General features: G+C 36.4%; 1 protein-coding gene and 1 pseudogene across 2 annotated transcripts; both read right to left on the reverse strand.

Moving 5' to 3' along the window:
• Positions 1–15,480: 15,480 nt before the first annotated feature.
• Positions 15,481–16,910, reverse strand: LOC131037575 (polyadenylate-binding protein 8-like; annotated as a pseudogene).
• A 15,150-nt stretch (positions 16,911–32,060) lies between these two features.
• Positions 32,061–58,708, reverse strand: LOC131037534 (polyadenylate-binding protein 2). 2 transcript variants are annotated; one of them, XM_057969709.2, is made up of 9 exons: positions 58,096–58,708; positions 42,791–42,909; positions 42,034–42,690; positions 41,548–41,625; positions 41,354–41,443; positions 36,744–36,881; positions 33,129–33,323; positions 32,802–33,014; positions 32,061–32,608 (listed from the first exon to the last, which is right to left on the reverse strand). In XM_057969709.2, the coding sequence occupies exons 1-9, from the start codon at positions 58,391–58,393 to the stop codon at positions 32,369–32,371; spliced, it is 2,028 nt and encodes a 675-aa protein (XP_057825692.2). In that variant the 5' UTR covers positions 58,394–58,708; the 3' UTR covers positions 32,061–32,368. The 2 variants fall into 2 exon arrangements, with proteins under 2 accessions (XP_057825692.2, XP_057825694.2); XM_057969711.2 differs by having other exon boundaries at positions 33,150–33,323; positions 58,096–58,705.
• Positions 58,709–65,096: the final 6,388 nt, after the last annotated feature.

The following is a 65,096-nucleotide window of genomic DNA, read 5'->3' on the forward strand; positions in this document are numbered from 1 at the left end:
CAATTTTGAAAGTTGGAATCTCTTATTCGCCCAAATGGGTATCCAAAAATGCAAAAACATTAAAGAAAAGCAACAAAAAGGAAATATTTGTTTGGGGTGATGTAGGATTGCCCTTACACCATTGGATGCTCTTGCATCATGATATTAGTGGAATAAGTGTTGAACATTTTAAGGAGACTCCTCCTTTAGAGAATATTGATGATTATTTACTAAGAGAAGATAAAAGGGTTGGGGAGTGTGTCCCTCCTCCAGATGCTACTAAACAAAGTGTAGAAAATTTCTCCAAAGAACTTTGAATACAAAAGAGATTGCAGGAGGTAAAGGAGAAGTTGAAGCTAAAAAGAACATAGTAAATACAAATGATGTAGCTAGAGAAATGGATAAGGATAATGTAGAAAGTGTGGAAAAGAGCCCTTAAATACTGGTCAAGGATCTTATGATTCCTTCAAATACTTAATAGGTCTACAAATGCAACTTGAGATAGTACTAACTCCATAGTTGCTATAGATTCCCACTCAAGAAGGGCACATTGATTTTTCATGCATTTCCCCTCTTCATAAAGTTCAGTTAAAGTTCAGTGAAGAAATCTAGTCTCATTGATGATGCAATAAAAGTCATTCATATGAGCTTATCAAAAGTAAATATTGATCCATCATTAGCTCTGAAATAGAAACTAAAGTTACTTATGAATTCTTCCAAAGATAATAGAAAAGAAATTAGAAGATGAATCCCTAAGAAACTATAATGATAATAGGAAAGACAAAATGCTTGATAAATGTACAAATGCACATACCTTATTACAGAAGAGTAGAGAATTATTTAAGATTAGTATTGATGATGCTGCAATGTTACACCAATTTTGTTTAAGGTGGCCAAACCACACGAAAATCAAAAAGGGACATATTCACTCAATTGAGTCACAAATTTTTTGGGACATATGATTTAGAAAAGGATAAAGATGGCTTTGTTAGAGCACAATTAGACCAACTTCATGTGCAGTTATCTTTGTTGCAAGAATAGAGAGATCAAATTAAAACACAATTTTGTATGTTAAGGGATACAATGGAACTAAGGTTGGGTTCCTTGGTCAACATTTTGAATGATGCAGAGCTAACAAAACAGAAAATGAATACTTTAGACAATGTTGATGTTGCTATGGATCTACACTTGCAATTTGAATGTCAGACTTAGATCCTCTCCTCTGCAATTTGATTTGATGCACATCATTTAGGGGCTTTTCCCTTTTTCCTTGATGTCAAAGGGGAAGAGAGTGTAGAGATTGTGCATGCAAAAGAGATACTGGTGAAAGGGGGAGAGTTTTAACAAAGAGGCCATTAACATATGTGAAAAGGACACTTGAATTTGACATTACATATTGTATGTGGGGAAATCGGGTGACGAAAATGAAAAAGTCAGATTCGAAAGACCCACACACCAATGAGACTCTTGGTGCAAGTATAGGAATTATTTGAAATAGTTAAACTTCCCAAGGGGTGTCCCATTGTTCTCTATCTCACAGGATCCCTAAAGTCAATGTTTTTGCTCTCAGATCACTGAGCAAAGTGACTTAGGAATGACAACTCCAAGAACGAGTGATGTTTGATTTATATGCATGAATGCATTCTAAGATGTATGATATTGAATCTATGATGATTAAGCTAGTATAAAGATGATGATAAGATTAGAAGTTTCAGGGTATGGTGTTCTTTTCCTTTTGTCGAGCTTGGAACCTCGGGACCTCGAAGTCCCGAGGTTGCGTTTCATGCCTTCGTATGGACGATTTCGGGGGGGTTATAAATAGAGATAATGGACTTTGAAAGTTTATTTGTGCATCCATAGTTCCTCCTCTCAAGTTCCAAGTCGCAAACTTTTGGACCTTCGAGCTTCCTTTGGCATTTTTGGGCACTTCGATTCACCAGGTTGGTGAATTTTCTTTCCCTTGTTGTGTTTTCTTAGTTAGTTTTCCTTTTCTTTCCTTTTGTTTTCTTTTCTTTTGCGTTCGTTTGCATGCCCTAGTTTCCCCAGATCCCCGGAGTTCCGGGTGGTTTCATTTCCACACCCCGGAACCTCAGATCCATGGAGTTCCTAGCGTTTTCATTTCCACACCCCGGAACCCTGGATTCCCGGAGTTCCAGGCGGTTCCCATTTTCAACCCCGGATCCCTGGACTTCCAGGTGCCTTGCCTTCCCACCACCCCGAAACCCCGGACTTCTAGATCACCCATTCCATAAGCCTAGAACCCCAAAACCCCGGAGTTCCAGGAGGTTTTTGTATAGACCTAACCTCGGAACCCTGGATCTCCGAAGTTTCAATCCTTCTCCTCTGGTGCCTAACCCAGGACCCCAAAGTCCCAAAGCAAATTAAGGTTTATGCTTAATTTTGGAGACTGAAGGTTTCTGTTTGGCTTGCAGGTTCGAGTGGTTAGATGGACTCATCCGCCAGCAAAAGAGGCAAGGAAATTGATAGACTCCCAGCTACCATGAAGTACCATTACCAGGGATACGTCCATGTCTCAAAGCTTGAGGATCAAATCAGATGGGTTACAGACATCGAAATCAGCCATATAGAAATAAAAGATATCATAACTCAATTGAATAAACCTGGCTTGGAGGCCCTTCGCCGAAGAATCAAGAGATCTAGCCTAGTAGAGGCCACTGTATTCTCACAATCGTTGCAAGCACCAAAGTTAATAATGGCCATTGCCCCATTTTTTAATCCAGAGACTGGAAAGTGCACAGACGCACAGGGAAATATAGTTATAGACTTATCCCCAGATATGTTGGGGTTTGTCTTTGGTATCCCCACTAGGGAAGAAATGTTTCTGCTAACTGAAGAGGAGGCCTTAAAGGCATGGCATGACAAAATATCAGCCAGTAAGAGGCACATGAATGCCAATTGGCTAGAGGAAGAAAGAAAGACAGGGCTTAAGGCAACAGAGATCCTAAGGGCGGATTTCAAAGAACCCCAAAAGGACCTGATCATTATGCTCAGCAATGCCTTTGGCAAGCCAGACTGCAAGCACTTCCATCCATGGATGTTCCAGTTCATGAGCACTATCTTGATAGGGAAACAATACTTTGACTGGCCACAGATCCTCTCTTATTATATCTGTAAGCAGATGAAAGAGGTGCAACACACACAAAAATTCTTCTTCACATCATATGTCATCTAGGTAGCTGCCAGAGCCGAAAAATTCCCAGGCCTATAGGTGGAAGGACAATTGGGAGAGAAGGAAGGGCAGAAGAAGATATGGGAGAGAAGGAAGGGCTAACATCATGTTCCCATGTGGCTGCTTAACTCTATTTTCTGCTTAAATTTAAGCAATTAAGTGTTCCAATGCAACTAAAAAATTGTCAAAAAAGGGATAATTGGGAATCTTTCCCTATTTTGGTGGAGCAGCTATTGTTTAGGAATTAGAAATAAGCTATGGAACAAAAGGGGGGCTGGAAATAAGCAGTGGCTACTTATTAACAAAAATGCCACATGGCTCCACAATTTTATTTCCCTCTTTTTTTTAAGATTTTATTTCTTTTTTTTTCCAAATTTTAAGTGCACAAATTAGTATTAATGATATTAATACAAATTTTTAAGATGTTTTGCTTAAAAATAAGCAGCAAAGATAAATATTCATGTGGTCAGCTGCTTCACAAATAATCCCTAAATATATTGAGCAGCAGCTACTAGCCAAAATAAGCTAAGCAACCGCATGGGAACATGCCCTAAGCTGCATTTCAAGAGAGTTAATGATGCCTTTGTTTAACCAATAATCATCAAATTGACAGGGGATGCAGGATATCGGATTAGCCCAGAGGCTATGGCTATCATCTGAGAGTGGGCATGTTGGTTTATCCAAAACCCACGCTCCACTTACATCAGGGTTAGTGGATTCACAGGGAACCAAATGTTGCTGCCTTGTTATTGCAACGATAGGGTGATTCTGCGAGAATATGTAAGACAACTTGTAGGCCTCCAGTCACTGTTGTCATCAAAGCATAAAATAAGAATTGATTTCTCGATGTCTATTGGATACTTTGCTTGTTCCAAGATACAAGTGGCAAAGTTGGTGGAACAAGAGCTTCAAGATTTAAACTTGAAGGAATACGATCATGCTAGGGAGTTTTATGATCCCTACGGGAAACTCAAACAAGTTATGCCTAAGGCATATTAGGGGCACAGGCCTCGCTTGGAAGACTTTTGGGCCAACTTACAAGATAGCTTCTAGGTCAGGGAAAAAAACTATAATAGGTTATTTGTCCCACAGCTAAAAGATTTTGGTATTGAGACTAACCTCCCAAAGGACCTGAGGGATGATGGAGAATTACTTGATCCAAACTATAAAGAATCAGGGATAGATAAGAGGCCCCTCTCCCTAGTAAAATGGTTTGCAACTGAAGATACAAATATGGAAAAGGTCTCCCAAGCGGTCATCAATAGAACTAAACAATGGTTAAGCCAGAGGGTAAGGACCAGTGTATCAAAAACAAAATAGAAGGAATCCACCTCAGGGGTACCTCAGTCAAGAGGCCATAAGGAATACGCTTGAAAGACAAGGTCAACCTCAAGGCAGAATACCTCCACCAACCTAGGTGAGGAAGACAAGCCTCAAGAGAGCACTGAGGACTTATTGAAGAAACTCCAGGAAAAGATGAGGGAGTCTGAACTATTGAAGAAGGCTGCAGACCTAGGGGTGACCGATGGGTTGGGCACGGTACCACTTGCCAAAGTTCTCCCACCAAGGATGGCTATAAGCCACACTGTAGGAGAGGGTACCTAGGAACAAGAAGAGAATGTAGAAGTCACTGAGAAGATACCCGCTCAGCCACCTTCTACAGGTACAACAAGTGCTCCAGGAACCACTGCTCTTGCACCACCGTTAGTCAATATATCTACAAGGCAGCCTGGAGTGCAAGGCTTCACATCCACTACTGAAGGGGTAAAAGTTAGAAACATTGAGTCAAACTCCAATCAAGAAGAAGAGGATCTTGAGCAATAACGGCTTCTAGAAGGCGAAGGGGGTGAAGCAGAAGACATATTGAATGAAAGGTTGATCCTAACCCCCCAAGATCAAGAGGACCTTCTAAAGGATATAGTAGTCAGGCAAGCAGAGACAGAGCCACGTGATGAAGAAATGACATTCAATGAAGAGGTCAGTGGCAAGCTAGGGGAATTACACAAACAACAAGCTCTCCAAGCGAACCTAGCCCGCCAGATTTCCTCGCTCCAAGACCTAGGGTAAACGGGAGCCGAAGTAGGAGATGAAGCAAAGGAGCAGGAAGAGGTTCATGTCATAACTTCGGATATTGTATCACATCCAGGTGATAAAAATGAATATATACCACAATGGCTGGAGTTCACCTTCGGGAAGAAAAAGAGAAAAGCAGAACTCCTAGAGGTCACTCTACAACAAGTAATCACTGAGGAACCTCCAAAGGTTAAAAAGCTGAAAACCATCCATTTATCAAAGACAGATTTTGGTGAGGTGATTGTAGACGTGGCAGTACCACATGAAGTCGAAGGACAGGTTTCTCCCAAATATCAAATATCCTAGGTAAATTTGGGTAAGCAAACCAAGTGGGGAGAGTTGGATACCTTGGAGCTAGCCACAAGTGTTGTCAGAGGGCGTGTGGAAAAGGAGCACACCTCAAATATGTAGCTTAAGGTGCAACTTGGGCAATATAAACAACTCCTAATAGAAATGTGTAAACCTCTAGACTCTTATAAAATGGATGACCTACCTTCAACCTCATCACTACCAGAGGGAGAGGTAAAGGCACTATTAGAGGTGAGATGAGTGGCTGCTGCCACCAAATCTTGGACCCAGGTAAATGTGGCCAAGATTAGATTGTTCCTACAGAATACAATGGAAATATATCGTAAGGTGGTACAAGCAAGTGGAGCTTTGGCAACCTACTCCACACAATGGGAGCGTAAGGAGAGACTTTCAATAAACAGCTCCGAGTTTTGAAAAGGATACTACGACTGGGAGAAGAGGTGGTAGTAGAAGAGGATCTCTTAGGAGGGGATAGCTATGAAAATTTACAGTCCTATGTATACATTTTGGAGCTGAAGATAGAGATGTATCAACAGTATATCAAGGATTTGACTAACATTCGGGACCCTCTCCTCAGGGAAATTTTGTCATATGAGAATTTTGTGACAAATATACTGGGACCTTTTGGCCTCATAATAGCTGATACTAGAATAATGGATCAGCAGCAAGTTTTGAATCAGTAGGATGTGTATGAGGCACAAAACCTAGGACCTGCTGCCCAGTTCGACATCACCCTTATGGATAGATACACACAGCTAATTACTCAGTGTCAAGAGGTGGCGGATACGGTGAAGGAGTTAGAGGAGCAAGGAGCACATGTGGATGAGGTTTTGAAGAATTATAAATTTAGAATTAAGAATGTAGCCAATCCTCCAGTCCAAGCAATTGCATGTATAATTGAAAATTATAAGGCTTTTTCCAAGAAATAAAAGAGAAGCATACAATTGCTAAAGATAGCAAAGTTGCTGCTCCTACTCAAGTTCCAATTTTGAGAGAAATCTTGCATGATTACAAAAACGTGGCTCACCAAGCAGGGTCTTCGTAGTGCTCATGCAATCCCCATTTTGTAGTTAAGTGGAGTATCAAGGCAGAAACTTGCAAGTTAACTGTGACTCCTAGGATCAATTTTTAATTTAGAGTAGAGTTATTTCCTAGATAGTAAGGTGGAAAACTTCTATAAATTGAGAAGTTAGATTCATTTGTAGGGGTCCCAAATTGATGATTTGTGGCCTACTTAGAGATTTTACAGATTATTAAGAAGTTTGAGCTATTTTTGTTATACATTCATGGAGATTAATATGAAAAGCAGCTTGTGGATTGCTTGATTTATGTTTATATTCTACCAAATTGTTCTATGTAATCTGGTAATGTCTATTGTTTTGAGTTAGCAACGTGGTTTAATCTTTTTGTCTATTATTTTATGAATCATATTACGCACATCAGTGGTGTTTGAGAATTACCGTGATAGGCCATATTGTTGATGATTTTATTTCCACAGGTTTGTGAAATTGATGATTTTGCAGGTTTTCTGGAGGTCTGTTGTTGAATGCTAACTTGGATAATATTTGATAATTGCTTGGATTACAGGGAACTAATTGAATAGCTCATTAAGTTGTCATTATATTGATATTTATTGTTATTTTCTTGTTTCCCTTACGCTTCGCATTTTATTTCCCCAAAGAATCTTAAATCATAAAATACAAAAAAAAAAGAGGAAGTGCAATTATTTGTAACCAGTGAGATTTAGTTCTAACCAACAAGCCCCTTTACAGGTATAACCACATCAACCATTGGGCTATCCATCACTGTCGAGACCCGACTATAGAGACCTTGGGGTAGTGAGTTCTTCCAAACTCATTACTTTTCAGGAGAGGTGGTGAGTGTTTTCATAAACTACCTGACTGTTGGTGGGTGTGTCAAAACACACATCAAGAGGAATCACAAACATCCTCTTCTGCCAAAGTCTCAAAATTGTATAAGAAACATCTCCCCTTCGGGAAAGAAACAAGCAAATGTTGGTGAAGCGTGGAATTCAGATACTAAAGTTACCAGAGAAACAAAGATCAATGACCTAATTTTAATTTCATAGGACATAGGACAATTACTTCCCTCAGTAAAAAAAGTCTATATACATCTTACACATAAAAATGTGTTGAAGCTAGTATCTGACACAGCATGAGGACAGAAGTCAATAAAAAAATATTGCTTATGTAATGGGAATGGTAATGGGAATGGGTGGCAATATTTCCAAGCAAGGACTGTCGATCTATATGTTGCCAGTAGTGTTGGTGTAATTATTTATTCTTACATGATATAATTACACTTTACTTAAGTTGACTTAGCATAATGCATCTCATCGTAGTTTGGATATGAGAGGCTTAGGGAAGTGTGCACATAGGGATGATGCTTGTAGGAGAAATTCCACCTTTTGTGGTCTTATCTTGCTGTTACATTCCACATTCGGTGGGTGATCCACCTCTTGTGGAATATTATATTATTTCTCCTACCTACCCCTTCTTTTTCTTACCTACCCTTGTTTCTCATTAAGACACATGTCATGATTGTGTGCTCACATATCCATTTGGCCTTGCCTATATAAGCAGGCTCATATTCATTGTATTAGTTAATCTAGTTGATCACTTTTGCATATTGATGAGAATACAATTTGTTCTTGTCAAACTATTGTCTCTCTTTTGCATGCTTTTCATTGTGCCCTTGATCTTGGCAAAATATCACATGGTATCAGAGCCTAAAGGGCATCATTGATTTGTCTTGGAGAGGTGTTATTGAAGGCTTTAAATTTTGGATTTGGGGATCTGCATTTTTTAAGGGCATCCTATAGCGATTTGGACATCACAGTTGCGTCCAGGAGGTTGTTTCCATAAATTTTGACTATAAATTCGCCTATATTGGGTGAAATTTGCATTTGGGGCCTTGGAGAAAAATTTTGTCCAATTTGGGCATACAGTACGATTTGCAAAAAAAATTATTATTTAATTTCCAGCAGAGAAAAAAAAATTTAATCTTATTTATTATTCTGTAGAAAATTTTATTTGGGGCATTGAAAAAGTTTTTTTTATTATAAATTCGGGGGGGGGGGCATTACCCCACCCCTGGCCCGATCGTACCGTGCAGCATTCTTTTATATGTAGGGTCTTTCGACAGTCGTACCGATGTCATCCCCTATCGTCGTACTCTCCTCCACCGGCCGCCACCCATCTATTTCCCATCGGTCTTCTTTTTCAAGAGGCTCCACCGCCAAGCCCGGCATCCCGTCAATGTTGGTTCTTTGGCAACTTCTGGTCAGTGCTCGATCATCCACCGGCACTTCCATCCTCCTGGGTATCACTTGTCGCATTCTTAGTCATCGTATCTTCTAGTGTTCCACTGTGCCGACAATCATCGGCAGTCTCCCATCCTCCATCGCCCTGCAAGCCCATTCCTGGTAGTGCCACATGGTAGCACTCAACTCCTCTACACGGGATACACGTCACCATTTCGTACAGTACATAACTATTTGCAGACCGCTACGTGTCATTTATGTTCGGCCATCACAGGGGGTGTGATGGTCATTTTGACGGATAGACGGTCGTTAATTTTAAGCTCCTGGTCTGGTGACGTCAGCCTACATCAGCATTATTTTGAAAAATTTTGGACCCCCTCTTATTTGCCTTTTTGATTTCGCAGTCCGACTTCAGGAGGGCGTATTTTGGTCATTTTTGCTCCTTTTTTGGTGCAATTTTTTTTTAAATGGGCTATAATTTCATGCTCTTCACAGTGGTGGAAGAATTTATTTATTTTGATGGATGGATTTTTCAGAGTTTGCATATTTTCATGACTGTACCTATCTAATCACTGATTTTTCAACTTCAAATGCTTTGTTTGGGGTTATACGACCTCCTTTTCAAGTGTAGTTTTTTTTTTAAATGCATAATTTTTTGTCTACTTTCATAATATCTCATCAATTTGCAAAGATTTTGAGTGGATATTATACGTTCATAAATTAGTCTTTGTTGGCTTACTTGCTACTTGTAATTTGCTTGGATCTTAGTTTAGATCTCTTTCATTATCAGTTTGAGTCTTCTTTGGCCTCTTTGAGGCAGTTGTAAAGTTGAAATCGGAAGTCCACTTTGCCAAGTTTGCAAGTGACCCATTGTACACGCACTAAGTATAAAGTGTCAAATCATCATTTATTTATTTATTTATTTATTTATTTATTTATTTATTTATTTATTTATTTATTTATTTATTTATTTATTTTGGGGGGGTTCTTTGATTGAGTGAATTTGGGGGGGTGTTTTGTGTGATTGTGCCTCTCTTTCCCTGTTCTCTTTTATTTGTGTTGCTATGGGTCCTCATAAATTTTTACTTTTAACTCCACATAACTATGCATCTTGGAAAATAAAAGCATGGAGCAAACTAATGGAAAAAGGACTTATGCATTACATAGATGGAACAATAGCAGCACCTGCAAATCCTAAGGCTGATCCTAATGCTCAATTAGAATGGCTCACTAAAAATTGTATGGCTCTTGGAACTTTGCGTAAGTATGTATCAGATGACCTCATTTTTCACATTGAGAAGTATACTACAAGCAAAGAGGCTTGGGATATCTTTCAAAAATTGTATGGTCAAGTTGATGAAATCAGAGGCTACAAGATTGACAATGAGCTCACCAACTTGGATCCCAAGTGTTTTGATACAATCCAAGATTATGTCACCAAGTCAAATGAGCTAAGAGCAAAGCTTAAGGATTGTGTAATTGACAAAAAGGATGTTCAATTGATATTCAACTTGTTGGACAAGCTTTCACCCGAATATGTAGCATTTGTTTCTAGCTTCCAAACCCATCGCTTGATAGTGGGGAGTTCCTACACTATGCCTTCATTTTATGCTTTCACAAAAATGTTGATGTTGGAACAATCTAAGTTGTTAAACATGGGGATTCTCAAGTCTTCAAAGTCCAAGGCTTTGGTGGCTAATCAAGGGAATCAAGTGAGTCAAGGCAAAGATTCCAATAAGAAGAAGAAGCAATATACAGCAAGAAAAATGACAATCATCATCTCCATCACAAGGCAATTTTACATCCTCTTCCAAGAAGGGGAATCCACCTAAGAAGGACAAACCAACTTGTGCTTATTGCAAGAAGTATGGTCATGATGAGTATCAATGTCACACTAAGAAAGTTGATGAGTTGAAAAATCTCCTTAAGAAGAAAATCAATTTGCCATTTGCCTACAACAAGAATGACTCATCTCCTTCCACTTCCTCATAGTCTAAGGGAAAAGGGCAAGCATTTGTGGCTACAAAGAGTTCTTCACAGCAGTAGATACTTGACTTGGGTGCCTCTTATCACATGGGTTCTACAAAGGAGCAGTTTTCTTCATTGGAGCCATCTAAGGTACCTCACATTTACATAGGTGATGATACACAAGTTGAGGTAGAAGGGAGAGGTTTGGTTGCCATGGATGATGGAACATTTGAGAATGTTCTTTATGTTCCTAACTTGTCTACCAATATTCTCTCTATCTACCAAATCAGTCACCATGATTCAGTTGTGGTAAAAGAACTTGATAACGATGCCTTGGTAGCAATGGGACAAGTCAATGACAATTCAAGGCTTTATTCATTCTCCCACTTTGTGCCAAGTTCTCCTTCTATGGCCTTGCTTACTCATTCAAATTTAAAAAGTAAGCTATGGCATGAGCGGTTTGGTCACCTCAACTACCGCTATCTTCAGCAGCTTAGCACTAAAGACATGGTCGTGGGTCTACCTCGAATCAGTTTTTCAGAAGGTGTATGTTCAAGATGTTCCATGGGCAAGCACCCCGAGGAGAAGTTTGATAAGGGAAAGCTTGGAGAGCTTTGGAAGTTCTTCAACTTGTTCACAGCGATGTACAAGGTCCATTTCCATCACCTTGATTTAGTAAGGCCCGTTATGTCCTCACCTTCATTGATGACTACTCCCGCTTCACTTGGGTCTATTTTCTTGTTTATAAGAGTGAAGTGTTTGACAAATTTCTAGACTTCAAGGCTCATGTGGAGAAGCAATCAGGGAAAGTGGTCAAGATCCTTCGCATAGATAATGGAAGGGAATATGTGAACAAAAGACTTGAGGATTTTTGTACATTTGAGGGGATTGATCTTCAACATTCAGTTTCCTACACTCCACAACATAATGGAATTGCAAAACGTAAGAATAAAACTCTCAAGAAAATGGCTAGTTGTATGATACATGCATGTTCTCTTGATCTCGCCTTTTGGGCAGAGGCTATCAATTGTGCTACACACATCCAAAATCAAGTTCCTCATAAAGCTTTGATGGGTATTACTCCTTTTGAGGCTTGGGCTGGTAGTAAACTAATTGTGAGACATTTCAGAGTCTTTGGGTGTCTAGCATGGGCTCATATTCCTTCGCAGAAACGCAAGGCGTTGGAACATCAGATTAGGCCTTGTATTTTTGTTGGATATCCTGAGGGTGTTAAGGCATATCGATTGATGGATCCAGAGACACATGAGATGTTTATTGAGAGGAGTGTTCATTTTGAGGAAAGCTCTCCTAACTTAGCCTCACTTCCTCCACTACCTTCCTCCATTGTGGATAGTGATGAGAGTGATTCATATAATGAGACTCCTTCAACTCTGACTCGCAGGGTTACACCTCTGCAGGGTCCACTAGCAGTTGAGAAGTCTTGTCCTCCACCTCCACCCAGACCTCGTTGGGCTCGATAGACACTTGAGCTCATGGGTTCTCTTGTTGGGGATCCTTCAGATACATGGAGGACTCGATCACAGCATTAGGACCTTCCACATGCATACATTTCTACCACTTCCGATCCACAGACATTTCAAGAAGCATTAGGGGTTCCCGAGTGGGACCAAGCTATGGAGGAAGAGTATAGTTTCTTGATGAGGAACAACACTTGGGAGTTAGTCCCTCTCCCTAAGGGGAGAAAGATGGATCAATGTAAGTGGATCTATGGAACCAAGTTTGCAGCGGACGGTAGTGTGGATAAGTATAAGGCTCGATTTGTTGTGAAAGGTTTCTCACAGGTTCTAGTTGTTGACTATACTAAGACCTTCACGATCGTAGCCAAGATGAACTCCATTCGCTTAACACTTGCTATTGTAGCAGCTCGTGGTTGGGGTGTCCATCAGATGGATGTGAAGAGTTTTTTTTCTTCATGGGGATCTTAATGAGGAGATATATATGGAGCAACCACAAGGTTTCATCCAGGATTCTTCATTGATTTGCAGACTGCGGAAATTTCTCTATGGCCTTAAGCAGGCCCCTAGGGCTTGGTACGCCAAGATAGATTCCTTCCTTCTCTCAGTAGGGTTCACCAGGTGTCATTCTGATCCGAATATCTACATTTTGTGATAGGATGACTCACATTTGATACTTGTGCTCAATGTTGATGATTTGATCATTACAGGGAGCACCTCATCCATCATTAGCACTGTCAAATATGCTTTGCATGATAAATTTGCTATGACTGACTTGGGTCTTTTGCACTACTTTCTCGGGATAGAGATTTCACAGTCACCTTCTGTGATTACACTTTCGCAGCCCAAGTATGCTCTTGATCTACTTGTCCACTTTCATATGGTTGATTGTAAGCCTGCATCGACTCCCTTTCTTTCTTGACTCACACATGCCCTGACACTAAGCTTGAGGCTAAGTGCTCTTCTCCACCAGTTGATGCCACATTGTATCATCAACTTGTGGGTAGTCTCATCTACTTGACTCACACACGCCCTGACATTTCATTTACGGTTGGCATGGTTTCCCGCTTCATGCAGGAACCACATGAGCTTCATTGGAAAGCCGCCAAATGCATCCTACACTACATCAAGGGTACACATCATTATGGGATTCACTATGCAGCATGCACAGGACTTCGCTTGGATGGATACACAGACTCGAATTGGGCTAGAGATCTTGATGATCGTAAGTCTACTTCTGGTTACAGCTTTCACCTTGCTTCGGGCCCCATTTGTTGGCAGAGTAAGAAGCAGCATGCTATTACTCTCTCCTCGACTGAGGCTGAGTATCAAGAGGTTGTTAATGCAACGACTAAGACTATTTGGCTTCAGCATATTCTCATATAGTTTGGGTTCTCCACTCCATGGCCGACAGTTCCGCATTGTGACAATCAGAGTGCTATTGCAATCTTAAAGAATCCGGTTCAACATCAGCGGGCAAACACATCGAGATTCATATGCACTACATTCGACAGCTCATTCAAGAGCAGGTTATTGATTTGCAGTATTGTCCTACAGTGGAGCAGATTGCAGACATATTCACCAAACCCTTCACTGAGAGTAAGTTCCAGCAGTTGCGAGCTCTTTTGGAGGTGCGGGATGTTTCATTAAGGGGGTCAGCTGACTTTTCCTTCCTCTCTTGTGGGGGGGCCTTTTCCTTTTGAGGTTTTGTACATTTATCTCTCTTCTGGGGGGGAGTTTTTTCCCGGTAGGTTTTCTCCCTTTCTCCGTTTGTGAGAGATTGCATTGCATAGGTTTGTTTGCATTTGCATATTGTACATGGGTACCTATCATGGCCTAGTAGTCGGGATCCATCTTGCATTGTTGACTTAAGTCTTCATTCCCCTAAGTTGCACTTAAAGGGGGGTGTTGGTGTAATTATTTATTCTTACAAGATATAATTACACTTTACTTAAGTTGACTTAGGATAATGCATCTCATCGTAGTTTGCATATGAGACACTTAGGGAAGTGTGCACATAAGGATGATGCTTGTAGGAGAAATTCCACCTTTTGTGGTCTTATCTTGCTGTTACATTCCACATTCGATGGGTGATCCACCTCTTGTAGAATATTATATTATTTCTCCTACCTACCCTTATTTTTCATTGAGCCACATGTCATGATTGTGTGCTCACATATCCATTTGGCCTTGCCTATATAAGCAGGCTCATATTCATTGTATTGGTTAATCCAGTTGATCACTTTTGCATATTGATAAGAATATTTGTTCTTGTCAAACTATTGTCTCTCTTTTGTGTGCTTTTCATTGTGCCCTTGATCTTGACAAAATCTCACAAGTAGAAATAAACGAAACTTAAAATAAACCCAACCAAAAAAAGCCATTTTTAAAGAATTCTATAATGTTTCCCCATATAGTAATCATCATAATGTTTACTGGAAGACAGGAAACAAAGAAATAATATCCAGCCATTCTGATATTGGTCAGAACAACGGTTTAAAATATCATGGCTAACTCAACAGTAACCAAAGAAGCACTCACTCCACACCATAGGCACCAGATTGTCCAATAAACCATTACTGTATAAATAATGGAAGAACTAAATAGTTAAATATTCAAATACCTGTCATGTATAAGAAACAACGAAAAAAAAAAAAAAAAAATGGCCAAGCTACATAAAACAGCTGATCGCATTTACTTCCTGAACTTCAATGTGGAATTCAAAGCAACTAAAAACGTAAAAGAAAAACAAGCAAAAACAACCAAGAACACTTAGAAGGAAAGAATATTTCATAAAGTTTATTAAAGCAGTTCGAAAGTTTCTGCGATAATTTATCTCCAATTCAAAGCAACTAAAAACATAAAAGAAAAGCAAGCAAAAAAGTAATAAGCAACCAAGAACACTTAGAAGGAAACATCATTTCATAAAGTTTATTAAAGCAGTTTGAATGTTTCTGCGATAATATATCAATATGTAAGATTCAATGAAATGCACACGAGGGTTCTGTGTAAAGAAATCTAAACATATCAAACATTCCCACAGCAGGAACCCAAACAAACTTGTGAAGCTCCTACAGCAATGCTAAAGAAAATGATATTGAAAACCCTCCACCTGTCACCCTCAAAAATACTTAAATTGCAAGCTCTAAGTGTTAGAAAGGTACTAAAAGATGAACAAAAACTTCCACACAATGATTGTTTCTTCAGTTGTCAAGATGGTCATTCAAGGATAACGCTGAAAGCTCCTCAGTGGCCCAGTGGGTTGTTGAGACACATTGCGCAAGACCTCCATAGCTTCTGCAACCTTAGATTTCAAAGCCTCTGGGGATTCAAGCAAGTGTAACACCTCAGTCTGATATATTTCCAAAAGCATACCAGTGACTTTAGCCGCATGATCATGTACTAATTGTTCCACTAATGGATATAAGCAATTTCCAAGCATCTGAGAAACATTCCAGAAATTAATGATAATGCATTACAGCAATTGTATAGTCAGGGAAGTTAAGGATCTTAGACTATGGTGCAGAGACTTGTTTCTTCCTGCACCAGTTAACATATACAGGTAGTACTTACCTATTAAAAAAACAAATCAGAAATATGGTATATACCGTTCTTTGTTGCTCAGGGCTTGCATTTGCAAGAGCTGAAGACAATGTTCCAATAGGCAAGCGTTGTGAAATTACTGGAACACCCCCCATGTAAGAGACAATCACTGGTGGGTATCGCATCTTACGACTCCCTCTACGAATCATCTGACAAAATAAAGAAACTTGATCAAGAATTTAACTTTTTCCACTCGACTAACATCAGTGGAATTTTCAGCACAGTTAGAAAGACAAGTTTGCCATAACTTGCTTTACAGACAAAACCAGTGTTTACACAATTTGTAAAACAGTTTACATTTTGCTGAAACTGTGGTTGAAGATGGTGCCTCTATTGCAATGGTGCTCTTCTTGCACCTCGACGCTGGCCTTGTCAAACAAAAAAATGCTGCAGTTGTGCACCTCCTGGCCTCATTCCAGGTACAAACTGTTGCTGACAGAAGGCTGCAACAAATAAAATATCAATCAAGAAGCTCTATAAAGTAAATTTGGAGAGATCCAAACAATGATCAAGAAATTAATGATTAGACGCACCATAAAATATAGAATAGTACATTCAACAATATTGATTTTTAAGTGGACATGAAGCGATTATTTTCATTCCCAAGTCATAGATTAGTGATCTGTATATAATAATAATATTAATATATCATTTACCACCTGTTAATAAATATCTAATGAACAAAGAGTAAAGAGCTGAAATAGCCTTCCTTTAACAGATGTCAGAATTTGTTAAATAAAAACTCAGAAGGTAGTGAAATATACTCACTCACTACATGTTTAATATAAATGTCCACCAAAAAATTTCATTTCAGAATGCAAAAATCTAACAAATCCACAGTATATTGCACAGATGTCTCCCACTGAAACAATAGATGTCTCCCACTGAAACAATACAGATAAGAGGTTCAAACTGATGTACAACAAGCAGATTTATCTTCAATCAGACCACTTACAATTTCCCCCTTAATGTACCAATTGCGAAACTGATTCGAATCTGTTGATTCAACCTTCTCAGGTTCGATCTTCATATGGAATGGCGCCAGATCTCCTTTCTAATTCACAGTATTATTCCAGACTTAATCGTAAAACAAGGCATTCGTGATTTAACAAGGAGATACCTTCCTTGTCACCTCAAGCCTCCTTAAATAGGCGGATCCAAACTAACAAAACAAGTCCGCCCAGGGGAGTAGTTGGGTTGGCCCAAAAACAAAATATAATTCGACCAATAAGAATAACTCTACTAATTAAATTATAAGTCTAGGTCGGCCTAGGAGGCTGTTATTACATTAAAAATTTCAATAATTCTATTTATTTCCAATTTCAATTTATTTATTTAAGTGAAAATAGAAAAAGAGACCAAAGTTGTTAGCCAACACTATTTAGCCGACCAGCTTCTAATTTAGGTTCATTTCGGTTCTCCCATTTTATAATTGTTTGATCTCAAACAATTTTAGGTTAGGATTTTCGAAAATATCTATTCCTTTCCATGTTGCATCTTCAAGCGGTAGGCCTTTCCATTTCAATAAATAATTGGGAATCACCTTGTTCCATATTCTCCCCTCCCTCACATTCAACACTGTCTTGAACTCAAGAATTGGTTTGCCTTCATAGTCAAGTGGGGGCAGCTCAGTTGAAAGGGGTAATCTATTGTCCAAGGGCCTTCTTATGACATGAAACATGAAATGTATTGTGATTTTTGCTATCAGTAAGTAGTTCCAACTCTACGCTACCTGCCCAGCCTTCCTTACAACCTTGTAAGATCCATAAAAACGTGGTTTCAACTTTTCAGCTTTTCAACTCCACTTCCTTTAATTGAAGACTGTCAGTAAGGCTGCAACATTAAAAATACCATGTCTCCAACCTCAAATGTCATTTTAGTTCAATGTCTATCAACATACATTTTTTGTGGGTTTTGAGCTTGTTGCAGATTTTCCTTAAGGGACTCTAAAATGTCCTTGCTTCATGTACCACATCCTTTGCACTAGGTACTCTACTATTAGTAAGAATCAAATCTACAAATGAGTTAGCATCATAGTCATAAAGTGTCTTACAAAGAGACATACGAAATGACATGTGATGAGTTGTGTTGTAGCAATACTCCCCCAAATGCAACCATTTGGTCCATGTTGTTTGATGTCTTGTAACACAATTCCTCAAATAACCTTCAATCCACATATTCACAATTTCTTTTTGTCCAGCCATTTGTGGATGATAGCTAGTGCTAGGTGTCAATTCTACACCACACACTTACAATCATTTTTGGCAAGCCGTGAAGTTTAAAAATCTAATTAATGATTTTTTGCCAATTAAAGTGCCTCAAATTTTAAAGATATAGCATGAATATGAGTATACTTGTTAAGCCTATAAACCACCACATATAAGCAGTCCTTACTTTGAATCTTTAGCAATACCGTGATGAAATCCATCGATATACTCTCCCATTTCTCATTTGGAATAGGTAACTTAGGCTACAAGAATCCAACTGGAAAAACATGTTCTACCTTATTTTGTTGACACTCCTTGCATTCTCTTACATGTTGCATTACATCCTTTTTCAACCCCTTTCATGAAAAGCATTCACTGGCTTGTAATTATTATAAAAGCACGAATGTCGAACATCTTGGATTCAAGTATGATACACACACATTTCTTGTAGAAAATAAGCCCATTTACTACCTTCAACCTATCATCTTGCACTTTGTCTTTCATAACATCATTAACAAATGAATCCTTAACATACTCAACTATGATCAAGGACTTCAAATCAGCAAAAATATTAGTTATAGAATGCAAATGAGGCTTTCTAGAAAGTGCATCAACTACCACACTTATTCCCTTTTACATATTCAACGTCAAAATCATAGGCTTGAATTTTACTTACCCACTTCTCTTGTCTATCATTCAAATCCCTTTGGTTGAGGAAGAAGTTTAAATAATTGTCTATTTTGACTATAAACTTCCCACAGTCCAAGTGTTGATGGAATTTGGCTAAACAATGCATTATAGCTAGCATCTCCTTATCATAAATTGAAAAAAAACTAAATCAAGGTCCTCTTTGTGTTTTTTTGTTTTCATAAGCTATGGGGTGTTCCCTTTGCATTAAGACAATCCATATGCCTTCCCCTAAAGCATCACGTTCAAGGACAAATGGGAGTGAAAAATCTAAAATTGCTAAAACCGAACATGAACTCATTACCTCCTTAAGTTTGTAAAAATCTTGTTGGGTTGTTGGATTCCATGTGAATGCTCCCTTCTTTGCTAAATTTGTTAAGGGGCTACAAGCTGAGAGAAACCTTTCACAATCCTTCTATAGTAGCTACAAATACCTACGAAACCTCTTAGCTCTATTGAATTCCTAGGTCTAGACCACTCTTGGATTGCTTTGATTTTTTCATCATCCACACCAACACCATGTGCACTAATTTTCAACCCCAAATATAAAAAAATTAGTCAATTTGAACTCACAATTGAAGATTTAGGCATAAGAATGTTGTTCAAGTATGCCTAATATCTCATCTACATGTTTCAAATGATCTTCTCATGTCTTCCTATAAATCAAGATGTCATCAAAGAAAACTAAAACAAATTTCCTCAATTGTAAAATAAATACCTGATTCATGCATGATTGAAAGGTTGTTGGTGCATCAGTTAGACCAAAGGGCATAGCCAAAAATTCATAATGCTCATAATGACACCTAAATGTTGTATTGTGAACATCCTCATCTCTTACCTAAATTTGATGATATCCCTAATGCAAGTCAATCTAAGAGGAATACCTTTCTCTTTAGAGCTCATCGAGTAATTCATCAATCCTTGGTATGGTGTAGCAATTATTGATTGTCCTTTTATTAAGTGCTCCATAGTTGATACACATCCTCATGGTCCCATTCTTCTTCTTGACAAGCATTATAGATGATGCAAATGGGTTGGAACTAAGTCTTATATGTCCCATATGTAAGAGTTCCTTGATTGCTTTTTCAATCTCCTCCTTATAGGCCTTCAAATGACAATATGAAGTGATCATAACTAGTTGTCCCCTTCTTCAAGCTCTATTATATGTTGAAAACTCCTATCCGGTGGTATCCCAAGAGGGGTGTCCTTGAAAACCTTGATATGTTTATCCAAAATGGACTAAATTTCTACATTGAAGACCCCCCATCCTTGGTTGGACATGTGCTAGTAATAAAACACTTGGTTACCCCTATTTCTTGATCCTTGCCAAAAACTTGATCTAACCTCGTAGCTGAAACTTCCACATGACCATTATTAGATAAGCCATGCAAGACTATCTTTTTTCCATTGTGTTGGAAAGAGTGATCCATAGTTCGGTTTCTTGTTTTATACTTGTCGATTGCATACAACCTTTGAACTCCCAAAACCACTTCCATATCCATGTTGATCACATAAAATCATCCTTCATTTTGTACTCTACCATCATCAATTCTATTTAGGGAACCTTCTTGATGCACGGTAGAATTGTTCCACTTACAACTTTTACATCAAACCCTTTAATTTCCTCAGTATTCAATTTCAACCTTTTCACTACTCCATCGGCATACTTATAAGTAGCTCCACTATCAATAAGGATTGTTACCTTTTAGCCCTTCAAGACTCCTCTAAGGCGAAAAGCATTGTATTGTGTCTCTCTTAAAAGTGTTACAAGTGTTCCTCCTGAATGTCCTCCTTAGTGTATTTGCTCCACCTCTTCTACCTCACGATAAGGTTCAGCTTCATCACTTCCTATGTCTTCATCAAAAACTACATCTATATAATTTATTAGCCCTTTTCCTAAACACCTATACCCCAGTTTCCAAGGTTCACAACATGTAAAATACAAATTCTCCCTTTGTAACTCATTTCTTGGTATTTTTGCATGACTTGGCTTTGGTGGTGACACCTTTGGGAAGGTAATGTTCTATTGGAAAGGTCACTTAGATAAAATAGATGGTGTTGTCTTCTTGGTATGCGAGTTGTCTCTAGTCACTGAATCTTCTAAATTAAGGGCTCTTATGATTGTTTCTTGTAGAGTGCTTGGACTGAATGCTCTTATTAAACCCTTGAGAGGTTTAACTACTCCTTCAACAAATAAAACTATGAGCCTCCTTTTTATTACATAAAGTACCGTCACTGCAAGTTTTTGAAATTTTGTTACATAACTTCCACGTTTCCTTCCTGCTTTAACTGTGCTAAACCCTTGAAGCAAAATTTTGGGTTGCTCCTATGAAATCTCTCTATTAGCTTATCAAATGCTTAAGAAGTCTAGTCAAGTATGACTTTAGCTAACTTTAGGAAGAATTTGAAAGATTTGCATGAGACTTTAAATAATGGTAGAGCCTTCTTTCAAAAGAATATGTTATTATCTGTTAGAAGTACGGTTGACGTTGCACGAAAAGATCGACATGTTAATACCCAATACAACCACTAGACTTACAGAACCCACAAGAGGCATTTAAGCCATGTCACAAACCCATGTGTTGCACTACACAAAACAAGGAGACCAAGGGCGCACACCTTGCAACAATCCCCCCAATGCAAGCAAGGGGGTTTGAACCTGTGACCCAGGCTCTAATACCACTTTTTAGAAGTACAGTTGTTGTTGCGCCAAAAGATCAACCTATGCCTGATACAACCAGTAGACTTATAATATACATAGGAGTCCGTTAAGCGATGTCACAAACCCGAGTGTTGTGCTACATAACAAAAGGAGACCAAGGGCGCACACCTTTTAACAATTATCATGATGGATGAGAAAGCATTTTTGTAAAAAAAATTACTCAAAATCAAGGACATTAAAAATTAGTTTTCCAATCATTGATTAGAAGATGGAGGAGGAGGGCATGGTTGTAATCATGTTGAAAAGGTTACCACATGCTTATAAATATTTTACTAAGTCACTCAATATCACCTCTACAAATTTTGACCCGAATTTTTATGAGTTATATAGTAAGATATTACAAAAGGATAGATAGAAGAAATAGTTTGGTATTAGCAAGGGGATAGAGTTTGTGGAACAACCTTTGCAACCAAAGACAAGGGAAAATAAAAATGGTCCCAAAAGAAAATAAAATGTAACAATGAGGATGCACCAAAAATTTTGAAAAACATCACATATCACTATTATGATAAAATGGGTCATATGAAGAAGCACTACAAAAATAGGAGGTTGAAGAAAATCCAATGAGGGAGGGTCTCAGCAAAAGGCCCATATCATAGAACATTGGGAGGAGTAAACCTTCTTTACATTCATGCTCACAATACCATCACGCTAACACATTTCCATCGTACATGGATTTAGGAGCATAACATCAATTCACCAATAGATATGAATGGTTCACAAAGTACACTACTTTGTCTGATGTAATAATCCTTGGTGGTAGTAAGAACACATTTTTTTATAGAGGTAATGTGCAAATATCCTCTAAAGGGAAAAAAATTCTTAATGTGTGGTATGTGCCAAGAATGAAGCTTAATCTACTCTCAGTGAATCAAATTATGTGATATAATTTTAATCTAGACATGTCATATTCACAAACAAAAAATGCTTAATGGAGGAGACCATGAAGACTACTTCTTTTGATATAGAAGATCATATATTGTATAGACTAGTTGACACTAGATAGGTCAAGGAACATGCATTGGAAACAAAAATTACATCTAACATTAATACACTTTGTAATCATGATATGGGCACCTAAATATAATCAAGAATTTGATAGATGGACTTCCTAACATCCAGCAAATTTAGGGTAATTGCAAGTCTTGTTAATAAGGGATGTAGAAATATACTCTTTTTGATGACAAACGATTTTAGTAGGAAAATGTGGGTGTATTTTCTAATATTAAAATTAGATGTGTTTAAATAACTCTAAAAGTTCAAAGCATTAGTGCAAAAAGAGTCAGGTTGTGAAATGACTATTCTTTGATTTGATAATGGACGATAATTATATTCCAAAGGATAAATAACTTTTGTACCAAGAATGACACAAAAAACATAGTATACTACACTCTCACTTCACAATAGGATGAAGTAGTTGAGATGTGAAATTATACTATCATGGACATGGCCCGATGTATGATGAGTAGGAATGCTCCCAAGACATTTTGAGTTTAAACAATATATTTGTTAAATATATCTCCAACATAGATGGTGATGCAAATTACCCAAAAGGAAGTATGTTTTGGTAGGAAACCTAAAATAAGTCACCTTAAGGTCTTAGATTCCATTGCATGTGTTTGGATACTAGATGAAAAGAAAAATAAGTTAGATCCTAACTCTTATAACTTTAAACTAACTCTTATAAGGTACAATGATTTTCATAATGCTAAGAGATGTATTGAAATATAAATTGAACACAAGACTTTTAGTAAGGATATTGTGATTTACAAAGAAGAATGGTCTTTCTACATTTCTTTAGAGCTTTAGATACCAAATAATATGATGTTGAGACTAATAAATTAGGTGTTTAGATTCAAGTAGCTTCACCTTAAGGGGGATTCAAATTGTGTAACGTTTGCCACATTCATAATAGACCCAACTAATTGATGATAACATGGATAAACATTCAAATATACAAGCACAAACAATCAAGTCATCTTAACACTAACTTGGATGAAGAGAATCTTTAAGAAGAGACCAAAATGGTGGGAAAGCAACAATGGTGACGTTTGGATAAGTGGAATAATCAAAGAATGATCATGAAAAAAGGAGCAAGAAGATCATAGTTAATCTTGATTTAATGGATAAAATTTAAGGAGTTTACGAGCAACAAGTATTAGAAGGGGAAAATGCAAAACTTGAATGGGAAAAGTTATGTTAACCAAACATGAGTCTTCTGAAAATAAGACTTAAGATCCCTCCAATCTTCCATTGAGGAAGAAACCCATTGGTTGCAAATTGGTATACAAGGTCAAGTAAAAAGTAAATGGCGCATTAAATAAGTACAAAGTTTGATTGGTTACAAAAGGGCTCTCATAGAAAAGACATCAATTACAAAGAGACATTTCCTCCTATAGTAAACATGAGCACCAACTAATTAATCTTAGCCATAGAAGCTTTATTTTGTTGGATAGTTCATCAAATGGATGTGAAGAGTTCTTTCCTAAATGGATGTTTGGAGGAATAAAGGTGCATGTCTCATCCACGGGGCTTTTACATTAAGTAAGGAACATCTTGTTTGTCAATTGTAGAAATCTCTATATAGCATGAAACAAGAATCTAGAACATAATACATCAAGATTTATAGATATTTGGTTGAAAAAGGATTCAACAATGTCCTTCAAATTCCACTATATATATCAAAAGTGTAGGTGATGATCTCATTATAATAGTCATATATGTTGATGATATCATTATTACATGTAGTGAGGCAAGTGCTATTGAACAAAGTAAATTTGACATGAGTAATGCTTTTGATATGACTAATTTAGGCCTCCTACATTATTGTCTAAGTGTAGAAGTTTGGCAAACAAATGGTAGCATTTTTTTTTAATGATATCCAAATATGCTATTAGTTTTCTTGATAAATTTAGAAAAAAAATTGCAAAATATCATGTACACCTATGAAAAATGGTTCAAACTTTCAACCAAAAGTGAATAAAAGGTAATTAGTGAGTCGTCCTAGAAATGAGTTATCCTACAAGAAACTAGTGGGGAGCCTGTAGTGAGGCAACTACTATTAAAAAAAGTAAATTTGACATGACTAATTTAGGCCTCCTACATTACTGCCAAGTGTAGAAGTTTGGCAAACAAATGGTAGCATTTTTGTTTAATAATATCCAAATATGCTATTAGTTTTCTTGATAAATTTAGAATGACAAATTGCAAAACATCATGTACGCCTATGAAAAATGGTTGAAACTTTCAACCAAAAGTGAGTCTAAGGTAATTAGTGAGTTAGTCTACAAGCAACTAGTGAGGAGCCTAATATATCTTACAACCATAGACCTAATTTAAGCTATGCTATGAGTTTTGTTTGCATAATCATGACAACACCAAAGATAGAACATTAAACTATAACAAAGAGGGTAACATATGTGAAAAGGACACAACTTTGATATTCTATAAAATAGAAGCAAAGACCCTAGGTTGTGTGGGTTTACAAATTTAGATTTGGTAGGTTCTGTAGATCAAAAAGATTCACTTTTGATTGTGTTTTTAGCCTTGGGATGAATGTAGTCACATGGACCAACAAGAATTAGGATGTGGTAGCTCTTTCCTTCACTAAAGAATTAGGATGTAAAAGCAATGTGTAAGGCAATTTGACTAAGGTATTATCTAACATGAAGATGTCACAATCTAAGCCTACACTCCTAGTCAACAATAATGAAGATGAGGTGCCCCTTACTGTTGATAAAGGCCTGGTTGATGTTACTGTTGTGGCCGACCCTTCCCCCTTGGTTCATGCACCTGTTGCTCCTGCTCCTCACCTTCACTCTGCTCCTGTCGTTTGTTCTCTTGTTGTTGCTCCACTGCAACAATAGTCTGGCAGTGACTCTGCAGGGTCTTCCCCGCTTGATTCTTCTTTGAAAGTTCCTAATGATAGTGTTACCTGGACGGTTGTTTGTCGTTGGCAGAAAGAAAAATCTAACCCCCTTTCCCAAGCCCCCCTTGGTCAAGTTTCAGGTTTTTCTCCCCCCTCTTGATTTGGGTTGGGTTGTTGATGGTTTGACAGATCGGTTTGGCCTGTCCGAATTTGTTCTTTTGGGTTGCACCCCTGCTTGGTCTTTTTAATTTTGATAGCCTTTAACTTTGTAAAGGGTCAGCGCCCGAGTTAACACTACTTTTTTAATCAAAAACAATAATCGAGGGGTGCTCAAACTTACAAAGAATCCAATCTTTCATAAGCATATGGAACTACATTATCACTTCATCAAACAACAAAAGATGGGTTTGCTATGTTGCAATATTGCCCAATTGAGGATCAAACTATAGACATGCTTACTGCCTTTGACTTCTATCATATTTGTAAAATTTTAATGGTCAATCATTAAGGGAGGGTATTAAATTATTATATTTGAATGGTCAATTAACTTTTAGCTTAGGATTTAATAAACTGTTTCTAAATTTTTATTTTTGATTATTACTTTAGTCATTCTTATCCATATTTGATGTCTTTTGTAGTCTTATACAATCATGCTTTCATTTCCTATCTCATTAACTTGAATAGATGTCTTAGTAATATTTGAGTGTTTCATTTTGTGTAATAATATCTCCCAAAAAAATTACAACTCTTTCTTACCCTAAGATGCATATATGGCTCATTCGTGGAAAGACCATTTATAATCATTATATTATTTTTGCCATTTCCACCATTTTTAATTAAAATTTTAGACTAAACATTTTGTATAGTTCTAACTTGCAACCTATCACGAATCTCCCTACAACTAAGCATTCATTGATTGAGTACTTTGATTATCTTACTCAAGTTTTTCGGGGTAAAACTCTCAAAATATTTCCAAGGCATGACATTTCATTCTCAACTATCTACTAATCTCCACAATCAAGTAAGCTCTCCATTCCAATTTAAAATCCTCTTCAAATTGTGAACCAAACTTGACTAAATAAATTTTAAAATGGTTTCATGAATAATTTTCAAGTGTCAAGTCTTCAAAACCTCAACCATTTGTACGTATATAATAGGGGTTATAAAAAACTTGTTTCTTCTTATTGAAAGCCCTAACACAATTAACAACTTACACATTTTAAACTACCAAAATGGAACCCTAAGATCATTTAAGGCATAAGTAAATTCATTATTTATGCAACTATCAACACTTCACGATTTGCTTATGCTTTTGCTCGAGTGCTTTTGTGATTTCCTTAAGAATGTCTAAGTCAAGCATCCCTAATTTCCCTTCAACCCTACAATTCTAGATGATGATAGTGTGTTTATTGGGGGGTTTGTCCACCCTTGTGTGAGTCCTTTTGAGATCTAGGTCTCTACACAACATAAAATTATATAGGATTTTGGGTTCTCCAAAGGCTTTACTGTTTGTCATAAGTCCTCAAATCATGTTGACTTCCAAATTTCCTTCCAAGAGTGACACAACCACAACATAAAAAGAAGCAAACAACCAATAACAAAGGATAACACCAAACCAACAATACATACAGCTAGGATAGACCCCAAGGAACAACTTTGATTTAAAAAGCTTTTATGGAAAAGTTTTAAAATTTATTACTTTATGCAAATTGCCTTTGTTTCCAATTAGGAATCACCTAGGTGATTTGCAAATCATCCAAGTCCCTCTACCAATGAAACTAACTCCATCACAAGATTACAAATACAAGATAAGGGCTAGGCCTAAGGAACCTACACTAAACAATACAATACAAACATTTGAAAAGCTCCTAATGCATGGTTTAAAACAACCATTTCCAATGAGAGCCCAAACTTTAAACCCACAAAACACCAATATTCATTTTCAAAAAATTTACAATTGCATACTACTATTATATTTAACATAAGGCATAAATAAACATGTTTAATCCATCATTTTTCCATCAAAAGAGTAAATTAGCGTTAAGTTTCTGAAATTAAGATTCATTTTCAATCCAAATCGTTATTGTTACATGGTTACAAAATAAAGATAATATCCCCTACATAGATGGATGAAACTCCTAACTCATATAGCTCCCAATTCAAGAGACGAGAACCAAAGCATACTACTATTGGGTTGCACATATTTATAACATGTAACATAAGGTATAAATAAACATGTTAGATCCATCAATTCCCATCACAAGAATAAATTAGGGCTAAGTTTTTTAAATTAAGATTCATTTTCAATCCAAATTGTTACTGTTACATGGTCACAAAATAGAGAAAACATCCCCTACATAGATGCATGAAACTCCTAATACAAACTCCTAACACAATTGAGATAAAAATACAATTACAACCAAGAAACTCTTCGACCAATGGAGGATGTAACAATATATCATAGAAATGCCTTTAACGAAATTAATGTTATGCACATAAAAGGGTCTCAAGACACTAAAAACAAAAAGGTTCACATAGTGTTTATTCTTATTGCACCTTGGACACCACTCATAATCACACGCTAAACTATGGTGCTTCCAAAAACAATCATAGCACCAAAAACAGGCATCACATCATCATATTGATCCATATCCTCTAAACATTGTTTTGATAATTAAATAATATTAGGGCTCAGTATACAAGATATAACACAAAAGAACAACAAAAGCCCAAAATAGTCATAGCATAGAAAAAGATGCACACATTGCCATTAGGTATAGCTAAACTCATTTTTGTAATGGAGCTTTATATCCTACAAAACAAGATCATATATTGACTAAATTCTAATTTTCAAATTTCCAAAATTTAAGAACCTGCAAAACCCAAAATATATCATTGATGACTGCTTAAAAAATTCTTAAAAACAAACTTTTGAAAAATAAAGAATACCATTTCGAGCAAAACATGATCACATATGATTTTGAGAGAAATAAATGTTACTTGAACTCTTGTATTTTCAAAAATTAAAAATATACAAATTTAGAACATGTGCTACTCCAATTTTGTTTTCAAAAGAAACCTATGAAATAGATGATAAACACAACCATCAAATGTGCATGGCCAAAACAGAAAATCAATCCAAATAAATGTGGAAAACTCAAATAGGTATATGTTTTTATCATTTTCTTGAGTACGCGCACAAAATAATTATTTTCTATTATTTCAATCAATGGAAAATGCTCTTTTCTTGAGTACACGCACAAAATAATTATTTTCTATTATTTCCCAAGGTTTCAAATTCCTTTATTTTCTATTATTTCCCAAGGTTTTTATTTTCTATTATTTCCCAAGGTTTCAAATTCCTTTTCCTTTTTTATCTTGAAAAACCCTAAACTACTTTTAAGACTTTCTTTCGTTTCCCATTCAACCTAGTTGTTTCAAAATAGATAGTCTTCAATTTGACATTTTTATTTAAATATTTGATATTATTAGTTATTTTCTAATAAACATTCCATTCATATAACTTAAGATAATTCTTTTTTTCAAATAACTTATTAAATATTATTTCAATGAACTATCGAGCTTTACTTTTTAAGTAAAGCGACTTATTAAATTGTTCGATGTTTAATTCATTAGAGCATTTGATTATAATACTCATTTCATCGTAAACTATTTAAATTGTGTAAAGCTCATTCAACTCAAGCTTGATATTCCACAAACATACTTAAAAAAGCATTTAAAAAAATAATTAAATGCAATACCAAAAGAGCAACCACTTAAATTAATTAAATGCAATACCAAAAGAGCAACCACTCACTTCATGGGATTCATATAGTAGGGAGACACTTTATGGGATTCATATACTAAAAAAGCTCATTCGACTCAAGCTTTGATATTCCACAAACATACTTAAAAAGCATTTAAAAAAATAATTAAATGCAATACCAAAAGAGCAACCACTCACTTTATGGGATTCATATAGTAGGGAGCCACTTTATGGGAGTCATATGCTAGGGAGCCACTTTATGGGAGATAATTCAAACTAGTGGCAAACTGAATAAGCATAGAGAACATCCTTCATTCACAACTGAATAGGATGGGTTAAAAACACATACGTAACCAAAAATGTCCTAGGGTCACCAACTCACCCACAATGACTAGCCAAAGTGAGGCTGTTATTCGTTTGTAAAATCATTTGTTAAAACCTATAATTTCTTGCACTCAAGGTGAATCATCAAATCCAAAAATAGAGATAATAGCCAAAACAGCATATAATTAACCAAGATAAAAACGTGATCAAATAATGCATTTAACTATCCTACAAATATATTACATCCTAAACACACTCAGTACATTCTTTTTATCTAGCATAATGTAGATCAAGATAAAGCAAGAATAAACAAGTGGCCATTACAACATGAGTCATTATTCAAAGACTATTATGTTAGGCATAAACAACAGCAATCAACATTCGTTGTCAAGGCATAGTCCGGCATATTCGAAGTACACTCTTCAGTACAAAGCGTTCATGGACTCGATTCGACCAATAACTCAATGAATCATCTTAGCATCATTCATTGCTATTCATTTATCTCTCTAATTTTTATTACTGATTTAATCATGGGGTTTGTAAACATGAAGAAGTCTTGCACTTGAATAATTGCATAGGAAGCCCCACTATGTTTTTTAACGCGCCCATTATATTTCCAAATGATGCACATATTTTACAAGTACTAAATATCCATTTCTATGGAAGATGTGATAGTGTAAAAGATATAGAACAATACCACGAGTATGGCAAGATTGTTCTCTAAGATTTAGTCACCTACTCTTTGATTGGTTACCTAACCTCATGTCAATAATCAAGCTCTGTTATAGCGTTACATAGTTCAAGTTCAGTAGGTATGCAAACCTACTATCCCTTCTCATTTAATTTTTAGCATATGTTAAATCTCAATCCCAATCACTTCAACCATTCGCGTTATAATATATTCATCTCATATTTTCTAGTTACTTACACTTCGTCTATTTATTCATTTAACACATTTTAGAATTTTTTTAGGATTTTTAATTTCCCTTTAATGTTCTAATGTCAATTTTATGCCAGAGGGTATATGTTATAGTTCATATTGGTGTGGTTTTCTTATCTAGTTTCCCTTCAAGACCTTTTCAAACAAGTCAACGATATTGACAGAGACGAATAAAAGGAAAAGCCAAGGACAGTAGCGAGGAGGTAAAGAATGTCATTGCATAACATGTTGTTAGTGCCCCTTGAAATGGATTTATGAAAACAGTTTCAGTAGCAGGTGAAATTCTCTCCCCAAGTTGTGTACCATTTTGGATAACAGTTCCACAGTAGCATAACCACCAATAATGTTGTCAGTGAGAGGAAGTTGACCAGCGCATTTAGGCTTGCCACAACCACAACACAGATAGCAAAAACCTCACGTTCCATCAACTTAACTTGCACATGAATTTAGTGTAAAGAGCTCTGCCGGCCTGGAAACCATGTGATTTCTTGGCTTTCTGATAATATTAGGCACTTTTCTGAAAAAGGAGATAGTTCTGTCCCACAAGACACAACTGTGGGAATCATATGAACTCTTACCAAACACCTTTTACACAGCTAAAAATGTTTGATTATTAAACTCAGATTCGTATTTGTAGCTGCTCTGCTTCCAAAGTTGCTACTTTCTACAAAGTACAATTGCTGGAACGCTAAATGAGATCAATATTCTTTACAAGCTTGGAATAGTCAGTGATGTTTCTTATTCTTTTCGCAAGTTTGGGCATTGTTGGGACTTTTGTGTGATTTGTCATTTATGACACCATGGAATAGATGACATTTTCAGTGGTTGAGCAAAAAGATGGACATACTCTTCTGCCAAACGTGTCTCAAAATTGTGCAAGATAAAAAGAAACAGAAACAGAGAAACAGAATAAACAAGTGGGCATTACAACAGAGATACTGAAGTTACCAAAGAAACAGAAATGAGTTCAAGCTAGCATCTGACACAACATGAGAACAGAAGTCAATAAAGAAATATTGCAAATGGAATGGGAATGGGAATATTTCCAAGCAACGACTGCCAATAATGATCCATATACTGTCAGTAGAAATAGGCGAAACTTGTAATAAACCCAACCATAAAAAGCCAAATTCTGTAAGGTTTAAAGTTAAACGTAAAAATGTCAATCGCACTTAACCAATATTGACAAAGGAGATGAAGGTTTTCCCATATGTTAATCACCATAATGTTTCTGGCAGATAGGAAACAACGAAATAATATATAGCCATTCTGATATTGATCAGAACAGCGGTTAGGTAGAGTCTAGACCATTTAAAATATCATGGTTAACTCAACTGTAACCAAAGAACCACTCACTCCACACCATAGACACCAGCTTCCAATAAACCATTACTGGATAAATGATGGGAGATATGTAAGAACTAAATAGTTAAAAATTTAAATACCTATCATGTACAAGAAACTACAAAAAAAAAAAATTTTTGCCAAACTACATAAAACAGCTGATCGCATTTACTTCCAAAACTTGAATGTGAAATTACCATCACAGGGTAATCAGAAAAAAAGAGCTAAATTAACATCCTTACATCAAAACTTCAAACCAATTCAAAGCAACTAATAACATAAAAGAGAAGCAAGCACAAAAGCAATAAACAACCAAGAACACTTAGAAGGAAACAGTATTTCAGTATTTCATAAAGTTTATTGAAGCAGTTTGAAAGTTTCTGAGTTAATTTATCAATGTGTAAGCTTCTATGAAATGCACCCGAGGCTTCTGAGTCATGAAATTTAAACATATCAAGCATTTCCACTGCAGGCACCCAAACAAACTTGTGTAGCTCTCTACAGCAATGCTAAAGAAAATGATGTTGAAAACCCTCCACCTGTCACCCTCAAAAATACTTAAATTGCAAGCTCTAAGTGTTAGAAAGGTACTAACAGATGAACAGAAATTTCCAGACAATGATCGTTTCTTCAGTTGACTATAGGATCATTCAAGGATAACGCTGCAAGCTCCTCAGCTGGCCCAGTAGTCTGTTGAGACACATTGCGCAAGACCTCCATAGCTTCTGCAACCTTAGATTTCAAGGCCTCTGGAGATTCAAGCAAGTGTAACACCTCAGTCTGATCCATTTCCAAAAGCATACCAGTAACTTTAGCTGCATGATCATGTTCTAAATGATCCACTAACGGATATAAGCTTTCTCCAAGCATCTGAGAAACCCAGAAAACCTTCAGTAATTAATGAACAGACAAAAAGTAGCATTAGGCAAAACAAAAAAATTAATGATATGCTTGAGGAACTTAGTGCGGACCTAACCAATTAAAATATGCATTACAGCAATTGTATAGAGAATTGGTCCCAGCGGATGGCTTTCAAAAAATAATTCAAAAATATAGTATATACCGTTCTTTGTTGCTCGTTGCTTGCATTTGCAAGAGCTGAAGCCAATGTTCCAGTAGGCAAGCCTTGTGAAATCACTGGATCAGCCATGGGTACAGGAACGCCCCCCATGTCATAAGGGACAGGCAGCATGCCTCCAGTGATTCCTGGTAAAGAACCCTCAGGAACATTCCTCACTGGTGGGTATCGCATCATACGACCCCCTCTAGGAATCATCTGACAAAATAAAAAAACTTTATTACTTTTTCAACTCGAGTAATATCAGTGGAATTTTCAGCACACGAAGACAACTTTGCCATAACTTGCTTTAAAGAGAAAACCAGTGTTTACACAATTTGTAAAGCTGTTTACTTGTTGCTGAAACTGTGGTTGAGGGTGGTGCTGCTGTTGCAATGGTGCTCTTCTTGCACCTGGACGCTGGCCTTGCTGGCCTTGTCGAATTAAAGGAACAATAAAATTTTGCAGCTGTGCTCCTCCTGGCCTCATTCCAGGTACAAACTGTTGCTGATAACCATAACCAGAAGGCTGCAACAAATAGAATATCAATCAAGAAGCTCTATAAAGTAAATTTGGAGAGATCCAAACAATGATCGAGACAATAATGACTAAATGCACCATAAGATATAGAATAGTACATTCAACAATTTTTTATTTTATTTTAGTTCTTTGTAGACAAGAAACAATAATTTTTGGTCCCTCTATTCAACAATATTTATTTTGATTTTTCAGAGGACAAGAAGCAATTATTTTCATTCCCATGTCAAAGATTATTAATGTGTATATAATAATAATGATATTAATATATCATTTACCACCTATTAATATATATCTACTGAACAAAGAGTAAAGAGGGAAACAAATACAATGGTCACCCTGGCGCAGGATTATGAAATTAAACATTGATGAAACTTTCAGAGGCGGCCCAGTCTTTGTGGAGCACATCCTATTACCAACGACAAGGCATGAACTTTATTTGGAGCCTCGTTGATCTTCTACCCAGAGATAACAGAATAAAACAAAATCAATTGCAATGATGGAATGCCTTCTGATGGCAATGGTTTAAGTCAGGATTTTCCTTTGCCAATTGCAATTGTGAAGCAAATTAATCTGCTGATCTCTTGGCCTATTCCAATAGCACACAAGCCTCCATAATACTTCAGCATGTATATCAATTATCAGGAGGGGTTTGCAATGACTTTTCAGGAATGGGGTTTGCAATGACTTTTCAGGAATGACTTTCCATAGGTTCCTGTGCCTTGTCAAGGATTGGTAGATTTTACCATGCTAGTTCAGGTTGATAATCAATGTTGGGTGGAGCAAAAAGCAAAATCCCGCCGACTCCCTTTGGTGAAAGTATCATGCAGGCAATACAGTGAGAAATCAGAGTAGTCATGCAACTCATGAGTACTCTTCATAATAATCAGATAATAAAAGGTGTATAATTTGTATATTTCCCCCTTCTCCTGGTATCCCTCATATATCTTTTTCCCTTCAACAGTCGTGATTCCTCACATGCCCCTTGACCTTAATAAAGTTAAACTTTAATTTCACATTTTATTATTATATTATATTATATTTTTTATTTTTTTTATATTTCAATTTATTAGTATTATTACAATCCCATTTCAAAAAGGGGACATCACTGAGATATAAGTGGAATGGGCCAATCAGTACAGTAATATTTGTGAACTTCCACAAGTAGAGTGATTAAAATCTTGATTACGGAAGAATCAACGTAATACAAAAATCATACTTACAAACACCACTTATCAAACTATCCTACACTTTCTCCCCTTGTTCTGCAATACTTATTTCTTGCCAATCTTCTTCAATTTAGGACGTTACTCCCTATACACAAATGAGTTCTTTCAACTCCAATCACATTGCTAGTGTTATATTATTGAACTGTGATATGACTGGATTTAAAATTAGTGGATGAAAACCACTTATTCAAATTTGGGCAATCTCACCCAAAGATTGCATGAGCATCATGAAACAGACAAATTTATGTCATTCTGAAACCTTTGTTATAACTATATTGAATATTATATTTGATATTTTAAGAGTTAATTGCACAGAGCAATTTGCAAATCAAAATATATTTAATTATCTCAGTTTCTGATTATTAAATAAGTGCTGGATATGATAACCATGTGGTACGATGACTTTGTGTGTCTGTAAGACAAAGAATTAAAATCTGTAACTTAGATTGCTTGCAGCGATATATTTATCCCTAAAATAAACACTCCATATCAGCAATACTTTGTTGCTTTATATCCATCAGCATAATGATTAACAACAATCTGGCTGCTACTTGAAGCATTGTCTATCATTTGAGAGATAGCTGTAACTTTTGATGGCATAATATTATTTTTTTGTCAGTGTTCTTGAATAGGCAACAGGCCTTGATAAAAAGTTGAGAGATTACTAATGCTATAAAATACTAGTAGACAATCTCTGACATCTGCAAGTTCTGTCTTTTTGTGAACCGTAACTTATTTGAAGGAGGTTTGAGTTTGCCCTTTAGCTAGGGAAGCCAGATACGTACCACCAAATCTAATACGGATACAGCACAGATACTCGTTGGATACTGTATCCACAAGAGCCAAAAAAACACTAATTTTCAAGCCGTGTCAGATACTCTGATTTGATTTTTATTTCATTATTCTGTTTTTTTTGTGAGATTTTATTTTTAAGTTATGATTATTATTGTTTATCTAGTTCTTTATATTTAAATTTTAAATATATTTAGATATTTTCCTTTTTTAATTAATATTTAAGTATCTAAATTCAGATTTTTAATGGCATTATTGTTAATTTAATTATAGGTACTGCTTTGTATAATTTATTGTATATTGTAAATTGTTAAATCAACTTATAATTATTTATGTAGCAATTATGTGTCTATGTTGCTTTTAAAGTAATCAAAATCTCCTCTAATAACACAGAAAATTGTGTTGTATGTGTTTTTATGAATGTCATATCCATCTATATCCATATTAGGGGTTTAAAAATGGCCATATCTGTATCCATGTCCATGCAGCTTTGCTGTTAACATTTTTAAGTGTACACCACTTGTGTCGGAGCTGCCATAAAATACAAGTTCTGTCATATTCTTGTCTTGTGCTGCTATTCCAATTTGTAAGGGGTCCATACTAATTTCATGTTTGGCCATCTTCCTTGTCTTATATTATACGCAGCTTTGTGAAGATTGATTTTAAATAAAAATAGTGCTTGGCATTCTAAGGGAATTGCAACTAGTGAGGAAAGATTAATATCAACTAAACTAGGTTTCTAATGCATGCTGAATATTATATTTGAACCAGCTACAGCCATAAGACAAGGTTCCTTTTGATGTGCCTGTGGTCAGTAGTCAATTACAGCTTGCAAGAGAATTCAGGACATTACATTCACAAATTTGAGTAAATAACACTAAAAGTTTTGATTCGATCAGCAGGCATCAAAATGGTTAACACTAACAAAAAACAATAAGACACATGATTGCATTGAGGCTAGGCACAGCATATCAAACCACTAGATTAAAAATGTATCAAGGACCATATCAGTGCAGTATCTGAACTGTTTATAATAACAAAATGGTTATATCAATTACTTTCACCTTCATAAAAAAAATCCAATTCAGTAAAGCACTTCAGATGCTAATATCTTAATTGTGTATCTTGGTTAATTTGAAAGCAGAAAAAGAATGCAAAGTTGAATTTTACTATTGTATGAAACCCAAGTATCAAGAAATAGAATAAAATGCAAAAATGCAAAAATGTAAAAATGTAAAAAAAACACAGAGAATAAGTTGAGTTTTACTATTGTATGAAACCCAGGTATCAAGAAATAGAATAAACACAGGCCGAAATATTACATGAGGCATAAATATCTATATAACATAACATATTAGCCAGAGAAAACTTGAAGAGTACAAACGAGCACCTGTGGAGGAATCAATTGAGGTGGTCCCTGGCCATAGAATATCTGTTGCCCAAGTGCGGGACTTGCTGGAGGATACATAGGCATACTAGTTGCCACAGCTGGTTGCATGCCAACTGGATTCCGAACAGCAAATTGAGCCTGGTAAGAAACCAAAAAATGAGAACTCAATTACAACATTAAACTGCTATTCTCAAGGTTTGATAAGAACATTAGTTCAAAACTTCCATAGCACAGTTCCTGAAAGAGCACTTTCGATTTATTCTGAAACTAAAACATTTCAAGAACATACTTTTCTAAGACGGCAAATCATAAGCACTTAGCACACATATGAAGATACACATTAATTAAGCAGTTAGCACACACATGTCCATATTAATTAATCACCGTACTATTAACGATGCTACTGAATACTGTAGTGTTCAAGAATGATACAGATCACGGTAATGATAAAATGCTACAGATTAGTGATCATAAAAAAAGGTAAAGATCACAGAATCATGGTTATGTCAAAAGACAATTATAATGACAACAATCTCCATGGATATCACATCATCCACAGCTACAAATGAAATAATGAAAATAGTATCCATTGATAAGTAGAAACAATAGCAAGTAGACAACAGCACTAACACCTTTGGTGTAATTATAATGACAAGTCAAAGAATAGCATAAGAATTTGACAGTTTTGTGTTGTAACGACTATGCTCACAAATCATAAATAATGACACAGCATTTGCTGTTATCAATGGCGACAGTCAAAATCAGTGATAACAATAATAGTCATGCTCCCTATTCACAGGGTTTTTGAACCTGATTATACCAATTGTCTTCACAACTAAGATAATTTGTGGTCCACTCAGACATAACCCACAAGAAAAACGTATTTTCTAGCGATGGGGATGTCCACAAGACTTGTGGATGGTTGAGAAACATCCCATCACCGTCCCTCAACCACCACCAAACAGGTAGGAGAGATCCCCAAGACATCTGAGCTGTCGGAGATGTTTAGTCAAGCATCTCCAAGATTTGCTAGCCATCCCCTGCATAAAAGACCTCCAAAAAGCAGTTTTTTTAAATAAGACATTTTTCTTGATGTCCATACCCCCAACACTAACCCCAAAAGTTTATGGGCCTGATCCACACTCTAAGCACCCCAAAACAACAATACATACACCTCAGGCTGACTCCAAATCACTATCAAAGTTTCAAAGCATTGAGCAAGGCTGCAAGTTGCTTTGCAAGGTGCATAATGATAAAACTACCATGAAGATCCATTTGGTGTCGCCAAATCTAAACCCTTGGTCCACCCATCCTGGAGACAAGTCCAGAGACTGCATGGTACATAAATAATTATGATCATTTTTTAAATAACAACAAAATTTATCATTGTTGTCTCTTGGCAACAGACCTAACTAACCTTCAATAATGGCAGCTGGAAATCTTAACTACCACCTAACTGTTTAAGGTGCATAAACTGTTTGTAAAAGTTCTATTGAAGAATGATCAAAAAATTACAGGTCTGAGTCTGATGTTTATATAGCATTAAAAATATATAAAAATTATTAAGATATTACTGGTGATATATCAAGAAAAATTTTGGTCAAAGTTGTAATCAAATTAATGTCATGAACCCTACTAAGAAAAGATAATCTGAATATATTACGATGTTTTAAAGACATCTACTTCTGTGGTGCAAATCATATATACTCATGTTTCATCTAGTGGTTCACAAGAACCCATCTCCCATGAGCATAAACAATCCACTTGAAACTTTGCCATGTGCAAGCCAACGATGAGGTACATCAAGCCATAAAAGACTTGTTCTTTGCCAAATGGCATTTGATTCCACATTGCTCACTCTCCTTATTTTAAGGAGACCATATTCAAGGTTGCAGAAGCAAGGCCCTCATGTGTGACATTTGAGGATACAAAACGTAAGACTACTAGTAATATTGGATAAGAAGTATTCCAAGATAAATGTTCTAATGGAAGAAATAAAGGCCAAATAGATCTCCAGTGGGTGTGGAATTATCTGAGGGATGGATAGACATTAGACAATGTCCAATCATCAATATCACAGTCACATGTGATAATTTATAATCAAAGTAATAGTAGCCAAAGCAAGAGATTCACAAATGTTTATTTACAATCACCAGACTTCACATTCACTATTTTGGTACTCCTCTAAGAAATGACTTATGATTTTATTAAAACTTTCAAAACCAATATGCATCCTAATTTATTCTAGTGGAGGGTATGTTTGAGTTGCAAGGGCCATGCAACTAGTGACCATGACAAGAGTGGAATCAATGAACCACGTCAGAGACAACTCAAATGTTGAAGGCAAAGGAGGTGATGAACAACATTTTTTGGTCAAACACAAAATACATAACTTCCATTGTAACTCTAGTTTTCACAATGATCAAATATGAGGACTTTTTGACACTCCAAACTTGGGGAGATCTACAAGCACATCAATAGCATACTTGAACAAATGAAGGCCACTTTACAATTCTACAATGAGTACATTTAGCGCATCACTCAACAAAGGCGGCAGAAGCTCAACACTTCCTTGCACATGGACACCTATGCATTGCATCCCAATTGGCTTTGTTGAGAAACAAGGTGAAGAAAGCTTGCAACATTAACTTCTTTATGTGATTACAAATCTGAAAAGATTACCAAATATGAAATTAAATCTGAAATGAACATGTGATTGCACCATTCAACATAAATATAAAATCAACCATACCAAAAGAGACACCATATTTACATGGAGAAACCCTTTTGGGAAAAAAACTTCACTAGAGAACGAGGGCAAGTATATCATTACTCTTCAAAAGAGAGAACACCACAATAATACACTTCTCCAAATGATCCCGGAACTACTTGGAAACAATGACCAACTGATGATTAAACAACTATGCCTTGGCTCCCTTTTATAGCCAAATGGGAGACGAAAAAATCACTGCTGTTTTCCCAAAACAAGGGGCCAAAACCAATTGCAAAAACCCATGCCTTGGAGAATGAATAGCCAATAGACATAAAAAAAAAAAATAACTCTTCAAGCAACTCCTCATGGACACCAAATCCAAAGCCACTTAGTCTTTACACAATTCAAGTGCTCCAAAGCTTGCAGTGACTGTTCAGAACCCCAAATGGACACCTTTTCTCCTCCCAAACTTGATCTCCTTATGCATGATCCTTCATGTCTCATTATGGACGTGGGAAGGAGTGTATTTTATCCATTTTATTTATATTTGTCACCTCTTCATGTCCACCACTTGGAAATGCAATTACAAATAGCCATAAAGTACAAATATTTAATATTTTCCTCTAATGTCCTAGGGAACACTTTCCAAAGAACATGGTGACTTATGAATGGCTTAGGATTGCAAGGCTAATGCCGCCTTATGCTAACAAGCTTGTGTAGATGACCAGTAGGCTTCTCCTCATACATGAGATGGAGGTATAGAGGCTTCATGAAATCAGATTGATCTAATGCGAGTGGACCAGATTTGATGAACTCAAGCTACATTGGCAAAGATGGATAAGATGACTTTTACATATAGCTCAAGGAGTTAGCAGCAATTTTATGGTCTCCATCATTTATAAATGCGTTGGCTATTTAGCTATTATCACATGTTTGTAGTGCTTCCACTACTGAAAAGAGCTAGCCTACATACAAATTCATCCACTCTAGCAAAAGGAATTGCCTTGCCTTTAAGAAAGCAAAAAAGATTGTACCTACTGCCTATACAGAATGCCTTAAAAGATGTCTATACACAATACCTTACATCTAATGGAATGCAAGACGGTTGAGTGCAAGAATGGTTGGATGTAGAGTGAAAGCAGACACAGATTCTTGAGGATCAAACTGTGCATATACAGGATAACTCGGGGCCCAATATTAATTTGCTAGAGGAGTCTAGCAACTCCCATTATAAGTCTACAACAACATTCACATCAAACAATGAATTAGATAAGCCATTGCATTTTGTATCTTAAACTTGAGGAATGATTATATTATGTATATATTTCAGTCAATTGAATGTCAAATTGTTGAATGTTGTATAAAGTTCAGCTTTGTTTATTCATATTGTTTGCACAAACGATAAATACAACTTCTTCTACTGCTTTTTGTAATTAATTTTAATATATCATTTTAACTAACATCCCCAAAATCTAGAAAAAATATCTGACATCCCACTCACTCTCCCCAAAATCAGGAAATAATTTTGACATCTCCAAAAATCACATTTACACTCATTAAAACCTACCGCCCACTGACCATGTATATTTATTAGAGATTAAGATGCAAGAATACGACTTCATGAGAAGATAAAAATACTACTTCATTGAACACCGTAACCACATTACTTACTAAATAAATCAGATTCAATTGTGTATTCCCTTTCCATCAAGCACAAATGTCAAATATCATACAGCATACACATCTGCAGTTAGTACAAGATCCAAATTCCAAACAATCAACCTTGGAATCCTTAGAACTGATTGGAACATTTATTTACTTCAAAACTCCATACAAAGATCTTATATGTTTCAAATAGCCATGATACAGCCAGCAAGAAAATAATGAAAATCACTACCTGCATTCTTGCTTTTCTCTCCTCTTTTCGCTCAGCTGGGGCAACATACAGAGGTTTGCTGACTACAATCTTACTATTCAGTGCTATAACCTGTACAAATAAAAAATCAGGGCTTCTGAATCAATACACTGTCTACACAAAAAAACAATATCCAGTGCCCTGCAACAATACATAAACGAACGTTTCATTCTTACAGCTCGGTTTGCATCCTCTGAGGATGTGAATGCCACAAAGCCTGAACCTCTACTCTGACCCTGAGGATCACGCATTACCTGAAAATTTATATCAAAAGAAATTTTCTCAGTTCCCTGGAACAAATATCTGTATCATCCAACAAATTAATAAGAAGGTACAAACTCTTGCCTCTTTTCAAGATGGCAAAGTGAAATAATGAAAAGCAGACAAATCATAGCCCCTAATACACAAGCATGTATGTCACTAAACAATGTACATGATATTTTAATAGAGAGATAGCTTGTTTCAAAAAGCCAAGATGCTAATAATTTTGGAAAACACATCAGGTGCATTCTGATAGCTGCATAGACATTGCCCAAATTGAATCCTTAGTAGCCACAAGTTTAAACCAACCATATTGACTGAGGCATCATACTAACACACATTAAAAACCTAAAGCATAAAATCAGTTGCACAATAAATGCTAAGTTCTAACATTATCTTACCTTGCAAGATGTTATAGTCCCATACTCAGAAAATAATTCCTTCAGCTTGTCATCATCAATGCTATCATCCAAATTCTTCACATAGAGATTACCTCCCTGAAATTTTTCAATCCGTTCTTTCCGTAACTGTTCAAATCTTGCTCTTAATTCAGCCTCTCTCTCGTACTTTTTTTGGGCTCTTCCAACATACCACTCCTTGTCATCAAATTTCTTACCATTTAAATTCTCAACAGCTTTTGCTGCATCATCTGGATTTTCAAAGTTGACAAATCCAAAGCACTTTGACTTCCCCTCTGCATCCCTCATCACTACTGCACTTGTGATTGTTCCATACTCAGCAAACTTTTTTCTCAAATCCTCATCTGTTACTGACTCTGATATATTCTTAACATAAACATTACAAAACTTTGCTCCTCCATTCGTTTGCTCTCTCTCCTGCCTTCGCACAAATGGACCAACATAGACCTGCTTGTCATTAATCAGCATGCCATTCAACTTGTCTATTGCATTTTGTGCAGCTTCCTCTTGTTCAAATTGAACAAATCCATACCCTTTGGATTGCCCCGACCCATCAGTTGCAACTTTACATGATAAAATTGGACCAAACGCTGAGAATGTCTCAAGAAGGGCTTTGTTATCTATCCCTTTATCTAAATTCTAGCAAAATAAAAACCAACAGATCTCCATTTAGTTCTTTTGAACAATTATTTAAGCATTGAATCACTCACATATAAAAATAAAATTTCAAGTTATTTACCTTAATAAATATGTTTGCAGTTCCGCTTTTGCGAATACTGGGATCTCGATGGGAAAACATTATTCGAATGGGCTTCCCATTCACAGGAGTGAAATTGAGCATCTCCAAAACCCTAGAAGCTGCAATACAATATACCCATGCCAATACCCAAAAAAAAGTAGTCACATTTCAAGACACTGCTCTATAATCCGCAAAGATTAAAAAAAAATCAATTTGGCTGCATCTTCTAAAAAAGTAAATTTTCAAAAATGTGAGTTGTGAGCTAAAAGAACCTGTCCAAGTTTGAATAATCACACCAGAAACCACTTGCATTCTCACATCCAAGGCTCAAGAGAGCAATTATACACAAAAAAAAATGCAATCAAATAGCAAAATTTAGAATTATTCAAGCATGCAAAGATTTTCTCGAGAACTACATCATACAATTGACATAAATCTCAACCTGTTGCTGCATACAGAAAGAAAATGACTTGAAGCCTGGTACCCAATTTTTGGATATAAAAGGTTGAGATTTGTACAATTTAATTAAATAAAATGTGTGTCTTATATATGTCACCTACACCTTAAAAGCAACTTCATTTCATTTTCAAGTCAAAGGAGAAGCAAAAAAGAGAGTTTTGAGCCAAAATTGAATTGCAATGAAAGGAAACCAGCAAGGTTATAGAACAAAAATCTGTGGTTGAAACACAATTGGGAAGGTAGCTACTCATAGAGCATCTAGAGGAGTTAACAAAGGATTGGGAAGAGCTCACCATTTTTTTATTTTTGTTTTAGTGGACAAAGAACGAACCCTACGTATGTTTGATATTTTTGTTGAGCAGACCCCAAAAAATTAGTTTTATAGTTGCAAACCCTAGAATTTTTATATTAGTTTAATTATAAACCAAAAATGTAATTTTTTATCTATTTATATGTTATTGCTGCATTCTTTATATTTATAAATTGTCTTTGTCACAATTCGCAGTGTCCCAACACCAATTAGAAGGGACCCTTTGGAAACATGGTATCCCTAGACAAAAGAAAGAATAGGTAGCTTGTTTTTATTACAATGACAAATTAAAATACCATCTTACACATATACCATGCAGAGATGTTAATCCATGCCCAAAAGTGTCTAATGAGGTTATGTATTAAGTCTGTTGAGCAGCAAAAAGAACTTAAAAAGGGGCAAAGAGAGAAGATAGCAGCCATTGGTGGAACTAGAGAGCCTTCTTTCATTCCTCTATTTCCTCCACCTTTGAGTGTTGCTAGTGCTAGTGCTAGTGCTAGTGACAATGTTAGCATTGGGCCTAGAGTTTGTGCATCTAGGTTAGATTCATATATTTTGCATGCACTACTCTAGATTTCCAGTCGTCATTTGAGTGCAGACTGGAACAAAGATAAATATAATGTAACTAAAAGTGCAATTGTAGACTTATGGTTCTGATTCTATTGCACCATTCATTCCATCCGGCCAAGCGATTCTTTTTTCTGTTTTAAAATATATAACTTGATTCTTTATCTCTTGAATTTTTATATTTAGAGGTGTGTCGAATTCAAATTTAAACTACATTTTATAATACTTATTTTATTTTATTTATTTGTGTTAGGTCTCCTTATTGGCAAAACATGGTCAATGTCATTACTATTTGTGGAGCTAAGGTTCAAAGCCCTTGATGATGATGAGATAAAGGGCACTATTTTGTCACAAAAGGTGGCTGATGTGAAAACCACTATAAAGGAGCAATAAGAGATATGAATGAAGAAGGTTGCACCATCATGACTAATGGTTAAAGAGATAGAAAAAGTAGACATTACTAAATTTTCATGTTTCTTCCTCAACTAATTGTACTTCCTGAAATGTATTGATTTAGTGATTAAGAAATAAAATTTATGCTTTATTGAATCTTTGATTTTGTTTCTTCTTCACGTGGTACAATATTCATAAAATCTACTTGTGCTAAAAAAACACAAAAAATATTGAATTCATTTGTCAACTGAGATGAATGAAAAGAATATGGTGCAAGCAAATACAGATAATGCAGCACATCATGTTGTTGCAAGTAGACTACTCATGGATAGGCACCAATCATTATTTTGGACTCCTTGCGTTGCTCATTACCTTGACCTCATATTGGAGGATCTTTCCAAGATTCCATGGATCTAAACATGTGTGGAGATAACAAAAAATTATGAGCACTGACCACGAAGATAGTACAGGAAAATCTAATTCTACATTATGTTTTTATTCACATTTTTATTTTATTTGCTTATTTTTGTTCACCCTTACTCATGTTAATATTTCACAAAAACTGCACTTCACAAAGCCTTTAGTCGTTTTACTATGAGTTGCTCATAGGGAGAAGCCTGCAACAAGCTACATATATGAGGGTATGGGTAAGGCCAAGAAGGCAATTAGATCCATTTATTGCGAGAGTGAGGATACAAATCACCTTATTTGGAAAATCTATGATAGACAATGGCACCTCTGGCTTCACAAGCCCTTACACCCAAATACTTATTTCCTAAATTCAGCATTCCCATTCCTCCCTGATTTCAAGACGGATGAGGAGGTTCTGAGTGGGCTCAGCACAATCATAGAGCGAATGATGCCTAATTCAAGTGTTCAAGCACAGATAGTCACTGTGATCAAGATCTTTACATTTCACAAGGAGATCTCTTTGCACAAGAAATATGCAAGGCAACTCAGTTGAAATTCCATCGAAGTTCTATTATGGCAATAATTTAAGTCTATAAATTAAAAACTTTCCTTTTTTATATTATTATTAACTATTGAATCCTAAAGTTGAACAATGAGATTTTTTTTCTCATCTCAGATGCAAGGTGGGAATGATTTGGTGCTAATGTACCAAATCTTAAGTATAATACAGTTCAAGTATTGAGCCAGCCATGCAATGCTTTAGGTTGTGAACACAATTGGAGTATGTTTGAACACATACACTCCAAGAAGTGCAATAGATTGTCGGTGCAAAGGTTGATCAATTTAGTTTATGTTCATTACAACCTTCACCTTTATCACAAATAAATTTTGGGCAGTGACTTATCATCCATCACACTAGAGGAGGCTGATCCACAATCAGATTGGTTCACTGAGGCTAAGGATCCTATCTTTAGTGATGAGGACCTTGATTGGGTTGACTACATGGATAAAGAGGCAGAGGCAGAGGCAATAGCCATGGCAAAGGAGGATAGAGCACACCTTGGATGTTGGTGTGGGTGTGACTGAGACACAAACAAATATCATAGCTCCATTATCACCTAAGACCTATCTTAGATGCTCGCACAAGAGCGTCGAGTGATGCAAACTCCTCTGAGCCATAGACTTCTAACTTTTGTTTTAATATTCGTTTGGAAATTCTGATGCCATGGATTTCATATTCTATGAGTATTATATACATTTGACAAATTTATATATCTAAATGTGTTATTTCCTTCAACTAAATTTTGTGTTTATACTCCTGTGATCAATGTATACTTATATATGTGATCAAAGTAGCTTCTATTTGACGAGGTTATTATGTCTTTAAGGTTTATTTTATATTTACTAAAGAGTGCATGAAACAAGTTTAAAATCTTTTAAAACTTCTAAATTTCTTGGGTTTTTCAATTTGCTGATTCCATGTGTCGAGTCCAAGTCCAAGTCCAAGTCCAAGTCAAAATCAGCTTGCCAAGTCCAAGGTGAGACTGAGTCTTGTAACATTGCTTAAACCACTCACGGGTCAAACTGTAATGTCACTTTATGTTTTTCCTTAATTTGCTTTAAATAGCATAAACCCTAACTCACAATTATAATAATTTTCACAATTAGTATAAACATAAAATCCTTGTGGTTCAGAAATTTCTGCTAATAATTAATCCTGTAAATCAGATTTAATACTCAGAAAATAGTTTTAGAGTGACCAAATGGTCTCTTTCCAACAGTTGGTAAAACAGTATATTTTCTGCAGTGATTTGTCTTCAATGGAATGGCTTAGAAATGTCTCTACAATTAGGGGTTTCTGTCCTCTAATTGCAGACCTTGAGGGATTTTGTCCTCAGACTGCTGAACCACAGTTCATGGTTCACAAGGAGTAATATGTGGTTAGAAAATGTATTCAATGATGATCCTTCCTTCCTTTTGGATTTCCTTATATATCTTTTTTCTCCAATAGTCATAACCATAGTTGTAAAATTTGGACTTGGCAGTTACTCGGCAAGCCCAAAATTGATAAGTAGAAGATATTTTCCACAGCAAGTCAAATTATGATATTACTATCAAGATTCAACGGTGTAGTTTTCAAGTCAAACTCATTGACCCATGTTTCATGAGTAGTGCTTCCCAAGATAAATCAAGGAAAAACTTTTAAAAAATCGGGACTCCACAATAACTCAAAGAAAAACTCGACATATTTATCAAACATTTTAAAATACATAAATAATTAAAAATATTCTTAAAAACATATATTACAAAATTTCTACGTTACCCGGGGACGTCCCGTGGACAGGGGGCAGGGGACAGGGGACTCCAAGGGGACATCCCCATAAATTCTGCCATCCCAGAAACACGTACCCCCGTCCCAGAAACTCAGGGTAACATAGCAAAATTTGTAAAACATATTATTGTTTTCCATCATTTGGCAATGCCCTTAGAGTTTAACGCATATCATAAACCCTAACAGGGTTAAGGGGCAATGCCCCCGGTGGGGTTGAGGGGCAGCACCCCACATGGGAAATTGTGGGCAATGCCCCCAACAGAGTTGAGGAGCAGCAACCTCTTGGGGATTTGGCAACACCCCTCGTGGGAGTTGGGGTCAAGAGGCAACACCTCTCGTGGGAGTTGGGGGCAATGGCCCTAGCGAGGTTGAGGGGCAATGCCCCTCACAAGATTCGGGGCCGCCTCCACCAAGCCCAAATTAAGGTCTTTGAAACCACAAAAACCTTCATAGTACATGCCATTTCACAATTTTACCACTTAGGAGTGAAATTAGGTGTTTGATGCTTTTTGTACATAAAAATGTTTTAAAACAATATTAAAATTTTAACATTAGGTAAAAACACACAAATTTACACTCTTCGAGTGAGCTTTTCATGAAAATCATGAGTTTTTCAAAAGATCGTTGACGAGTTTTTTCTTTTAGTTTACGAATACTCTGTGAGTTTAACTATAGTCATAACCCTTCATATGCCCTTTGACTTTGACTAAACAAAACTTTAAATTAATTTTAGTATATTGTCATTTAATCCCTTTTTCAGACTTTGTTGGCATTCTTCATATTATAAATATTAATTATTGAATTTCTGAATCAGCACTTATCGATCTCTCAAGACTTACGAGAATAGATGGGCACAAGTTTTAATTTCGGGTTTTAAATTTTACATGGGGGCCTTAAACAAATCCGGCAAAATTTACAAATTTACGTGAAAATGCTTGTGGAATTCTTCAATTGTTGAGCCTAAAGAGCCAAAAAGCAAGAAAACATGAAAATTTATTTTCACAATTAACAAAATTAGATCCAAGAAAAAATTGTAAATAGAAAGAAAATCATTAAAAAAATTCAATTTCACATAAAATTTTTGAAATTTGACATTGTTTGGCTTGCAGTTTTACCATTTCAATGTATGTTAGGTCCTGCAACAAGCCCTAAAAATTCAAATTGATAAGTGCACACAAAGAAAGGACCAAAATTTCAATTCTCTTCCTAAATGGCCATGTACTCACTAGTATAATTTTTCTTAACAAAATCAACTTTTTGCTAAGTTATTAGCATGTTTTTGCTGAGTAACAAGTCTACAATTCCTCTTTAGCTTGTTAAATATTATTGAATCTGAGCTGCCATACCACATTTGGCATGAAATGAGATATTGTTTCCTAATACACTCTACAAGGGATGATGGAAGGGTTAGAAGTCTAACAAATCCAGCAACGATGGATGGTTTAAACTTTCAAAGATAAAAGACGACAATTGAAAGGAATTCATTCCTGGATTCTTCTTAATGCTGGTCTGAAATCTCCAGAAATATATAAGCAAATACAATGCGCTTAATAAATTTTTTTGCAATAACAGTAAGTGCTTACATTAATTATGGGATTTGTTTACAATACTTTGCATTGCACTTTCCTATAAGAGCTCTAGCATTCTAGTAAACTCAAACTTAGAACATCTCGATCTGTTGGAAGAACGGAATCTAATTAGCAATATAATACTCACATTGAAAGAAGGAAGAATTATGCAAGTTAATTCATGAGCAAAGGAATCCATCCAACTAGGGGTAGGCCTCTGACACAAAATTACACCAACAATGCATGGTTGGATTCCATAGTAGAGGACTCACATGGAATCACCGAAACTCAGCATAACTCACAAGTCCAAAATTAGGCTTCACCGAGACAACTGACACATCGAATCTCTGTCAATTGCTAATCACATCTCAACTATGTTACCCCAAGTTTCCAAGATGGGGGGACAGGTTTTCAAGATGAATTTTTTTTTTGCCATTTTAGGGGACAACAGGGATGGTAGAGGGGACAGCTATATAAAATACAGGGGAAATTTCAAATATATAGGGAAATTTCAAATTTCAAATATATTCACATGATAACAATATCACATTGATATATCTAAAATTAAAATCATTCATCATATACATTATGCATAGCAATTGAGTGAAAATGAGAGATGAAATTCATACACTAGAGCATTGTAGCGAAAAATTCATTCCCTCTCTTGATTGCAGTTTTGTGTTTACCAGATATAGCATGGAGTTTACAAGGATAACATAAATTATATAATACCAATATATTTAACCATTTCCAGCAGTTCAAGATTAAAGATGAAAAGATAGCAGATCAATTTTCCATCAGTAAATTTTGATATTAGCAGCCATGATCTGGGTCCCTGCAGACATCTAGAGGACAACACTCTTGTGGACAACATCAGGCCTGATGTTGTCAATTGGCATTAAATTCTAGACACGGAAATGAAACTGGAGCTTGCGTTTGGATTGATGGATTCCATGGTTCTGATAGTTATATTCTAAAAAGCCATGTAGTGTATTTACTAATATAACTTCTAATTCCTAAATAATTGGACAGTATTGTTCATATTTTATGTAATATCTATTAAATCAAACATATAATTCACTTGTTTTCCAAATTCAATCATCTATTGTTTAAGAAATGTTTTTTTGTTGAGTTTTTTTTTTTTTGAAAAAAAGAGTCAGGCTAAGGGGGGACATCTGGCCATCCCTGGGACAGTCGAAGGATGTCTTGGATGTCCCCACCGGTCCCAAGGAAAGCCGGCCATCCCCCCTGTGCATGCCTGCCGTTTCCGATTTTCGGAAACGTTTCCCCGGACATTTCCTGCCACCCCCTCATCCTCAGGCCGTCCCTTTTTCTGAAACACCTCAAAAAATAGGGGAAAAGCGTCCCCGGGTATAACTGCATCTCAATCAAGTCTTGTAAATACTCATCAACTCTCAGCCAAGTCTTGTAAAAAGCTCACTGATTCCAGTGAAAAAGTCTCCAAATCGCAAATCCTGATGTGAAATCATAGTTTATCAGTTTGAGGTTATTTATCGGTTTGAGGGTAACAGGACATGAATTATGTTAAGTTGATGAGCAGAATAGACTTGTATGTTACCTAATGCATTAGCTTCTATTTTTTGTGTGTGTTTATCCAATCAGAGCTTTCCAACTATGGTTGGATTATTTATGACAATACCATCTGGGATAAGGCCAATGTGGCAAAAAATGACATTAGCAATACACATACTATTTTATGACAATAGAGATGTAAGAGCACCATTTTCTATAAATTAATTCAGTTACTAATCTCATATCTAAATCAATGTAATCATATGCACAAGAGCAGACAAAATCTACAACCTTTTGCAAGCCAATTAATGGACAGTAAACGTTCCCCCCCTCCCACCACCACAAAGAACAAATGGTAAAATAGACACATATAGCACCTCCAAAGATAACTCAGTCCATGGAGAACTAAAGGATGTTGGAAATTGTACACTTGATTTGTACTTATTCTTATAGGTCCAACTAAGTTAACAACATTCGTTACACCTTTAGGCTACCTTTTTTCATAGTTCAGTACTCTGTACCTATAATAGGGCCTCAATGTGTTAGTAAGACCACTCTCATTAAGTCTCCAGCAGCACAAACAAAAACCTGACCCCTGTTTGGAATCTGGATTATAAATTGACTCTTCAATCTTGGTGAAATACCTTCAACCAGTATGCAGTAATCCTGAAAATTGCAAATTGTGAAAACTTATAGAAGCACTTTGAGTGATTTGTAAGCAATTTCAAGGATTTGAAGTTACCAACATTCCAAGAGAGAAAATAACTATGTATCACATCTCCTAGATTAGGAAGCCTCAGAAATGCAGGTTATGCTGGAGATCACCACCAACGACAGTCAAGAACTGCAACAAGATTTCTTTGTCTGCTTAAGAGGCTTACAAAAGATGAAAGGCCAAATGATCATACTGCACAATTAAGCTGGTCTTTGCTTCTAAGCTTCCTTGTGTCTACCCTAATAAATCATATGATACAACCAATAGTAAGAATCAATTACCAAATGTGATGAGCCCTAGCCTTCATTTCGTAATTGACATAAACATGATTTCAATCTTGTGTTGAAAAGACATTAGGAACTTGCCAGCATTGGCATGATGTGATGGTTAAGTTGTGGTGTTGTTGTTCTTGCCATCAAGGTTCGAACCCCACTAGGGTGCTATTGTTGAATGTTTAAGTATGGATGAGGTCCCCCGTTAGTGACCTCACTGGTTCATAGCTCCGGGTCAAAACATTTACCCATCTTTAAAAAAAAGACATTTGGAACTTGAAATTTGATTTTCTCTGATCACTTTTTGAAACTAATGCTGTAATATTATAATCTTTGGAGTCCAAGCCATACCATATGAGAAAGCCTCCAGGCAGAGGAAAGAGAAAAGGAAAATGAGCTTACATTTCCTCCTTAACTCTCCCACATGGGTGAGGACAAGGCCATGTTGCCTGCCCACACCAACACTTTTTCATCACAGTAGCCAATCCTTGTGTCTTTCCTCTTATAACTCAGAAAATCATAATATTCTACTTTTTCTATTTTAAATTTTCCTTAAACTAGCATACTTATGGCCCCTATTTCTGCTACTTTACCTCCTTTATCATTAGGATGTATGGCTTCCCTTCTAGAAAGCACAACTGTTCTAATGTTGAGCAGAGAATGACTAATTACCAATTGAGAAGAGACTTAACCAGAATTGAGAATAATGTTTCAGGGGCAATCAAAGATTTGGAACAAAATAGCAACTAGCAAGAAACCTTCTGAGAGGGGCAGTGAGTTGACTTTACAGAAGCTCAAGTGGGGCGTATTTCAAAGGATGACAGGAGGACTGGTGGCAGAAATAATGCTTTTACAAAGGTTATCATTATAAACAAAAGAGAACAGCGAGTTGACTTTACAGAAGCTCAAGTGGGGGGTATTTCAAAGGATGGCAGGAGCACTGGTGGCAGAAATACTGTTTTGAGTTTTTACAAAGGTTATCATTATAAACAAAAGGGAAATATTTGTGATAAGAACTAGTAAATTCCTTGGTTTCAGAGAAGTAGCTCTGTTTGCAGTCCATAAAGGGCGTGGAAAACTTTGTCCTCAGATAGCACTGCTTCTAGAAGTGAGAGCTCTCTGTTTGTTTCCCCTCATCTCATAAGACATTTGGGGTTTCCTGTGGGTTTAACAAAATTGATGGATTGGGGTGATCCTTTTGTCAACCGCTTAGAATTATTATTGATAAGCTGCTCTCCCAAGCAGAAGATCTCTTTATCTTAAGGAGAAAATCATGTAACCTGATACAGACTAAGACAATCCAAGAAAGTGATCTCTTTGAAGTGGTCAATTCTCTGTGGGCTAAGCATATTAAAATCCAAACTTCGGAAACCTACATGTTAGATTAAAAGTAGATAAGACAGTGTGGAGAGGTATGCAGCCACCATAGGCATAAGAGCCAGTATTGAAAAACTGGGCTCACCAATCTGTCCCCAATATTTTTAATAATATCAATCCAATTGTGAGGGAATAAAGAAGAGCTGAGAAATAAAATCACCAACTACAAGGCACTCGCAGTTGGTATATCTCCGAAATGATGCAAAGCAATAGTAGAGAATGCCCTGATGGCAAAACTTCCCCTGTTAGATTTCGCAGCCATGGAAATGTAAACTGGATGTGTGCTTGGAAGCATGTGTTAAATGACAGAATGCTAATGGATGCTACCGTGGCAAGGGTGAAGATATATGCTTCATTTTTTGGTTGGCATTGATCATGACCTCAGATATATGCCTCCATAATTTTTGCACCTTTGGAGAGACTGTTTAGCTCATGCCCTGTAATCATTCTTCTTTAATTATTCTAGAAGATTTGGTGTCAAAGGTAAGAGTAATTATGTCCTTGCACCAACTTTCATTTCTCTATGTAAGTCTAATGTTGGGGCATGCAAAGCCCTGTTAATTATTAATTGAAATGGTTGTTGTTTGTTGTTAGATACGTCACCAGTTTAAACTGTTTGTGCAATATTGGCAATGATTTGACCTTGGATTGTTGTTCAGCTTTGGCTGTAGGTGGTGCTTGTGGCTGGTTCTTATGCAGGCAGGTGTCATGGACTCCAAAAAACAATGCAGGAAAGCCTCACAGCCCGTATAGGAAAGGCATAGTAATAGATAGCAGATTAGTTTCATTATTTAATTGCTCTGCTCCAACTTCTTTAGACTCGAGTTTGTGAAAGCAGTCTTATTGAAGAAGGGATGGGGCTGACAGAAGCACCAAGATCTAAAGCTCCTCTCGGAAGAGATTTTGTGGAAAAATTGGCAGATTTCATCCCTTAGATAGTGAAATTTGATGTTGAACACTGGTTCTAGCAGCCAGTCTATACCTCTTCAAACATTAGTGTGTTTTGGAGAGGGTTCTAAGTAGTTTAGGTCTTTATAGAAAGTTGCTCATTGTGTGTGCACAGTATGGATGTTGGCAAAGTATTGGTTGGCCTCATGATGACCCATAATAAGGGGGACCTTGGGGTCAAAATAGTAATTTTTTGGTTGGGCAGATTGGCTTGCTATTACAGCATAGTTCATGGTTAGACTGTTGGTGCAGTCTAGTCCATGGGAGCTTTCTGGTCCTTGGGGGCTGTCTCTGCCCTCAGGGTGATGAAGAGCTTTGTCTGGTTATGGCTGTTATTTGCTCTTATTTCTATTACCATAGTTATGTTCTGGCAACTCAGCTGTATATGTACACTGTATTTTTAAATTGTCAGGTGAGGGTCCCAAAGATATCCCCAACTAAATTATCCAAAGTTGCCTGGACACGGATACAGATGCAACCATTTTGTAAGACCCCTAATACAGATACAACAGGATACAGCATTCATAAGAAACAAATACACATATTTAACACAGTTTTCTAAGTTAGAGGATATTTTCATTACTTCAAAAGCAAAATAGGCACATAATTGCTACATAAATAATTATAAGTTGATTTAACAATTTACAATATACAAAAAAATACAAATTAGGGCATATAATTAAATTGACAATTATGCTATTAAAATCTAAATTAAAATAAAGTAAAATTTGAATATAACTTAAAAAAGAAAAATATCTAAATGTATTATAAAACTTTATGTAAAGAACTGAAAAATCAATAATCTAAACTTTAAATAAAAAATTCATAAATAAACAAAAAAAACAAAATATAAATTGCAAGAATGAAATTTTTTAAATCAAGTTTAGGAAAGCTCACATCAAACTTTTTAAAAACTAAATCACACAGTATCTGACATAGCTGGAAAATTAGTGTTTCTTGGGCATGTGTGGATACAGTATCCAATGAATATCCAAGCCGTATCTGTATCGAGTATGGCAGTACGCACAACCGAGGAGGGGCTGGGTGTGTCTGGCTACACTGAAATTTTCTTAAAAGAATTGTTAGGTAGAATTTTCTGTTTTATAGCTTTAGACAGTTTCATGTATATAGTTTAAATTTTATTAGTTTACGCTTGGTGAAACATGCAACAGAATTAATTTATCGATTTAAAGATCTCTGTAGCGGACCTGTAAGGCCACTTGAAGGTATCTTGTTTTAAGACTTGATATGGGGATTCTGATACAGAAAACTACCAAAATGTAGGGATTCTAATCCACAAAAACGCCAAATAAGTATCTTGAGTTAATGCCTCTGTTATTAATAATTTTTTTGCTGTTACTAAAATTAAAAATCATTACAATGAATTCAAAGACCTCTGTATAAATTCCATCACCTTTATCAGTTATCAACTTAAATTGGTTTGACACTTTTTGAGTTTTGGTGTTGGTTAACAGCTCCATTAGAGCAAGTGAAAAATTAGTTAATCCCTCTGCTATTAATGAAAAATTTGCTGTAACTAAAATTAAAAATTAAGGCCTCTGTATAAACTTCATCACCTTTATCCATCATCAACTTATCTTGGTATGACACTTTGAGTTTTGGTGTTCGTTAAGAGCTCCAATGGAGCAAATGAACATAGAAGTAGAGTCAATAAACAGTGATGAAAATTAGAGGTAAGTGCCACAAGGCCCTCAATGTACCAATTCGCTTGAGCCTCAAGACCCCTCATTCTATAATCAATTAGCTGTTAATTTGTAGAAATTAGAAAATGATGAGGTCCATGCAATCAGCATATTTGTGGGCCCGCTACAATTGCAGAATATATAACTGCAAGACAACAGCAGTTCTGTCACTAAATTAGCTCTCTAATGGATGGGGCAGTGTGGCAGAACATAAACGGATAGACAAGATAGCATCTTTCCAGAAACTTCTTGAGGAAATGAGTGGACTTTGTCCATCACTTCCAAAGTGCCAGTCGTACGTGCTGACTGAGAGATAGATGAAAAAGCTAGGACAAGCAAACCATCTTATTCTGGAACCATTGCCATCTGACATGGCCCATTGAGTTTATTATCATGCAGATAGGTCTGACTAATGGATCACTGCGTTCTTTTGGTCTTGTGTCTAGGTTCATTTTTGTCCTACTAGATTTGAACAATCTATGAACTTTGATGTATGTTTTATAGCTATAAGATTTTTCTAGTAATATAAATGAATGATAGGGAAGCTATCCCAGCGATAGCTAGCAAATTTTATAAGTCAAGTTGTTTTTGGGATGGAGAAAAATACTTTCACCAATGTGGGGATAAAGAAACAACCAACTTCATCCCAGATTCAGTACAATATTATGACTTCAATTGTAAAAGAAAACACAATCCTGCAAACACATATTTGATATTTGTAACCTTATGTCTAAGCAACCCAAGAATTGGCAATTCACACAAAAAATCTTTCTATTTGAAATGAAATCAAACAACCATCAGTTTTCTAGTCTAGAGGATTAACCCAACATGATCCTTTGTATGGCACTTAGTAAAGAATTTAAACAAGAAACTTCAATAAGGTTGGTACCATATTCAATGAAACATAAGTTAAACCGATTTCTAGAGAAAACAGATTTCTGAAGATTGAAAATTACCTTGGGTTTTACCTTTGCAATTTCAATGTTTAATGTTGCATCATGCAAAAGTTGTATTGCAAAAACCCAACAAAGTCCATTTCATAAAAACAACACAACATGCAGGCCGCTATGAGAATTACACCAAAAAGGGTAGATGGAAAAATAAAAGATTTGACATTGTCATACACAAAGGAAAATAAGAACAGCAATGCCAGATGGCAATGGAATCAAAATTAGCAGAATCTTGCATTAATCTGTGAACATTATAATAAGGATTGGACGATACTTAATTGTTCAAAAGGCCTTTTTTTCGTAAAAGCCCATAAAATTTGTAAAGGAGATTTGTCCATATAATTTTCATGAACATTATAATAAGGATTGGACGATACTTAATTGTTCAAAAGGCCCATTTTTTGTAAAAGCCCATAAAATTTGTAAAGGAGATTTGTCCATATAGATGGGTGTTTAGATCCAAAATGTCAGAAAAGGAAAACCCCATGTATAGGTCACAAATATTCCAAAATAAAAATGTAATACCACCATAAAAAAAAAATTCAAATGCACCAAGGAAGATGAGAGCATAAATGATAAAACCATGCAATGCGTTTTCTAATTATGTGATGCAATAATTGTTTCAAAGAGTCCCAAAATGGCAATGCAAATTGCAACAAGGAGCAGAAGGAAAAGGAAAGATTCAAAGAAACACTATATACAGGAATTATCTCAAAAAGCGCACAAAAAAGCAAGAAAAACAGAATGTGTCAAACATTTAATTAGAATTTGCCAAAAGACCAGAGATATAAAATAGAAAATTGCATTGATGGATTCTGTTTGTTGTTCACCGACAATGCAGCACCATGAGGCCAGTTCTGCAAAACCCTCAAAATAATTGTCCTAAGTCTTTTTGTTTAAGAATAACACTTTTGAGAATTATGCAGAATTGTCCCCTTTATGCTGCATTGTCAGATGATAACAAACAGATTTTTCATTATCTGACAATGCAGCATTACTGGGACAGTGCTAAAAAACCCTCAAAATTGAAATTCATAAGCAAAATTGCGTATGACAATATGCATATTGCACAGGCCTCAAGCGCCCCCAGATGATTAAACGAAGATTCCAAAAAACCAAGTAATAGATTTGTAAAAAGTTAATTCGATCAAAGCCCTAAACCTGAATGAAATTTACCCCGAAATTTTATTGAACTCGGAGAAAAGGACAATAAAGAATTTCAAACGGACGAATTCTACCAACCGTTAAAAATAAGATAAAACAAAAAAATACTCCAACAGGTGGTCACGGACAGGACAACATTGTTCAATTTTTCAACCCAAAATAAAAAAGCCAGGACTTCGAAATAGAAGAAAGGAACGCTAAACCGTTTAAAAAAAATACAACAAGAAAGATATTAGAACTATAAGCAGACAAATCATACGAAATCACCAAATACATAAAAAAGGCGTGATAAAGCTCTTCAAGAAAAGTTTAATGAAAGCAGAAATTTGTAAAACAAACACCTTCATTTAATCTAACGCAATGTAACAGTTTAAAATCACTACCACTGTCATCCAGGGAAAGAAAAACTGCCAATTGCAAATCCCACAAAAGAAAAAGCTTTTTTTAGAAATTGACAAGAATTGATATAACTAAACCCTGAGAAGAAAAGAAAACCCCAAAAACCAAAAAAAATAAAAAATAAAAAACACAAACAGTCCAATGCACATTCAATTGAATTCAAAAGCCAGAGATGAATCTACACATACATATATACATACATACCTTCTTGATGTGTGCTAAAATTGACATACGCGTAGCCAAGAGAACGACGCGAGATCATGTCCCTGCACACTCTAATAGACTGTACATTCCCCCACGGCTTGAAAAGCTCGTAAAGCTGTGCCTCATTTACACTAGGCTCTAATTCCCCCACGTACAGTGACACCCCTGGCACCACCATGTTATTGTTATTGTTGCCATTACTTGCAGCGGCCCCCACACCAGAAGAATTATTATTCACGCTGCCATTATTGCTGCTTGCGGCACCCAATGGAAGCGATTCGACATGAACCTGCGACATAACGGCCAGAAAAACAAAAAACCAAAAAAAACCCTAGGAAAAGAATAGAATTTGAAAGGCCGGCTCCGAGAACTCTCAAAAAAATACGCTCGATGGAACCGCGGCGCAGGCGACGATCCGCTCTATAAATAAACGAAATCAACACACAACTGAAGAGAAAAATTCGAGTGTTTGGGGGATTTTTATGGGGGAAAAAGAAATACAAGGGTTTTTATTACAGCAGAAGAAACAGGTGGCGTTTCGGAGCTGAATATTTTTCGGAAGCGGCGGAGCAGCTCATCAAGGTATTGGAAGTTAAGCGATGTTATGTTGTTGGGGTTCTTTTGCGCTCTCTCTCTCCTCTCTCCACATTTCATTCCGCGTAATTTCGTCTCCATTTCGCTTCACTACATTTCATTCCGCGTAATTTCGTCTCCATTTCACTTCACTACATTTCATTCAGCGAAATTCCATTTCGCTTCATTTCGCTTCATTTCGCTCGGTTTAGGCTTCGTCTTTGGGACCCTTTTTTTTTTCAGTTTTTGGTTTTTGGTTTTTTATGAAGGGGCTTGAATTTCGTATCACTTTCAGTTTTGTGTCAAAGAATTGAATAATGAGTATTTAAGTGGTGGCTTGTGGAAGTTTCTTAGGTTTCTGTTTAGGGTCTTGTCTAAAAATATAATTTGCTCATTTTAGCAATGGAGAGGGGACCAATGTAATATATTTGTCTTTGTTATTATTTAAAATGGTTTTTTAAATAATTGTAATATTGAAACTGATAAAAAAAATAAAATTAAGTCAATTTTATTGTTATTTATATAATGACAAGTGTATAAAGTTATAAAATGTATGTTGAAAGTTAGTGTATAGCTTGAATTTTGTTTAATTTTATTTTCAAATGTTTCTATAATTAGTTCTTAGCTTTAATTTTTCGGTTTTTCTATTTTTCTAAACTTACAAATTGTTAAAAAGAATCTAGCACTAAAAATAATTATATAATTTTTAATTAAGCTAACAACCTTTCTTCACTCATAATTCAAATTCCATTTTTCTCTCTATTTCATTTTAACTAATTATTTGATTATTCCATTAATTATGCATTTCTTTTAATATTAATCAAGTAATTTTTATTATTTAATTAATTTATTAATTTTTACCTTGCGTATTATTTAATTATTTAATTTATTTATTTTCATGTATTCTTGTAGTTCTCTATAATTGATTTAATTAGCTAGTTCTTCTTATATAATTAGATAAACCATTTTAATTTATTTAAATATTTTTTAAATAAATTAATTTTTTCCACCATAAACAATAATTAAATATTTGTTATGAAAAAAGCGAAAATGTGCGAAAATTGGCAGGGCAGGCAGGAAATCACCAGATCTTTGCCACCAACATTGGTTTTTCGAGCGGACTAAATATGCGCTCAGATTTGGCAACCTGGGGATTAGGGCTCCCCTGCCTCAGGAGCAGATGGAATGGCAAGTGGTGAAACCTAGGAGGGCTTGCAGGGCAGCCATGAAAAACCCTCCAAGGGTTGCAAATAGCAAGGAATGCGGCCAAGGTAATCCTATGCCGACCACCGCCAACAGGTTTAATCAGTTGCAAAATCTTGAGGAAGGTTATTTAAAACCAAAACCCCAGGCTACCCTTTTTTTCTGAAATTATTAGAAGAAGTAGAATTAAAAATCTCAGAAGGTCGGTTGAAACTCAATCCATACCTAATGCCTCTTTAGGCAAGGGCAAGACAGCCTTGATGCCTCCTAAACCCTTAGCGGCGATATCGAGTTCAATCAGGGACCCTAATTCAGACTTGGTTAACATTTTAGAGATTAATGAGAATCTGGTTAAGCAAATTCAACAATCTTGCAAGGCCTTTGGAGTTTTTACGAGATGGCAGGGTCTTGGAATTTCATTGGAGGCTATTGCAGATTGGCTTATGTCATCCTTCAATTGGATAGTAAGTATAGCTATCATGTCCAAAGGATTTCTATATATAGATTGTGGCAATGCAAGACAAGGAGGAACTCTTAACAGGTAAATCTCCTACCTTCAGAGGTTTTGATTTTTGTTTTTTAGATTGGATTCTGAATGTCAACCCTAATAATATGCAATCTCTTAAGATAGACAAACTGGTATTGATTCCTAACCTACCAGTTGAATTAATGGACATTGAAATTATTAAGAAAATTGGTAATCACATCGGTAAATTTGTAGAAATTAGTGATGAATATAGGGAGTATGTGAATTGTGTTATGATAATTAATATGGACATTAATGTTAAAACCTTAAAACCTATTGAGATTAAATCAGGGGTTTCGTATTTCCTTATATATCCTAAATTCTATAAAAGGATTCTCGATCTAGACCCTGTATTGACTCCAACTCAGCCTCCTTCTCAATTGAGATCCGGTAGGAGTCTTGGGGTCGACATTTGTTTCAATCTAGAAAAGGGAGGGTTTGTGGTTAAGGAAATTTCTTTGCCATCTAGGCATATTGAGGAAGCTAGGGATATTGAGGAAGCTAGGGATATTGAGGAAATTGAAGAATGTGAATTTATCATTAACATGATACAGGAAGACCAGCCAATCCCTTCCTCTCCCAGCCTCCGGGCAGAACCCTTGCTGGATATACCAGGCGTATCTTCTGAGCTGTAGACTCCTCTTGTCTCAAGAGAAGAACCTCCACCTGCATCTACTGATGAGAAGGGTGGGGTAATGGATGCTCTCCCTCTTCCCTCTGATCAAGGTACAAGAGTGGAGGTCTGTAGCAACTCCAAAGGCTCTCCCTTTAGGAATGCAAGCTCTACCATTGAGGAGAGGGCAGTTCAAGCTGAGGATCTTGCCCGCAAAGAGGAAGAGGTCAACTGCATTATTAACTATCTTTGTGACTCAATCACTGAGGAAATCATGGATATAATGTTGGATGGAATAATTGACAAGGAAGAGCTTAATCTTCAGAAAAAACTGTTAGGTAAGGATATTCTAGCCTTCTCCCCTCCCCCTGTGGTCTCGGATATAGAAGAACTTCTTCTAGATTTGAATAATAAGGAAAATGATACTTTAGGTATCGAGCTTTGAGCAACTGATAAAACCACCCCAGATTGTGCTAAGCTCTTCAAATAGAGGGGTAGGAAATCCCTATCAGAGCTTCGAGCTAACTATGGCTCTGCAGTAGGTCAGGTAAAACTCACAGACATGTCTTGTGCTAGGAAGGGGAAGGTCCTTCCCAAGGACTCATGAAGGTCGTTTCATGGAATGTTAGGGGTTTAAATGCCCCTAACAAGCAGAGGCTAGTCAAACGTTGTCTATCCTCTTTTAGCCCATAATTAGTTTTGCTTCGAGAGACTAAATTGGGAGATGCAGACTTAGCTTCCTTTGGTAAACGTTTAGGCTTTAGGCAGATTATAGGAACCCCAGGTGTTGGGGCCTTCGGGGGTCTAGCTATTATATGGAATCCTCGTAGTATCCTTCTTTCTCCCCTAGCATCTAATCATAATTGGATAAGTGGGAGGGTAACTTGTCTCAAGAATAGTTTAGAGTTTTTCATTGTGAATGTGTATGGGCCAATCCTTAATGGTGATAAAAAAAGAGTCTAGGAGGAAATTAAATATTTCACGAGTACCCTCAGTTAGGTATGTTTTATAGGTGGGGATTTTAATGCAATTCTACATCAACATGAGAAGCAGGGAGGCTTAGGCATTAATGCTCGTGCTTCTCTGGACTTCGCAAATTGGATCCATAGGAGTGGTATGCTAGAAAACAATATGGTCAAGGATGCCTTTACTTGGAATAACCGTAGGTTAGGATTTAGCAACATTGCAGAGAAACTGGATAGATTCTTTGTTTTGGGAAGTCTCGTCAACTTTCCCTTCACCCTGAAAGCTTCAATTTTACCTTTTTCAGGATCAAATCACTATCCCATTTTACTAGACATTTAGGGGGAAGTTAGCCCAAAAAGATGTCCTTTTAAATTAGAGAATATGTGGCCTAAGGATGATCATATCTTGGAGCTTCTAAAAGAATGGTGGAATGGGTCCATGGTCTCAGGGTCTGGGATTTTTAAGGTTGTTAATAAACTTAAGATTATCAAGCAGAATCTCATTCAGTGGAATAGGGAGCGCTTTGGCAATATCTTCGATAAGAAAGCTTAGGTGGAAGCTGAGATGGCAGAAGTTAATGAGCAAGTAATGAGATATGGGATGGATGGGACTTTGTTTCTCAAAGAGAAGAAACTGATGACAGACCATGAATCTATTCTTGCCAAAGAAGAAGTCTTCTGGAAACAAAAATCTAGAGAGACTTGGTTGGAGGCGGGTGATAAGAATAAAAAAAAAATCCGCAATAGCGTAAGGATGAGAAGAGTTAGAAACCATATCTCTAGAATTAAGTTAAGTAATGGCTCTGAGGTGGCTAATCCTATAATCATTGTGAAAGAGGTTGTTGATTTCTTTTCTCTTATCCTAAACTCGGAATGGAGCCCTCACAACTCTAACCAAGACATGTTTATCAAGAGCATCCCTAGGCTTTTAAATAAAGAGCATTATGATGTTCTAACTGTCAAATTTTCTCTAGCAAAAGCTGAAGCTACTCTTAAGCAGATGAGCCCAGATAAATCCCCTGGGCCAGATGGCTTTCCTACTAGCTTCTTCTAAGTATGTTGGCCCTTCCTCGGTGAGGAAATTACGATAGCTCTGGAAGGAATGAGAAACTCAAGTAACATCCTCAAAGAAATCAACAACACCTTTTTGACCCTTATCCCTAAAAATGACAAACCAGAGCATTTTGATGAATTTTGACCTATAGCCCTCTGCAATACTATTTATAAACTTTTCACCAAAACTCTAGCTAATAGGCTTCAAAAACTCCTCCCTCTGCTGATCAGTGAGGAACAAATAGGTTTTGTCCCTGGGAGATCTATTTATGATGGGGTCATTATAGCTCAGGAGGCTATCCACTCTGTTCAGAAAATGGGAACCCTAGTATGCTCTTAAAGTTAGATATTAGGAAAGCTTATGATAAGGTGAACTGGAGATTTCTATGTAGATGCTTAGAAGCTTTTGGCTTTCTAGCTACATGGATCAATCTGATTTTTTAATACATATCTACGCCTAAATTCTTTGTTTTGATCAATGGTACCCTTGAAGGTTTTTTTAGCTCTACTAGGGGTTTGAGGCAGGGTGACCCCCTCTCCCCTTTTCTCTTATTATTATGGCTGAAGCATTGGATAGATCAATTCTAGGGCTAGGGAGGCCAATCAGTTGGCAGGGATTAGAATTACTAGTAACCTTGATCCTATAACGCACCAGCAATTTGTTGATGACACTATGCTATATGGGTGTAGTGATCTAAGTGAGGCCCAGGCTTTCAAGCTTATCTTGGATTCATACTCTAAGGCCTCTAGTCAGGAAATCAATCCAGCTAAGTCTGAAGTCTTCTTTTTTAATACTCAAGCAAGTTTACAAACTAGCATCTGTGGTATTCTTAATTTCAATCTAGGAAGCCTCCCCTGTAAATATCTTGGATTGCCCTTGGATAAGGGCTCAAGGTCTTCTAATCTATGGGATGGAGTAGTTGATAAGATCAAAAATAGGATAGCAACCTGGAAAGGAAGGTAGCTATCCTCTGCGGGGAGAGCTACACTGGTTAAATCGGTTCTAGCAGCTATGCCTATCTATCAACTCTCATGTTTTAGCCTACCTCGGTCTAAAAAGGAAGTGTTAAATAGACATATAAGATCCCTCTTTTGGAAAGGGGCGGAATTGAAGAAACGTATCTCCTTAATGGCCTGGGATAAGATTTGTAGGCCCAAGTCTATATGGGGTATTGGGATTAAGGATATTAAAGTTCAGAGCAAGGCGTTAGGAGCTAAATTAGTTTGGAAAATATTTCGGTCTCCCCATCTAAAATGGGCCCAAATCCTCTTTCATAAGTATCTCCAAGGTAGAGACCATTTGAGCCTCTTCAGAGATCCCTCACCTCTGAGAGGCTCACGTATTTGGAACTTTATGTTGGATTGTATGAAAATCATCTCGGACAAATTGGCTTGGAATCTGGGCAAGGGTGATAAAGCCCTCTTCTAGTCTAACTCTTGGGGGGGTTTTCCAGTCCTGCAGCATCAGGCTAACTTGGAGTCTTCAAGAGCATTGTTGGAATCTATTTGGGGCAGGTATTTCAAGGACTATATCTCACCCTTTGAGGGTGACTTAGCCATGGCTGGTCATGGAGATCACTTGACCAGGTAAACATCTCGACTAGGGAGAAACTACTGCTTCAAGATATCCTTAGGAAAAGGATGCTCACTTTCAATTTAGGGTCAGATGCTATGGTTTGGGATGGTTCAAAATTGGGGGAATATTCCTCAAAGGATGGCTATAATCTCTTCCTTAATCAGCAGCTCTCCTCTGCCTCCCCGGTCCCAGTAGCCTTGTGTTGGGATAAGTTGTGTTTGCCAAAGGTTGGGGCCTTCTCTTGGTTAGCCCTCCAAGATAGGATTCTCACAGCAGATAGATTTAAAAAGATGGGCAATGAAGGTCCTAGTAGATGTCCTTTGTGTGAAGGGGCGGAAGAAGATAAAGATCATATCCTTCTCAACTACAACTATGCATCTAAATACTGGTTGTGGTTGTGCAATAAATTAGGATGGTCCTCTGCCTTTCCTAACTCCATCCTTGGTATGTTTCAAGCTTGGCCAAACCTTTTTAAGAATTCCCTTTATGGAG

The sequence above is a fragment of the Cryptomeria japonica genome, chromosome 6, assembly GCF_030272615.1.
Source record: "Cryptomeria japonica chromosome 6, Sugi_1.0, whole genome shotgun sequence".
NCBI lineage: Eukaryota > Viridiplantae > Streptophyta > Pinopsida > Cupressales > Cupressaceae > Cryptomeria > Cryptomeria japonica.

What these genes read in the sequence shown, in the direction of transcription:
- LOC131037534 (XM_057969709.2), bottom strand. Translation starts at nt 58,393, where the DNA reads ATGTCGCAGGTTCATGTCGAATCGCTTCCATTGGGTGCCGCAAGCAGC. An exon ending in GGACTATAACATCTTGCAAG is followed by an intron (nt 41,626 to 42,033) that starts GTAAGATAATGT and finishes ATAAATTTTCAG; the next exon opens with GTAATGCGTGATCCTCAGGG. An exon ending in GCAACGAGCAACAAAGAACG is followed by an intron (nt 32,609 to 32,801) that starts GTATATACTATA and finishes TGGGTTTCTCAG; the next exon opens with ATGCTTGGAGAAAGCTTATA.